This window comes from Falco cherrug, chromosome 16 (genome assembly GCF_023634085.1).
Source record: "Falco cherrug isolate bFalChe1 chromosome 16, bFalChe1.pri, whole genome shotgun sequence".
Classification (NCBI taxonomy): domain Eukaryota; kingdom Metazoa; phylum Chordata; class Aves; order Falconiformes; family Falconidae; genus Falco; species Falco cherrug.
Window position 1 is genome coordinate 2,133,660 of NC_073712.1, and position 60,948 is coordinate 2,194,607.

A 60,948-nucleotide genomic window follows, 5' to 3' on the forward strand; every position below is an offset into this window, starting at 1 on the left:
CACATCCTGCTCCTCTGCATGGAGCACAGTGGGCAGGAGACCAGAGGGCAGCACCAGCCATCAGGAGCTGGATTTTGGCCCTTTTTCCAGGAAACTGAGATACTGAGATGCAGCGTATCCTCTCCCTCTGAAGCCACACAACACCAAGGTACTCATGCTCAGGGAAGTACCCCAGAAAACCCTGCAACACTTTCCCCCTGCCTCTCATGGACCTCCCCATGCCACTGGCTTGGCTCTGCCAGCCACATGTGTAGCTGTGCTGGCTGGGACCAAGGACACCCAGGACAGAGCCCTTGGGAACCACACCTGACCCCCTTCAGCTTTTCCTTATTCAGAAAGCCCTGATGGAGAATGAAAGGGTATCCTGGCCATGAGGACTCATCCAGGGTGGAGGGAGGGCAGGAGGGAAACAGAGATGTGGTGCAGGGAAGTGCCATGGCCCAGGCTCACAGGGGCAGAAAAATCTTCACTGCTGAGACCTCCTGACCCCTACATGCATCTGATGGTGCATGAATGGACCCCGGTAGATGCCCACCCAGCCAGAATGGCTCCTGTTCCTCCTCTGCTGAAGCGCCAGCAGCCTGAGACATGACAACAGGGAAGACAGAGCATGGGAGGTCACAGCCCAGTGAAGACCCAGAGCACAAAAGACAAGGTGCTGATGAAAAGTGTGGCATGAGCTGGTGGAGACAGACTGGACACGAGGGAGACTGGTAGTGGATGGAGCAGGAACACACCGCTTGACTCAGGGCACTTTTCAGCTCTCAGTACCGCTCCTTGCAACAACCTTCTCCCCACGCCTTGTTGCACCAACCCACATGGCTGCTGCCTGCCGGGGAATGGCACGTGCACCTTCACCTGCCCTGTGGTGGGAGCACACGGGCAGAATGCACACCCACATGTGCAGAGTGAACATCCCTGTCTGCTCATCAGTGTCCACCCATGCAGGCAAAGGGCATGCAAATACCTTGCTGGCCCCTGCAGAGCAGCGAAATCCCAGAGGTGCAAACACACACACACTTCTGTGCTCACTACTTCTGGCCAACTCTGTGCTCCAGCTTGGAAAATGATGCTGCTGCCCTGCTCCTCCTGAGGGACACAGGCTGGGGTCCACAGAGGGGTGCAGCAGTGAGCAAAAAGCCAGGACCTGCTCTGGTCAGCTATGGAAGGCATGGAGCCCTGCACCGCTGTTCAGTCATGCTCGCCCTGTCTTGCACCACCAGCTCTGCACCAGATGCATCAGGCTGGCTTGGGGGTACAGAGCATGGGGGAGATGCTGGGTCCTACAAAAGGGACTGCTGGGGCTGTGGAGGACCTTTGAGGTTTAGGGCAGACCCCCACACAGGGACGGTTTGTTGGCAGGGCAGGACCAGAACTCCAGGGCAGCCATCTCCATCACGATCTGCCACAGGCAAAGGGGAACCCGGCAGTCCTTGAAAGGCAAAACCCAGAAGGGGATGGGGGAAGCAGCACTGAAGGAAACGGCTCCGGGGTGGGTCCCATAGGGCCACAGCTGTGCCCCTCACCATGCTACCTCCCTCCCCTGGTGGGGCAGGAGGGGTCAGGGCCCAGAACAGGAACATCCCTTGTCCTCAGCACTCCCCTCTGCTCTGACCTTGATGGCAGCGGGGTGTCAGTGCCCATATCCCTCATGGGTGGCCTTCACCCTTATGGTCTTACAGCCTATATGGAGAGCAGGACTGCTGCAGAAAGAATAGCATCCCTGCTGCTGGATCCCTCCCCTGCCTCGCTGCAGAAGCCCTAGCCTTCTCCTCTCCCCAGAGGCATCCCACTGGAGAGCGGGGTGGGTGGGTGAGGCGTTTGTGTTTTGGGAGGTGATGATGATGCCCACAGCGGTGCTAGGATGACAAAGGATAGGTGATGGAGGGGTGGATGCGGAGGGAAGAGTCCCAGCTGTCACGTCAGCCATTCACCCTGGCCCAGCCTGAGGTGCACAGACATGTGCCAGGCATGGGATCCCATGTGTCCCCTGTCTGCAGACACCCGTGCATTAGGGTCATAAGTTGGGATGTAGGGCCCGGAGAGGTCTGTGGCTGAGCCTTAGGGTCTTGAAGGAACTGTATGGCTGTGGTTTTATTTTCAGCAAGCCCAGCAGCACACGGGGACCCTATGGAGCTGGTACTTCAGGGAGGAATATCTGGATTTATCCCTGACTAGTACTTGCTGGTAGTTCACTTGCATTTTACAGTTCCACTTCCATGGGGTCATCTTGCACCCCGAGTACCCTCTGGCCATACCCTCATAGACAGTTCCCCTTGGGCAAAGAGCAGCTCCCAGCTTCAGACTGGGACTTGTTCTTCCTACTAAAGCCCAGTAAGTCCTTACGCCCATTTCTTCCCTCCAGCCCCGCAAAGCATGAGCCTCCCCTCCCCGCCGCCCTGCCCTGATCCACACGCCCCAGCACCTCTCCTCACCCTCTCCAAACAGTAGTGTAGCCCCAAAGTCACCTGAACCCAGGCAGGCACCAAACCAGCACCCAAAATGCAGATGCTGCCCCTCAGTCTTGCTCCCCCAGGATTGCCTACCGCACCATGGCCTCGTCTTGCTGGGCCTCCGTCACCTTTGAGTCCAGGTCTCAGAAAGGGCTGGTCTTGCTCCTGCTAACAGGATGGGGAGCTCAGGATGTCCTGCAGGGTTTTGGAAATTAGCCCATCTCCTTTGCTGCCTAAACATCGCTCATGGGCTTGAAGGTGAAGCAGCTGCCTCGGGATTCAGCAGACTGTTAAAACCAGCTGATCAGCTCCCAGCAGGCTGAGGACTGTGCGATTAGCCCGAGCATCCCGCAGAGCCGGCTGCGGGGGGCGCGAGCAGCCCAGTTACGGCACAGGATCGGGGGGCTCCGCGCCACGCGCTTGCTGGCCTGGGGACAGCCAGCACCTGGGAGCTGGGTGTAGCACCTCTGCAGATTGCCTGTGCCGGGGAACTGTGTCTTGCTACTCCAGCTTCCTCCGCATAAGCGCATTCCCAAGGACAGCCCCAGCACTCTGCCGTCGTGTGCAAACGTCTGCTCCGCACAGCCTGTGCCTGTGGGGTTGCTCAGCGCTGCGCGTCAGCCCGGACCCCTCGGGCATCCCACCGGGATGGAGCTGATCCTGGGGAGGGGGAGCCTGAGGGAGTGGCCTTGTGACCTTCCTCCTCCTTGCCAGTGACAGTCTGCGCAGAGTTTGCTCCTGCCACTGCCTGGCTCTGTCTGGGAGCGATTAAGCAATTGCCGTTTCAATTTTTCAAGGCATCGGCTGCTGATCTTGCCAGCCCCTGCCCTCCTGCCCTCTCCTCAAGGACAACCAAAAGAACGATTTACCACCTGGATTTCTTTCTTAACTGTTGGGTGCTTTTTTTTTTCTTTGAATGACTGCTGAGCAGAAACATTTTTTGTTTCTGGAATTAGATATTCTCCCACATCTGCTGCAAACAAGCTGAGCTTTCCTCCAACTTTCCAAAGAGAAAGGCAGAGGCAAAACAAGGGAACCACCAGTCCCATCTGTGTGGAGCTAACAGTGACAGGGAGTTGATGCTGCTGTGGACTGCAGAAGGATGTGCTGGCACAGGAACAGCTCCCGCTGGAAAACGTGTTCTTCTAACCTGAAGGTGCTTTCTGTCAGCATGGTTTATTCCTCTCCTCATGTGGGAGCAAACTCTACCCATTGCTCTTAGCTTCATGCATGGAGGATTGATCCTAAGTCAAGTGGTGAGGGTAGAGGGCATCTAAGCCAGCACATGTGGCCAGATCTCCAAGATACTGAGACTTCAACTCTCCATCCAACAAATGCCAGAGGAGAAGCCACAGAGCCACAGCAAGTGCCATGGAGCTACTTGGTCCACCAGGACACACTACTGCACCATGAGGGGACACAGCCCCATCCTCAACTGCAGCATCTTGCTCATCCATGTGTCAGCTGGGCTTGCCCTGCACTTCCCCAGCTGCCTCCAAGAACTGTGCTTTCAGAAAGGCTGCCTGGAAAACTTTGCATGCCTCAGTTTCCCCTGGGGAGCTAGCTGTCTGCCTTGCATGGGAAGCCTGGTGGGGTGGCAGCAAACAGTGGCTTGCCCTAGGCCAAGAGACACACACGTGACTTCTCAGGAGGCTCCAGAGCAGTGCCTGCTTGCAAAACACTGCGAGGTGTGTTGGCAGGAAAAAGGCTCCCAGGAACAAGAAGCCCCGCAGCCACCCTTCATCTCCAGAGCATACAGGACAAAGCAGCTCCCTATGAAAAAGGCACATAAAGGCCTGAAAATCCCTAAAGACTCTTCATGCCGTTCATGTCCTGGGTCCTTTGGCATGCTGCACCCCGTGGCAGCAGGGACCTTGGCACCCAGCAGCATGGGTTGAGCCTCGCTGCCTGCCCCAGCAAAGTGCAGCTGTGTTTGCTTTGCACAGTCCTGCTGCCTCCAGTCCCAGGCTGTTTTCTTGTGGGGCACCGAGCGTGAGCATGGTGACCTCTCGCCGTGTGCAGGGGCTGTTATCAATAACAGGAAATTAACTTGTCAGGAGGGGGGTGTGGGGGTGTGGGGGGAGAGACCCAGAAAGAAAGGAAGCGGTTAGAAAGTAGTCACTTCCATTTTTGCTGTGAGAAAGCCTGCGCCCACACACCACTGGGCTCGGGGGAAGCAGCACTGGCTTTCTGCAGGCTTATCTGGTCTGAGATCAGCAGTGAGTTTTTCTCAAAGAGCGTACAGATCCTCTCCTAGCCTCTGATAACAGCTAGAAAGAAGATAGTAAACCAGGGATGGTTAAAAATAGCCCACTTTCAGCCAACGTCCGGTGCAGAAATAGGTGCAAGTCAAACAGATGCCGAGTTTGTCACTCCACAGGGTCTAAGTTTCTTAACCTCACTAAAAACAGCCCAAGCATGTGATGCTGGCTGCACCGTCTGGCCCCAGCACAGGATGGACCTGTGGATGCAGCTAACTGGGAGCAAAGGGCCTTGCTGCTGCATGGAGCACGCCAGGGAGGATGTGCCAGCAGCTTCTGTGTGGAGTCCTAGAGGTGGGGATCAGCTGGAGCTGCCTGAAAGACCAGTGGTGTGGGGTGAAGCTGACCCAAGCACCCAGCTTCTCCAGTTCCCACCTGCTGGCGTGTTGGCTGCTGCTGCTGGACAGAAGGCACCTTTTCTCTATGCAGATACTTGCATAACTCGCCCTGGTGGCTTCTTCCTGTTTTCTTGGGCAAACTGTAGAGCTGAGGCCTGTCAGATCTTTCACTGAGAGCCTTGTTTTCCAGAGCTTTCCATGCTGTTTTCCTGCATTCTGTTAAAGTGTCTTTTTAAGGCAGGAGAGCCTACAGAAAAGCCTTGCTACCCCCTGCAAATGCAAATCCACTGCCGTTATCCCTATGATACAGCACCCTGCAAGACCCCCCTTGAGCACAAGAGAATCAGCCTCCTTGCCCTGAATCCCACCAAAACAATCCTGTCTTAGCACAGCAGGGCATGCCCTACAGACAGGACATGCACCCAGGCAGCCGGGACCATGTGAGGTACATGGCATGAGCGAGGAGACAAATTCTCTGAATTCAAGTCCTCAGTCCTGTAGTTTGGCATTAGGCTGCCAGCACCCACGCCCGGGCTGATGGTGCAGTAAACTGCTTCGATCTGCTCCCAAAAGGAGGTTCCTGAGTTGTGGTGCATCTTGCAAGAGCCAGAGCCCCATGACGGCCGCAGAGGTCCCATCTCTCCAGCCAGAGACTCGCCACAGATGCGCAGAGGCAGCCAGAGGGCAGCAATGCAGAGACGACGGGGCTGCGCACAGTGCGGCTCCTCCAGCAGCCACCCACCCACCGAGGCAGGGCCGTGGAAGGCTGGAACACCAGGGAGGCTCTATAAACAAGCGGCGTCCAGCCTGTTTTGACCTAGGTAAGACTACGAATTCAGCCCAGAGGGGAAGAGAATAGCGCTGTCTCCTGCTGCAGGTCTCTGCTAAAGACTGCAGCTGATCCTAAAGCCAATTTTCTGTGTCTTCTTTCTCTGCCAGATGTCAAGCAGCAGGAACTTGCCTCCGCAGTAAGGGTCTGCTGTGGGACCAGGCTCTGCGTGGACAAGTCCTCTGCCCCAGTGGCACTAGAAGAGCTGCTAAGAAAACAGGAAACTGCTTGACCAGGAAAAAGCAATGAAACATTCGCTTATTCTGCAATGTTTGTTGTTTTAGGCTCTCCCAGCCAAGTGGCTCAAGCCAAACTGCAGCCTGGCTGATCCCTCTGAGCCCTGGGGCAGTCCCTCCCAGACCCTGCAGCCAGCCCAGCCCAGCTGCACCACTCGTGGGACAAGCAAGACAGCGTGGCTTCACAGCCCAGGTGCCAAACTCACTGCTAATGACAGCTCAGGGAGCGATGAGGAGACTCAGAAAAGCTTGATGTGTCCCCGTTACCAGCCTGCTGCCTGCTCACCCTCCCTCCCCTCCAGCAGCAGAGCACCTCTGCTTCCCGGTGCACAGATGGTAAACTGAGGCAGGGTGGGTGTGTCCCAGCTCAGAGGTGAAAATAGCTTCTGCCAGCGCTTTAGGTAGGGACCAGCTCTCCAAGCCTGGCATCTGGGAAGATCTGCAAGCCCCACAAACCCCCCATGCCCCCAAACCCTCAAACCAGCATATTCAACTCCATGGACACACAGAGACCCCTGGCCAGGCAAGGCTGAGCCCCATGTCACTCTGTGAGACCCAACGAATGGTCCCACTGTCGCAAGTCAAGCAGCAGAGGATGTGGCTGAAGGTAGACACACTTCACAGGGATCTGGAGAATTGTCAGCAGGCAGTCGTGGAGGGGGCTGATCCTGCATCCCTCTGTGACCACCTCACCTCTGCTCCAGAACTGCAGCACCTGCCTGGTGAGGCCAAGCTTGTGCCAGCAAAGCCTTTAGCAACTGCCAGCTGTGAGACTCGCACCCATGGCCAAGACATGTCCCAGGAAGCAGCTTCCACTGCGATGGGTGGATGCCACCTATGGCAGCACCCCAGGGAGCAGCCAGGCTGCAGCTGTGCCAGCCCTGAACATGTGTCAGCCTGGGGAGGGTGGTCTCGAGGGGGGCCTTCAGCTGAGCTGAGGGAAGTAGAACCAGGGTGGGAGTCCCCCAGTTGCTCCCATGAAGAAGCAGAGCTGCCTTTTTTGGGATGGCTGGACACAGAAACTAGCAGGTACTGCTGACAGCCAAAGAGACAGGCTCGTGTTGGTTTTGGCTCTGGGTGCTATGGGAGATGCCAGCGAGTAGCTGAGAAGCTGCAGAAGCAGGTGCTGGCAAGGCTGCAGCCATGCTGTTGGGAGGGGAGCACCCCTGGGTGCTACGTCACAGCACCCTGGGACCACCCTGGTGCAAGGAGAGCCACAGGCAGAAGTTGATCCCTCTGCTAAAGCACCAGCTCTTCCCTTGCACAGCCCCATCCTACACCCACCCCCATACCCTGGGACCCTCCCGGGCATCACAGCTACGGGGCCGTGTGTGAAGAGCTGAGGCTGCCACAGCCTGCCAGGGTGCAGTGCTTGCAGGGCAAGCTGGTCGGCAGCTTGGTACTGCCGTGATGTCACCATCACTGCAGGCAGTGGTCTGCTCGCAGGGTACATGGGAGAGGGAAAGCAGCCAGGCAGCAAGATGGGACAATGCCCTGCCTTCACCCTGAGCTGCCAGGTAGGCCGCCCGCCCAGGGGCATGGAGGGTGGGCACATCTTGTGTTTACTCCTCAGAAAAAGAGACCTTCCTCCTGAAAACAAAACCTTTTGTGTGCAAATGCAGCCGTCTGGCAGGTTTGGGTTTATACAGAAAACTTTGAACCCCAGGGATGGGGCTGGTTTCATTTTGAGGTGAGTTTTCCTGTTTGTGGCGTTGTTTGGAAACTGAGCTGCCTCCAGATTTGGAGGCTGTGTTTTTCATGTAGCTGCTGAGCATGACAGCAGTGTCCAGGGCTTCCTACTCTCCCTGCTGTGCAGGCAGGCTCGTTTGGACTGAGCCAGCATCACCTTCCCTTCTCCCTTTTCTCTGCAGAGCTTTGCCCAGCCAAGGGGGTGGGACAGGGAGCTGTTGGCAGGGTTGGGTGCACGTGCTGGGAAGGCTGAACCCCCTCTGAGTGGCCACTGAGACATGTGTGACCCCTGTGGGACTGGAAAGAGTCAGATGCAGAAGACCCCCTGCCATGCACCACAGAGCAGATACAGGAACCCGCTGCTCCCGCGTGGGGCTAAGCTAGGCTAGTCCGGCCAGCCTCTTGCAAGGGGACCAGAAACATAAGCTCCAGGCCTTGTTTGCACCTGGGACTGCAGGAAACAGGAGCCCTTGCACTCACTGCCTTGGCTTTTGCACCTCCTCCTGCCACTGTGGGAGAAGGGATGCCTTGGGACCTGCTCCCATGGTCGCAGTTTTCCTCTGGCAAGGCTCTTCTCCTTGCTCTCAGGGACCAGCTGGCCACTCACACACCAGGATTATGACAAGTGCCATCCTGAAGCAGCTCTTTGAATGCTCTGCACCTCCTGAGCCAACTCACTAGCTCCTCTCCATGACCCCCTCGACAAGGGACTGAGAGAGACCAGGCTGTTCGCACTCTGGGATGGTGGCTTGTCTGATGGCCCCAGCAAAGCCTTTAGCAATCACAGCCCACAGACGCCTGCAGGGCTGGAGTGTGGGTCTGGATGTTTGTGTAGGCTCCAGCACAGCCCTGGGGCTCTCCCTGTCTCTCTTTGCAACAGCAGCATGAAGGGATGCTCGCCATCTCCAGGGGTCCTGTCACAGGGTGCCCCGCAGTGCGTGGTGCAAACCCAGGTGAGGTGCAGGGAGGTGTGAGCCGTGCCCAGCCTGTGGCACGGCACGCATCTTCCACCCTCCCTTGTGCGCAGACCTGTGCCAGCACAGAGTCGCAGGAGACTGTCCAGCTGATCCCTCCTCCCTGGCATCCTGCAGCTGAGATGCTGGGCAAGCCCAGGCGGGCCTTCCCGCAGGACCAGCCCAGACTTGAGCATCAGGGCTGTGCACAAGAGGGAGTAAACGGCAAGCGAGAGTGCGCCAAGTTGACACCGCACGCACCAGGCTCGTGGGGACAGGCTGCGGACCATGCCGGGGATGCCCACCAGGAGAGGTACCAGTCCCACTCCTTGCTCCCCTCTCTCTTCCCAGCTGTGCGGTCAGGAAGCAGCCAGGATGCATGCAGTGGGGGGAAAGGAGCACAAACCCTCCTGTGCTCTGGCACAGCGTGGGCAAACCCCATCCCATGGCCCCGGGGCGGGCAGCAGGGAATGGGCAGCCTCTGTGCATGGCTGTGCCAGAAGCAGAGCCTGGCATTACGCGGCTGTGCCTGCGCAGGGGGGATCTTGTGCCTGGGGTCCCCAGCATAGTGAAGTGCAGTTGGGCACTGGGAGCTGCTTCGTGGCTACTTCTTGGCTCCGTGAGGGGCACCTTTGCTGTCAGCCTGTGCTGGCACAGCACCCCAGGGTGGCAGGCTGGTGGCGGTGGGGTGGCTGGTTTTGGGGCCATCCAGGTGCTGCCCTAGCGCTACTTGCAGTAGGTGTGGGGCAGGCACTCTCCCGGCTGCTGTCAGCCCTCCCCACCTGGTGCCTCTCACCCCGGCCAGGGGAAGGGGACTCCCGAGCCTGCTCAGTGCCAGGGGCGGCACCCCCACCCGGGGGAGGGCAGAGCAGGTCCGCCCGGCTCTACAGGCTTTGGGTGTGCTCTGAGTCACCCGCAGTGCTGCTCTTCCCAGGTCTGCAGGCGCCTGGTTCGCACCCGCAGGCACCCTGGGCTCTGCTGCCAGGTCTCCAGCAGCAAGCAGGGGAGAGGGGGGAGCGCTGAGCGTCACCCGCGCACGGGAGTCACTCCTGCAGCTTCTGGCTGTCCCACAGTGTGGCCGCGTATGCCTTGGGCACAGCTTTGCCCTGCAGAAAGGGCAGCGTCCCCCACTGCCTGCCTGCCCTCTCCTCTGCAAAATGGGAAGAGCTCCAAGGTTTGAAAGCCTGGGGCAGGAGGCAGGCAGGGGTGCTGGCAGGGCTCCATGTGGAAATGATTAAACACTTGCAAGGGGTTGAAGGAAGAGCATCCCAGTGCTCTAGGGTTTTGGGTTGGAGAACGGTGGCGTGTGAACCTTGCAAAGAGAGAGGTCCCAGCAGCACCCGCATCCTCTGCAGGTTCTGTCCCAGGAACAGCCTGTTCCCCTTGTTCCTCCCTCGCAGCCCCAGGCAGCACTCAGCACCTCAGAAGTGGCAGAAGGGAGAACTTGTGGCCTGGGGCAGTTCACAGCACTGGTGGGCACAAGGAGAGACAGGGATTGGAGGGATGTGGCTGCTGGGCCGAGGCAGGACAGGAGACCCAGAACTGCTCCCAGCCCAATCCCAGTGGCCCCAGTGTCCCACATCATGGGGCTCCAGGGCAACATGTTGTGGCAGAGTGCCAGGCTGGATGCTAGGGGTCCTGCCCAGGGACGGATGGCAGAGCTTCCACGCGGACAGCAGTGCTGCCCATCCAGACATGGGTACAGGCACCTCCATGCAGTGACAGCGTTGTTCACGGCCTAGTGCCAGGCCATGGCTGTGCCCCCTCTGGGTGGCAGGCTGAGTCCCTCGGGGGACCTGTCGCCTGGCAGCGATGTGCAGGAACCCTGCTGGGCACTGCCTGTGCCCAGCGTTGGGAGCATTGCCCTCCCGCTGGCTGTCACCACGCACAGACTCTCTGAGACTGGGCATGCTCAGGTACCGCAGGCACGCACTCTGCTGCCCACCCTGCTCATCCTGCCCCTAGGCAGTGCTTCCCAGGGAGGTGCCATACTTCCCCAGGTGTGGAGGACCACCCTCAGGTCTGGGTGATAAGCCAGGGACAAGCCCTGTTGCCACTATCTCTGTGGCCAGGGCACCTGGAGCAAAGGCCAATGCATGGAGTACGAAGGCAAACGGGGGGTGGGCTCTGCTCTGGTCTGAGGTGGGCACTGCCCGGGAGGACTGCCTGGAGCCTTTGCCAGACAGGATGTTTCTCACTGCATTGTGACGGCTGTCCCTCGGCATAAGCAAGACCTGACACCAGTTATGGACATGCTGTCAGAGGTCCCCTTTCCTCTCTCTGCTCCAGACTGCACGATCCCACTGGGGTCCAGGGCAAGAACAATCTCCCAGCCTAAGGCTCTCCCCCTTGCAGGACCTGGTGGCTTGGCTGCACAGACCCCATAGTCCCACCCCAGCGCTGGCCAGCATAGCTTTTGAGCACTCGTGGTCGGCGAGGCGTTCCCCATCCCCCTGCTTCTTGCGGTAGCCTTTGCTACTTCACAGAAAATGTGATGACTTGGCAGCCCCTGAGTTTCCAGGCCTGGTTCCAGCTGCTGGGTGGAGAAACCTTCTGCAGTTGTTTTTGGGTCTGGCACAGCTGAAGGCTTCACTGTCAGGGGGATGTGAGGGGAGATCTGGCATCTCCAGCTGAAGACAGGCTCTCTCTCTGTCCTTACCCGTGGTGGCATGGTGTCACTGGGGTGGCCATGGGGAGAGTGGTGCCGGCACGTAATGAGCAGCTGCTTCTGTCCAGTTTGGAGGCTGCTGAGCCCTGCGGCACCAGGGACAGGGCCTGGGTTTGGCTCCCACCAGTGTTCTGGGCTGTTTCCACCACAGACACAGCCCAAACTCGCTGAGCTCAGGGAGCACAACCACCAGGTCCCCAGGTTTAAATCAGTGGGACTGGTATAGATGCATGCCCATGGCCAGTGGGGTGCCAGCTCTGCATGCCCTGTGATGGGCCACCAGCAGCATGTGGAGGCTAGGAGAGCTGCTGGGACACAGCTCTGGGTCTGTGCCCAGAGGTTAGTCCCATCCTGATGGGCAGCATGGCATCCTCCCCAGGCATCCTCCCAGCCCATCCTCATGCTGGGCAGGGGGTCACCACTGCTCCTGGATGGGGAGGTGTGGCGCAGTGGTACAGTGGGGCAGCAGGCTCCGGCGGGACGGAGACACTATCCTCCAGGAGTCCCTGCTCGATTCCCCAGCCCAGAGATCAGGGAAGGAAGGCAGACCCTTCGGTCCTTGGGCAAGCCAATGCCCGGAGAAGCTCCCTGGTGGTGGAGTTGTACTCCCATGCGGGACTGTGGCAGCAGAATTTGTTTTCCAACAAGCTCCTGAGATACCACATTTACCGACCTCCCTTGCAACTCCATCCCACTGGGCCCAAGTGCCTGGACATGGAGACGACCAGCTTTGCCGTAAGGCTGGTGGCAGGCAGGTGTAGCAAGTACACAAGGGGTCATCTTGCTCCCCAGCTGGGCAGGGCAGACAGTCCCAGCTGGAGTCTCCCAGGACTCCAGTGAGTGGGTTTGTCCTCTTGCTGGCCTGGAGCTACTCTTTGGTGTGCTTTGAAGCTAGAGGAGCCCCACCTTGACTCTGTAGCTTGGGAAAATCTGTCTGCGCCACTGCAGGGGACACTGCCTCCTGTCACATGCCTTAGACATTGGGGGATGCCAAATCTCTTGCCAGGGATTTCCTTGATAATCAAGGGTCCCTCCAGCACCATCACCCTGGAACACAATCCTCAGTCCACCAAGGCCCTCCATCCTAACCTCCAACGTCTGCTTCATCGGCCAGGGGCTCCTCCAATTCAGTTCTGCCATCACCTGCCACACTGTGGGGGCACCACAGGGTCCCCTCCGCTCCCAGCCTCCCCTGCCTCTGCCTCAGCCATCCTAGCCCTCCAGGCTGCTCACAGCAGCAAACTGCCCCATAGTCCCCGGCCAACATGGGGTCACCTCCCACACCGCTGTGGCAGGGCGCATGGCCTGACAGCCTGCACCCCACCATGGACCTGCGTGGGACATCCACTGAAAGCCTCTTTACAGACGTGTCTGGGGAAAAGACAGCTATAATCTCCCAGTTCCCAGCCTGGGCCCCTGGGTAAACCTGGCAAGTCCTCGCTGCAGCAGGGAGCTCCAGCCTCCTCCCAGCTGGCTGCAGCCGCCCAGGTCTGGAAAGGGGCCTTTTAGTCCCCAGCCCACTGGAGACAGCAGCAGCCAGGCCCAAACCTCCTCCTGCCTCGGCTCATGGAGGGGGACTCCCTCCCTCCCTCTAAGTGGCTGGAAAGCGTCACCTCCAGTACCTGCGAGCACCCGCCTTTCACTCGGCTCCTGTGGGAGATGGGCAGCCCCTGGCCATGCTGACATCCAGCAGCAGGGATGGGTGTCCCCAGCTGTCTGTGGCACTGGTTGATGGGTCATTCCTGCCACCACAGGTGCTGGTGGACCTCAGTCCCCAGTGCTTATCAGGGGATCCCTAAGAGCCAGAGTTTTTACCCTGGGCCTCCATCACTTGAGCAGATGTACAGCTTGCATTTTTGGCATTCAGCCCTCCCCAGAGCTGCCAGTATTAAGGATTAAAAAAGCTTGCCTGCACTGGAGCCAAGCATTGCCTTTTGCTCCCACCCTGATCCCTGTGACCAGCGTGCAGGGGGAGGGCATGTCTGGGGACAGAGTGACTTGAAGGGCCTCTGGTTCTTGAGCTGTGCCTCGCTGCTGGGGGGACTTCCAAGTCCTTAACAGAGGAGGCGAAGGTGACAAACGAGCCCTCACTGCCGGGCTGAGCAGCACGGCCAGCACAACTTCATACCCCGCCCGCTGCAGGCAGGGGCCGGACCGCCGGAGACTTGTCACCGTTCTTCGCCCCTAGCGGCAAGCCCCGCCCACGGGGACCGCCCCGCCCCGCCCGGGAGCGGCATGGCCCCGCCCCTAGCGATTAGCCCCGCCCACGGGGACCGCCGGGAGCGGGTGGCCCTGCAGGCACGGACCAGGAGTCCTGGCAGCAGCCCCGCTTGGCCTCTTTAATTAACTGTCCTCCGTGCAAAGGGAAGGGAACTCACGTCCTCTGTCTCCTTTCCCAGCTGGGCCCATCAGCCTGGGGGCTGTCAGGAGGTTTGGGGGATGGACCTGGGGTGGCAGATGGGTCCTGGACTGGGGGGCCTTGTGTCCTCCTCTCAGTTACGTGCTGGGGCTTTCCCACGTCTTTTCCCAGGCACTGGGGGCTGATCTGTGTGTCATTGATCCCACCTGACAAACCTTTGAGTTTTTTGGGGAGGGAATCTGCTGTCCTGGGGCCAGCTGAGGAATGTGCCCCACCCTGACAGCCTGGTGGCTCACAGCAATGAGCAGAGCTTGAATAGCTCCTGTTGGTGGCTGTGCTGGCTACTGGGACAGACTTCCATGGCCACACAGGCTGCACTGGCTTCTGGGATAAATGTATCACTGAACCTCTTCCAGCCCTGTCCCAGATCTCCAACACTGATGTGAAGCCAATGGCATCTCTGCTCTGAATCAGAGCTGGCATCCCGCCACGCATTGCACAGACACAGCACAGCACCACACAACACACAGCCCTGCACACAGCTCGGGGGGCACAGCGTGCTCCCCATGGCAGCAGCAGGAAGTACAACTCCTACAACCTACGAGCAGACTGGGCGCAGCTCAGACCCAGCCAGCCCTTTGAATGGGCAAAGCGTGGTCCAGGCATCTTTGTGCCAGTGGGATGCAGCGCGCAGGAACCTCTCACAATACGTGCACACACACCCCAAACTCCAGTCTGCCTGCCCCTGTGCCATGGGCATCACGCAGAGCGACATCTCCCTCCTCACCCCGCCTGACCAAACCTCCCATTCCTCATCAGCATCTTGTGCAGAAATTCATGTGTACGGAGAGCTAAACGGTGCATGAACGTGCTGGGTACAAAGGCAGCTGCAAGGTGCACAGCACCCCGGACCCGCACTCGTGCCAGTGCTCCCTCCAGCATCCGAGCCCAGCGGCCGGCGCCTGCGGTCTGCCCTTCCTCCCCGGCTGGGGGCTGCTTTGGGCACTCCCAGCCCAGAGCCGCCATCCGTCCTTCCCTGTCTCCTCCCCTCTCCGCACCAACTCCCACAACTGCCGAACTCCTCCGGATGGCCAGCCCGAGCTCCAGCCCTTCGGAGAGCCGGCCCCAGCGAGCGCCCCCCCTCCGCGCCCCCGGGCGCGCCGCCCGCCCAGGCCCGCAGCAGGACAGCAGCGGAGCCACCGCAGAGCGACACGGACCCGCGGGAACAATAGCACATGCACGCAGCGAGCGGCCAGGCCGGCGGGGCTGCTCCCAGCCCGGGGACTGCCGGCGGCGCTGATGTGCAGCGCCGTCCCCGCTGATGTCAGCCTGTCACCTGCCTCGGGAAGCATGCGGGGATGCAGCGCCTCGCTGCCAGGGGAGAGGGGACAGGCTGGGGACAGCCACTGCTGAGAAGCTACCCCCACCCCCAACTCGTCATCTCTCTAATCTGCAGCCACCTCGTTCCCCATGAGACCACCGCCGCTGCTGCTGCTTGTGCTGTGGGTGCCGCGGCTCCTGGGAACGCTGGCCGAGGTAAGCCCGTGTCGCCTCAGCTCCCCGACTGTCCCTGCAGGCGCTGGGCCCCGAGCTCGCTGGTGGCTCTGCACAGTCCTGCCCCGCTGAGGAATGACGGCATGTTTCTGGGCTGGCGCTCCAGCCCTGCAGCTGCACCAAATTAGCGGCGTTTGCAATTAGAGCTGGCTCTCCCTCCCCCCCGAGCCGTGCCCTCTTCGGCCCGGCGCCGTGCCCCTCGCCCCAGGCACTGCCCGGCCGCTCTTCCCGGGGGTCCGCAGCTCCCCTGCCCGGCCCTCCCCCCCCGCCCCCCCCCCCCCCCCCCCCCAGCACACGCTTCCAGCAGCACGGCAGTCGGTGGGGGAGCCAGAAGTGAGTCAGCCGGCAAAGCCAAGGGGAAAATAACTGCAGAAAGATGATTGCTGCTCTGAGGCTTGTTGCGGGACAGAGTGGGCAGAGGTATTTCCTTTAATGTGGAGGGAGCTAGCCTCAGCCTAAGGCAGCGCACACCCTGCTTGCGAGCAGGCTGTGGGGAGACGGGCGCCCCATGAGCGTGGCTCCGCACCTGCTGTGGTGTGGAGGGTGCTGGGTGCTCTGCAGCTTTCAGGCCAAGCCCTTGCTTTGCAGCTCGTGGGGGACGGCAGCTGGACTGAGGTCTGGGATCCCTGCATCCTACCCCCCCATGACCACGGGAAGGGCAGGTGCCTGTAGATGGAATGAGATTGCCAGGGCCTATCCAGAGCTCCCTTCCTCCCCAGATCTTTCCCTTGTGCCCTGGCTGTTTTGATGGGATGTCTTTCCCCGTGGGCATGACCCCATGTTGGTCTGCAGTCCCAGGACACGTGCAGAACGCCAAGGCAGCCCACAAGCTATGTCTGCTGAGTCTGTCTCCCTGCCTTAGCTAGGGGAAGGTGATGTGAGCAGTGAGTACCTGGACTGCCTTGGGAAAAGGGGTCACAGTGCCCAGAGGATCGCAGCTCTCAGATGTCATGGCAGGATGGGACCTGTGCCTGGCTAGCCTGAACCCTGGCCTGGCACAGGGCACCTCTCCCAGGCGTTGGTCTGGGCTCCAACCACCTCACCTTGCCCCTCTCTCACTTGACACCTTCTACCCCCCAGGGCGAGGGATGCAACCAGACAGCACGGGCAGGGCCCGAGGGACAGGGTGCACTCAGTGGTAGAGGTAAGTCAACGCAAAGAGGTTCCCAGGCTGCAGAGCACGGTCTTGGTGCCTAGGAGTGGTGAGATGAGCAAATGTGCTGGGCCAGAACTTGGGAGTAACTTTGTAAATGTTCTGCTTTAGACTTAGTGCAGGCTGCAGATAATGGCCAAGGAAGGGGAGGGAGTCAGCCCCATCCTCCGCCAGCAACCATCCTAATGGGGGGCAGCATGAGAGACAGACAAGTCTCCAAGCTCTCTCCTTCCTGCAGAGCATCAAGTGGGCTCAGCTGCAGCACAGCCATAGGTGCCCTGCACAGAGCCCCTGTGGCTGGCTGGTCAGGATTGTGCTCCATGGGGCAGCCCCCTGGCTGTGCTGAGCTGTCTGGGGCAACACCTCTGTGCTCACCCTGCAGCCAGCAAGGGCTGCTGTGTGCTTGGAGCCAGCGCGGGGCCCACACAGCGTGGGCCCAGGCAGGGCATGGGGTGTACCTGGATGTCGCTGTCTGCGATGTGGTTAGCAAATCTTATCCATGGGGACCTGAGCAGTGTTGTGATCATGGGCCTCAGGGCTGGAGGATGCCTCTGGTCCCACTTAGATATTAGTGCGTTTGTACTGCTGGGTGAAGATGATTGCTGAGTGACAGATGGAGGCAGGCGATGCAATCTGTTGGAAACCTGAGAGAAGCAGACAAGCATGAGAGGAGAACTCATACCTTCATGAGATAAGAAAGAGCCTGCAGTGAAAAACCATCCCTGTTTGAACTTCACGCAGGGCACAATCCTGCTGGCTGTCCTCAGGAGGACATTAGCCATGCCCTGTACTCCGCAAGCTGCTGCAGCTGGGTCTCTGCATCTTGGGACGGCAAAGGGAGCCCAAGGCAGCTCGTCCAGGTGTAGGCACCTGATCCGTGGACACCCAGCTACATTCAGATAACCGTTCCTGAGCAGTCTGTTCATAAATCTGCACTTGAACTGCTCAGGGATGGCACTGAGAAGGCCTTTCCCAGGAGGACTACATGCTCTCCTTTTGTGTCCATCTAACTTCTCCAATTCCCTTTGCTCTCATCTGCTGAGTGAAGCTCTCAGCGTGGCAGCAGGCTCCAAACAACAGCACTGCATGAAACAACTTGCATGTAAAAAACCCCCCCCAAACTATCCAGCTTTGTGGGAAGGCCACACACAACGCCTGAGCAGTCCCAAAGGTGCCCATTCCCCAGGGCTCACCTCACACTGCTCCTCTTTTGCTGTGTAAAGGCAGCCCCCTGGGCAGACCTCTGGGGCAATAGCCGTGCTTGTTTAAAACTTTCTTGCCGTGCTAGATCACATGTAAGCCTGTTGCACATCATAAATTTTAAGTGCTAATTATTACATAAATGTCTTATTAGCACTAGAGTTGTTCTGGTGTTTTCCAAATGCTGAAAGCAATAGAGAGCTCATGGTTCACGGGATGGGGAGTGCGTGGCCATCCGCTGGTGGAGGCATGGGGAGGCAGAGATGGAGCCTGCAAGGGTCATGTTGCCAGCTTGGTCCCAACAGACAGGCTCTGTCTGGCTCCTGTTTGTGTAGGTGGTTCCTGAGCAACTCCAAGGGCAGAGATTCAATAGCAGTTTTGGCCGCTGACCCACCAATTAGGCCAAGCCTTGTAGGCCACTTCCTTGTCCCCAGACAGTCCATCTGGATGGCAGAGCACCAGCCCTGTAGCCACAGCGTGCTGAACTTGCACGGTCAAGGCAGAGACGCACCACAGCAGGGGGCTGTGCAAATCTGGCCCCACATTTCCTCCACGTATGCAGTGCCCTGTTCTTCCCATGTCATCTCTGTGCTGGGCAGGACAGTGGCAACTCGGTGCCTGGATCCCTCCAAAGCAGCCTTTACCCTCTCCTCTGTCAGAGACCACACAGAGACTATTGCAGGGAGTGTAACAGCCCCACTGCCATATCCATCCTGCTTCCTCACTGGCCATTGTCTTTCTTCTGCAAGGTGGACCCAGAGCCCTTCAACATTTTTGGGGGGCTCAAACCAGCCAAGGTGGTAAGTGATGCATTATACCCAGCCAAGGCAACTTTTCTGCCATGAACCAGAGCTGTCTGGACAAAGCATGTGGTTGCCTGAAGCCTTCTAGTCTTTCTCCAATGGAACAGATGCTCCATGCTTAGGAGCATCTCTTTCATGACCACATGCCTTTGACTCCAGTCCATGAGGGTTTCTGAACCTTCTTGTGTTTTCCAAAGGTTATTCAGAGCCCTTGGGGTTGCGCCTGGCTGAAGGGGGGCAGTGTCCATGGTGGTGGCCTGTGCCAGGGTGGGTGGGCTGGGGAGCCTGGCCCTGCAGGCTGGACACTGGCAGCACCACAGCTCCCTGCTGAAGGTTTTGGCGTTGCCTCTGCAGGAACTCTCCTGAACCTCAGCGTGAGTGACCACAGCCGGTCAGGCTCCCTCCTTCTGTCCTGGGATGAGCCAGAGGGGGGTGCCGAGGGATATTTGCTCGCCCTCTCCTCCCTGGGATCAGGCACGCTGCTGCAGAATGGATCGGCTGGACCCAACATCACCAGCTTCTGGTTCCACGGGCTGACCCCTGGCATGTGCTACAAGATTGAGGTGACAGCCATGTTTGCCTGCATGGAGACCACCAGCCAGACAGTCACAGCACAGACAAGTAAGGGGTTCCCCAGTAACTGCAGAGTCAAAGGGTCTCAGTCTTCCTACCAGTGATTGTTACACTGCTTTGGATAGTGTGAAGTACAGGTCTGTGTGGACTCCCATGCATTCATGGGGAGGTCAGGTTTTTCTTTGCTTCCATGAGGATTAGGGTCCTCCCCTCATCCCCCAAGCCCCAAGGATCTTTCTCTCATCCATGTGGAGGGATCTTGCATGGGCAGTGTTCACACTATATGTTCTGGAATAATATAGCTAATGATGGACCATCCTATGATATGGACTGCAGAGAGCTGAGGGGTGGAAAATGTTATGCCTGGAGGTGCAGAAAGAGCTACAAAGAAGTAGTATCTGCTTCATGATTTTGGCACATCTCTGCCAATCACTGGCTCACCCACCGAGCCTTGCTCTGTGCCCTCCCTAGCTGATGCCAAGGATTGGGGGAAGGGGGCAGGGCTGGTGAGTCCACAGCTCAGGTGAGGATGGAAGCCTTTACCTGCATCGCCACAGAAGATCCTTGAGTAAATCAGTGCATGTGAAGGTGGAAAACCTAGAAAAGGAGAGTAGAGTTGGAGGGAGGGGGTTGACCAGCAAAAGAAATGGTGTCAGGCAGCAGTGGTGGCTGCAGGGAGCAGGGGCTGGTGCTCACAGGAAGGCAGGAGCAGAGGACCTGGCAGCAAGTGAACTCACAGGTAAGTGCTGATGGCTTTGCCTTTCTCAGCACACACCTGGTGTGCTGTCCCTGATCAAGCCTTCCTGCCCAGTTCAGAGTGACTGTGCAGAGGTTCCAAAGGGGTTGGTGCAGCCCACACAACCCATGGGAGATTGGTGACTTGTTAGGGAGGTGATGGGGCCATGCTTGGGGGACTGAGTCCTGTGGAGCTGGCTGGCAGGACCTGACCAGGTGAAGGCACTGTCCCACCAGCCCTTGAGCAGCCTAGCAGGTCAGGCATCGCCAGACAACTAGCCAACGCTGTCTGTGCCATGTCCAATGCAGGTCCTTCACCTGTCCACAACCTGAGCCTGAGCAGCAGCGGGAGCTCCGAGGTGCTTCGTGCCTCCTGGGCACATGCCCGCGGGCAGCGAGATGGCTACCACCTTGCCCTCTACCACAGCGACTCCCAGGCGCTTGTGAGAAATGTGTCCATCCTGCCAAACACTTCCATGTTCCTGTTTGACGGGTTGCTGGCTGGCAGCGAGTATGCCTTGAAGGTCAGCACGCTGGCTGGATCCAGCCAGGCGAGCACCAGTATCCACCAGTGGACAGGTAGGGAGCGATGGGTGTGCCTGCCCAGGAGGGAAGGGGTGGGAGAATGGGTTTGGCAGGAGGCATGCAGCACCCTTGCGCTGGGCTGGCAGAGAAGGGGAGGTCTCCTTCAGGGCTGTGGTGGAGAGTTTGTGTTGATGGGGAGCAGCTGGGAGTTTTTCACGACCCTGCTGTAAGCCCAGTGTGCCGGGCTGGGGGCAAAACCTTGCGCCTCGGTCCTGCCCTGAGGGATCAGCAGCTTGGGTTTGTGTCCTCTGTGTCCCTGTGGAAGAAGGGCAATCCGGGGATCCTGACAAAAGATCTTGGGTGGTGGGAGCTGCATTACCAAGCTGCCAGCCCCTCTGCCCTGCAGCCTGAAAGAGCGTGACAGTATGGAGGGGCCTTAAGAGCCCCTCAGCCTGCCTGGGAAGGGATGTGGAAGATACATCCCTTGGCAAGGGAGCAGCTGTGGCCATAGGAGACCCTGGGGAGAGAGAAGGGTCCAGGGAGCCCCAACCCTGGTGCTGAACCTTGCTGCCTCCTGCTTCTCCCCTCAGCTCCCTCCATCCCCACCCAGCTGAGGCTCAGCCCGGGCTCCAGCACCAGCCTCGTCGCCTCCTGGGCAGGTGCTGCGGGAGCCGCCTGGCTGCACCTTGTGCTCCGCAACCTCCTCACCCAGACGGTGACCACAACCCTGTCAGCCAGGAGGGGCCTCACCAGCTACACCTTCCAGCATCTCCACCCCGGCACCCCGTACTGGCTGGGGCTGAGTGTCACGGCTGGGTCCTACACTGTGGTGGGGCCCAATGCCACCGCTTGGACATGTGAGTATGATGGCCAGGGGTGGGGGAGGACCTCGGTGACTTGGTTTTCTCCCTGCCTCTGGTCCAGCCTCTGAATCCAGAGGCCTCCTGCCAGACCCCTGGGTCCAGAGTGCAATTCTGGTGCTTGGACCTGGCCAAAAGCTGCTCCAGGACCCAGCTCTGGGGCACTGAGATAGCAGGGCCAGTGAGTCACCATGGCAGGTGAATTCCCAGTGCCAGCCTGCTTCTCCTTCAGATGCACTGGGATCAGCCTCTCCCTGAGGAGGAGGCAGGAGGGGCAGCAGATCCCACTAGTGTTCGGTGCAGCTGGAGCCAGGCTGTCATGTGCCTCAGGGCTGTCCAAGGGCAGCAGAGAAAACAGGGGGCAAGGCAATAGTGGTTCAGCTGGTTTGAACTGGAAGTTTCTGGAGGGAAATGGGTGTTTGGTCCTCTTTGATTGTTATCAAGAGTATATTTTGGTAGCACCTGATAACCTCATCCTGGTGGATGTCCCTAATGTGCCAGGTGCTGTGCAAACACAGCCAAGGAAGCCAGCCTCTGGCAGGTGAAGAAACTGAGGGTAGTCCTCCCAGACCCCAGCTAGCTGCACCATTCAACCCAGCGTCCTCCACCTCCTGGCTCAAGCTGACAAGAGCCGTGAGAGACTGTGACTTCCACCACTGCAGCCCTGGTTTGCTGCTGACACCATGCCACAGCACTGCAAACAGGCCTGTCCCTGGACTTGCTCTCCCAGATGTTACCAGGAAAACCAGAGGGGAAATGGAGAGGCCAAGCCTGGCCTCCTGGAGAGAGCAAGGCTCATGCCGAACGCCAGGAAAGTGTTGGCCCTCTGTAGTGAGGAGCAACAAATTGTGGAGGTGCCAAGCTGCAAACTCTGAGCTGTTGTGGCCAGTGACTCATCCTGGCATATGCTGGAAGGTCAGGCGTGTGCTGGAAGGACCTGGGTGCCACCAGATGACAAGTCTCCAGCTCTCTTCTGCTCTACCTGCCAGTCTGGGAAGCTGGAGCCTGCTCACTGCTGACTGCAGCTGGGATTTTGGAAGACATCCACAGCCCCAGTTCATTTGTTTCTGCTATGAAGTGAATGACTTGATCCCTGCTGTTGCTGGCTGCAGCTCTGACCTACCCAACTGAGCAAAAGTCCCCAGTGCCAGATGTATGAGCCAGGGGCGTCCATCCAGGAGTCTGGTCCAGGCCACGTCCTGGGAATATCAGCAAGTTCGTGACAGGACACGAATGGAGAGGAGGGGGACTTTTAGGAATTTCCGAGCTGGGCTGCCAGCTTTGTCTGAGTTTTGCTAGACCAGGAATGGTTGTGCTAGGGAGTAGAGACAGCATGCTCCAAAAGGACGTCTTAAAGCTGGATGTAACCCTGCAGATAAGCAAGGAACAAGGGTCAGGGGTGTATGAGGTCCAGAGCACCTCATAATCCTGATGCACACAATCCCATTCCCTTCCCTTCCAGACCCCCTGAGCCCTGGCAATGTGACCCTAAGCAGTGCAGAGGAGCAGAGCTCCTTGCAGGCTCACTGGAGCACCCCAGCAGGAGGGAGGGACTTCTACCTGGTGACGCTGCAGGAGGGAGAGGATGGTGCTCCAACGAGGAACATCTCTGTCAGCGGCGACAATGGTCATGTCACCTTCCACGGGCTGAGCCCCGGAAAGCAATACTCTGTCCAGGTGATGGCGGTGGCTGGGCCTTACCGGGCATCAGCCCGCAGCACAACAGCCTGGACACGTAAGCAGAAAGCCCCAGCATGTCCTTTGGAGGCCGTTTCTGCTGCCTGATGGAGGCGCTGATGCCTGGAGGGAGGCTGGTGGGATGGGGAGGGGGATTGCGGCAGGGGCAGAGATGGGGCTGTGCAGCACAGTGGTACCAGGTCTCAAGAGTAAGCTGTGGGTCAGAGCGGCAAAATCTGCTGCCTCGTAGTTCCCTGTGATGAAGGACTTGGAGGTCCTTGATGGACTTGTGCCAGGTAGTGTCAGGCACAAACCAAAACTAGATCCTACGCAGTAACCTTTGGGCTCAGAGTTCGGCAGGCTTCGAGCCAGCTGCCCCTCCCTGTGCTCACAGCAGCTGGTTTGGTGAGTAGTGAAGTGCCACTGGTGCCCCCCGAGCAGCATCTTCCTGTGCCCGGGCCCTCCTGGGTGACTCGTGGAGCCATGGTTGGTGCTGCTGCCCTGGGAAGGAAGGACTGGAGCCTTAAGCAGCACGGGGGGGCACTCCTTCAGCCCCTGGTGCCTAGAGCAATAAAAGGCTCTCGGTGCTGGCTGCCCCTGTTCGGCGGGGGGAATGCTGCAGAGTGTCCAGAGAGCAATCTGGCTGCCTGATGCACTGCCACATGCAGTGATGTGCAGTATCCCGTCCTTGTCCCTTGCAGAGCCACTAGCACCATCTGGTGTGAGTCTGTCCAGCCAGGGGAGCTCCTCCAGCCTACTGGCCAGCTGGGAGGAGGCAACGGGAGAGGGCTACATGCTGGCACTCAGCCCGGTGGAGCACACCATGAGGAACAGCTCGCTGCTCAAAGGTGTCATGAACTTCACCTACGAGGGCCTCCGCCCTGGGACCCTCTACGCCTTTGAGGTCAGCACCGTGGCTGGCCCCTACACATCCTCACCCCGGCGCATCACCAACTGGACATGTGAGTGCCACAGCCCTCACTGCAGCCAGCTCTGGGGTTCCCACTGGATTTTGCCCTTCCCTGCAATGTCGTTTCTCAAGCCATGTGATAGCATGGGTCTTCTGCAGCTTCATGCAATAAAAGGGCAAAAGGCTCAGGAGGAAAGCAGAAGTGCTGCTGCACGTGTCTGACCCAGGTCTGTATCCCAGTCACCCAGCACAAGTGTCAGCAGAGCCCAGTGGCATCCTCCTCCTCCTCCCTCGGGCTGGCCTGCTGTGGCACTGACTGGGCTGCACCCACCCTAAACAGCCTCTCCACAGCCCTGGTCCAGACCATCCCACCCACCACCTCCTGCAGCACCAGAGCAGCCCTCTCACCATGTCAGCCTGAATTCTTGTGCTGGCCCAGTCCCTGCCAAACTGGTGTGTGGGTGTCAGCAGGGGGGATGCTGGCCAGCTCAGACCCCACGGGCGGCCAGATGGGGGTCTTCCCAGAGAAGGGACTTGAGCCCCAGCACATTTGGGGTTGTACTTCTGCCAGGTGACTCCAGTCCGGGTGCAGCTGTGACTCTAGACTTTTCCTGTCCTAGATCCTTTGCCTCCAGAGCAGCTGACCCTCAGCAACCAGGGCCGCAGCACCTCTCTGCAAGCCTCCTGGAAAGCAGCTCCTTCTGGCAGCACCGGCTACACAGGCACCCTCTGGGAAACCAGGTCCCGTGAGTGGGTCAGGAACTTGACCGTGGTGAACAACTGGACGAATGTTACCTTTGAGGGCCTGGTCCCTGGGCGTCAGTATACACTGGAGATGGCTGCTATGGCTGGACCTTACAGATCCCCTGTGCGATCAGCCACAGACTGGACATGTGAGTGTGATACCTCCACCTCAATCCTACTGCAAATGGCAACCATGGCCTGCCAATGAGAGCAGAAAGCTCATGGCATGGAATAAAGGCAAAGTGTGGACCACGTATGGAGAGGCAGGGGAACCAGGGCCAGGGATGCATAGACAGACAAGGAGTGGAAGGACAGCCAGAGCCACATTCAGCCAGGTTGGAAGTAAAGGGGTCTTCTGTGCAGGAGAAACCCAACAATGAACAGAAAATGCTTCCAAGTGTCACCCAGTGGGAAAGGTGGGGAACCGCTTCCGTGTTTGTTGCGGAGCAGAAGCTCAGGCTGTTCTGGGGTTCGGTATGCCGGGGCTGGTGTCTGACCTGAGCCCACCAGGGGCAGGCGGCAGAGGTGCCCAGGATGAGCGTGTTCAAGCCCACGCTCCGCACCATGGCAGCAGCACCACAACTGCTTCTCACTGCCTGGATGTCTCTTCTCTCTCAGACCCCCTGGCTCCGGCCGGCGTGACCCTGACCAACACCCGACGCCCACTGGGACTCTCTGCCTTCTGGGACAAGGGTGCTGGCGATGTGGACCAGTTCCACCTCCAGCTCTACAGCAAGAGCCATCCAGTGCAGAGGAACATCTCAGTGGGGCCAAACACCAACAACTTCACATTCCTGGGGCTGTCCCCTGGCATTCAGTACTTCCTGAAGGTGACCGTCCTTGCTGGCCCGTACAGATCCTCGTCACACTTTGCCACTGAGTGGACATGTGAGTGAGAAGTGTCCTCAGCCTTCTGCAAGACTGGCAGTGGCAGGGACGTGTCTGAGCGGAGGGAGGGCTCCGGTGAGACCTGCATGCTCCCTGCCCCTGGGAATCGGAGCACGTGTCATGGGTTAGGTGCTGTGTGCTGGCTTCTGGGCCCCAAAAGACCCTTTTCCTCAGCTCAGGCTTTCCCCAGTCAAGCTGAACCTTTTGCCTAAACCACTCATGATCTCAAGGCCAGCCTGGGCCTGGTGGGAGAGGGATGTGAGAGAGGAAGCACAAAGACCCCTATGAGCTTGCTGCTCCCTGGCCATGGAGCATAGCAGCCCACTGGGGAGCTGAGTGCTCTCTTCTCAGTAAAGCACCTGGGGACATGCGCGGGCAGCTTCCCCCAGGACAACAGTGGAGCTGGCAGCCTGCTGCCACTGCTTCTCCTTTAGGTCTGTGCAGAGGCCAGGCTGCGTCCTGGCTTCCCCACATGCTTTCCTCCACCATCTCATGGATCTCCATGCTGTTTCCCCCTAGATCCACTGTCTCTGGCTAACGTGAGTGTACAGCCTGGCCAGAGACCCCAGGACCTACATGTCAGCTGGGTGGAGTCAGGCGGTGGCAGAGAGCACTTGGTACAGCTCTCGGTGGCTGAGTCCCTGTCCATCATCAGGAATGTGTCTGTCCCCCGTGGAGTCACCCAGCTTGACCTGGAGGGGCTAGTGCCAGGCTCCCGGTACCGCATGGAGATCATTACTCAGGCTGGGCCTCATCGCACCTCCTCTCAGACTGCCATCGCCTACACTGGTAGGAACGCAGCTCCTCTGCACCCATACCCATCTCTGGTACCCAGCCTGGCTCTTGACCTGGAGAGGGGCTCAGGACCAAGAGAGGGGTCCCAGGGCTGCTCTTGCAGCAGAGCTCTGTGGCCATGTCCCTGCAACCCCACTGGTGCCTGTCTCCTGCTCAAGATGCTGGCTCTCTCGTTGGGACCCTCACTCATCCTGAGCCCAGCAGCTGAGTGGTGCATGCTGTGAGCCTGCCCCAGCGCTTTGGGGCAAGGCAGTCTCAAGCTGTGGTGGTGATGTACCTTTTCCACCTGGGACACAGGGAGCAGCTTTTATCTGGGAGCAATCCACTGCTTCCAGCAGTCTTTAGACAGCATGTTAAATACTCACAGTCCTGCAGCTCCGAGCTTCATTCTCAAACTAGAGTCAGCCCTGAGCACCCCAGATTTGTCTCCTGTAATGCTGTTTTTCTCCCGCAGTCCCACTACCTCCTCTTTCCCTGTTGGCAAGCCCTGTCAGCACTGCCTGGGCTCTGGCTGTGCACTGGGAGACCCCTCCAGGGCAGAGAGATGGGTACCTGCTCAGCATGCATGAGGAGGGCTCTTCTGCACCAGCAAGGAAGCTGGAAGCAGGGAAGGACAGCACCAATGTCACCCTGGCACAGCTGGAACCGGGAACTTGCTACCTTATTGGTATCTGGGCAGTAGCTGGACCCTACCGTTCCCTCCCCAGGAGCGTCACTGGCTGCACAGGTGAGCATCCATACCATCCATGGGTGATTTGGGTCGGAGCACTGCAAGGGGCTCCAGAAGAGGATGGAGATCTCCTCAGGGAGAGGAGAGGAGGGCGCCCTGGCCTGGTTCCCAGTGATGCTGGCCTGCAGCCATCTCCTGCCTCTTGCAGCCACCTTGTACCATATGGGCACAGAGCCCTTGCTGACCAGTTGCTGCTGGCTGCCTGGGGAATGCAAATGTCCTCCCTGGAAACAGTTGCGTGTTCAGAACTGGATATTTTTATCTCTGATTCACATGTCTTTCTTTCCTCACAGTTCCTGCTGCACCAACAAACCTGAGCCTTACCAACCCAGGCAGCTCCTCAGAGCTTTACATGTGCTGGAACAAGCCCCCTGGCAGGAGGGACCACTACCGCGTTGTTCTGTATAGCCTCAGCACTCAGAGCAAGAATCGAGTCCAGACCTTGAGTCCAGATGCCCAAAACGTCACCTGGATGCACTTGGAGGCAGGCAGCAGGTTTGCTGTGCAGGTGACTGCTGTGAAAGGCTCGCTTGAAGCTTCCTCCACCAACGTCACCCAATGGACATGTGAGTCTGATGGGCTGGGTTTGACACAGCACTCCACTGTGCCCCAGAGCCTCCATCTGAGCCTTGCAGAGCATCCACCACCACCTTCCCCATCCCAAACCATCTGTGCCCCTAGCTTCCGCACAGTTGTCCCACCTTTCTGCTCATTGTCCTCACTCCTTCCGCAACTAATCCTCACCACCCACCTCAAAGGCTCTGGGTATCTCCCCTGCCATGTGCAGCTGTAAACCCTGGGGCTACTGCATGCAGAGCCACGTGCACTGTCTGCCCATTTTTCCCCATGCTTTTCTCTGGGAGGATCTCTGGTGGCCACCCTGCCCACCACCCAGTGGGAGCTGGGGGCTGGGGTCCAGCACTGCCAGAGCATGAGGAACCACTGGGCAAAGCATAGCTCATAGCTCTGAGCAGCAAGCAGTGGCACGTAGGACTGACTGTCTCCCAGTTGCTTTCCAGACCCCTTGGCCCCTGACAACCTCACCCTGGGCAGCCCCTCTGCCTCCATGCTGCAGGTCTCCTGGGAAGCAATGGGGCGAAGAGCAGAAGGCTACGTGGTGGATGTCTATGACACTGCCTCCAGCGCTCCTGTTGGGCACACGGTGCTGAGTGGGGATGCCAGGAGTCACATCTTCAGGAACCTGAGCCCTGGCAGCCACTACAGCGTGGCAGTGAAGGCCACAGCTGGACCCTTCCATGCCAGCACCCCCAACCTCACCCACTGCACACGTGAGTACGATGCTGTACTTGCAAGCCGGCTGACCTCCACCAGATTGCCCCCTTCCCAGTTCAAATCAGAGGCCGTACTGGTGCAGCCATACCCTGCCTTGCCTTCCTCTCCCATCCATGCAAGCACCCAGTGCTCATGCCCTGCTAGATGCAGCGTGGGGAATCTGTACATGATCCTGTGGCCTGGCCACATGCATCCACATGCATCCACAGGCTTGGGCAGGGCCAAGGAGAAGGCAGCTGCCGGTGAGTCAAGGGCAAAGCCAGCCTTTGGGATCTTGCAGGGCTGACCCACCTCCCGCAGCACAGGCCTGGCAGACTTAGAGCATCTCCTTTCTCTCAGTCCAAATGTGGCTCCTGGCAGTGACCTGTGTTTTGTCCCCAGGCCCGCTGCCCCCGGCTGCTGTGCACTGGCTGAGCACGGGGCACCCTGACAGGCTGAGCGCATCCTGGGGGGCTGCGGCTGGGGGGCGAGATGGCTACACACTGACCCTGTACCACGCACGACTGGGCACTGTGGCAGCTACAGCCTCACTGGGGAGTGACACCCACAACTTCACCTTCACGGACCTGACCCCAGGATATGAGTACTCCCTGGAAGCCAGTGCCACGGCTGGACCATACCAGGCAGCAGCACCCAACATCAGTGGCTGGACACGTGAGTGCCTGGAGGAGTGTCCCCTGCAGAGGGGTGGGAGATGTCGCACCCCTGGGCAGTCCTGAGCAAGGCTGGGAGGTTTACAGGGGACCTATTATCTTTGGAGATGTGCACGCACATGCGCAGACTATTACCCTCATGGGCATGTGGATGTTCAACTGTAGACTTACTTGTACAAGTCCAGGCTGATGACATGTAGGGTTGCCCAGCTGTGCCCAGGCGGGGACATCCCTCTGCCTGTGCTGCCCCATCTCCCTTCGTACAGGAGCACTCGTGCTCTCACTGAGTCTCCTCCAGCAGGTGGAAACCACGTTACCGTAACGGTTTGTGAAATGAATCAGTGTAGTACAAGAGGCTAATCCCAGTCCTCCCAGGAGAACAGGCTGCCTTATCGGTTCCTGATGGAGATTGACTAGTCCATCCATGGAGATGGGAGATGGACTAGTCCAGCACTTCTCCCCACCCAGAAAGACTTCAGGCCAGAGTATAGATGCTGTGCCAGCCCTGCCCAGGCAGCTGCGCACCAGCGGGGTGCTGGAGGATGCATGTGCAAGCAGCGGTAGCAAAGGTGCTCCAGTGGGGCTGCGGAGATGAGGGTGACCTGTGTGAAGGAGGGTAGGCAAGTAAGGGGCCACAAAGGGTGAGCAGCATTAAAGGTGGGGTGAGATGGGGGTGGAAATGAGAAAATGAGTGTGCTAGGGGGGATCTGGGAGTTCCAGCCCTCAGGGAGCATCTGTCCTGCTGGACAGTGCCCATCAAGTGTCTCTTTCCTTCTGCATGGTCTCCAATCCCTAATATCAGGTCTGATGACTCCCCAGGCCCGCTGCCCCCAGCCACCGTGCGCTTGCTGAGCACGGGACACTCCGACAGGCTGAGCGCATCCTGGGGAGCTGCAGCTGGGGGCCGAGACGGCTACACACTGACCCTGTACCACGCACGACTGGGCACCGTGGCAGCTACAGCCTCACTGGGGAGTGACACCCACAACTTCACCTTCATGGGACTCGCCCCAGGAAGCAAGTATATGCTGGAGGTGGTGTCCATGGCTGGGTCCTACAAGACACCTGTGGCGAATGTCAGCAACTGGACGTGTGAGTACCCTGTTTTGAGTGTGGTGTGTGCCTTGCTGGGCAGTTATGAAAGCTCATGGCAAAGGATGCAGCCCTGCTGCCCATCATGGCAAACCTCAAGCCCTGCCTGAACCCAAGGGCACATCAGTGGCATGGCACTGAGCAGGGCTCTGCCCACCCCCACCATCGGTTCCACCAGCCTGCATTAGGCCAGCTGAAGCTCCAGGGGCTGTGCTTCAGAGGAGAGGCACGGAGGAGGGAGCAGCAGACGGAGCATTCACCTTGTCTCCCCTCTGGCTGGCTGGGTGCTCCCTCCTCACCCATCTCAGGGTGTCTCGCTCCAGCTGGGACGGGGCTGTGTCTGCTCAGAGCTGCCCAGCGTGAAGCTTGCATTAGCTGCTTTTAGCTGCCTCCAGGCTGGTGGATGCAGCCATTCAATTGAGATGAAGTGCCCTGTCCTATACGGTGCCTCCTTTCTGATGGCGCTGCCAAGATACCCAGGCAGTGTCCTCAGACCCTTCACCGACATGTCTCCCATCCTGTCTCTCCAGACCCGCTGGCACCCCGTAATGTGTACATGACAAACCAGGGGTATCCCAACAGGCTGAGTGCATCCTGGCAAGCTGAACCCCAAGGACAAGACAGTTACAGGCTTCTTCTGTATCACTCGGGATCAGGTATTGTGGCAGCCAATGTATCTGTTGGGAAAGGCACCAGCAAGTTCACCTTTTCTGGCCTGGCTCCAGGACACAAATACCTGCTGGAAGTGGCAGCTGTGGCAGGGCCTTACACAGCCGCTGCAGGAAACATCAGCGACTGGACAAGTGAGTGGCAAGAGCTGGAGGTCCTTGCACCATGCATGAAGCTCAGCCTTCCCCAGCTGGGTGGGCTCGGCACCGGTGGTGGGAGGGGGCAGGGACACAGCTAGGGCTGCTGCCTGGAAGCTGTAGGTACCACTCTAGCAATGGGATTGTGGGCTATGCAAGCCCCCAGCGGAGGGGAGAGCAGGGCAATGCTGCTGCCCATAGGACAGTCTGGCAGCCATGGCTGCTGTTTCAGGAGGCAGACCGTCAGCTCGTGGCCCCACTGGTCACACAAGCTAGTTCCTCCAGACATGAGTGACTAAACAAGAGCAAGGGATCTCATAGCAGTAGTGCTGCTCTGATAGGACACCCACAGCCTGGGAGATCACAAGGCCTTACAGCCAGGGGGAGGACACCCCACCATCCCTGCTGCTTTTCTCCCAGGCACTCAGAAAATTCCTGGCATGGGGGATAAGGGGAGACTGGGATATATTTTTTTTAAGGAATGTGGAAATTGCAGATAAGCACAATAAGCCTTTTCATGTGCTTGTCCCCACAGTCCCTGCACTTTGCTTGGGGAATCTAGAGATCTCTGCTCCCACACTCAGCCAGCCCCTGGCAGGGTGCTGGGAGTCATGTGCAGAGCCCTTCAGGCAGGTCTCTAATGCAGCTTGCTAATTAGCAGGGGGAAGAACCCATCTCCTCATGCTCTTCACCCTGCATGTTCTCCAGCTGTCATTTAAAGGTCATTTCTGTTAGTGGGACCCAGCAGCTGCATAAATGTTACCACTGAACATATGAAGTTTCCTTGCATATTACCCATCTTCTATTTGTATCTCTAGGATGGAAGAGAGTACATGCATGCCAGTAACTCTCCCCGGTGTGGTTTTCATTGTAGCCCCCTCAGTTCCCAAAAATCTCTCTGCGGTGGCTGAAGGGAACAACACGATGCTCGTCTCCTGGGGCAGCATCTCTGGACAGCAGGACGACTGCCAGCTGTGGCTGCGGGATCCCAGGAACAGCACGCTGCCCTGGCGACATGCCCTCGGCAGAGGGCAAGTCCAGCACCTCCTGCAGGGGCTGATCCCAGGGAGGAACTACTCTGTCTCCTTGAGCTGTGTGGCTGGGCCCTACTGGAGCAGCACCAAACCCTTGGCAGTGCCGATGGGTGGGTATACACTGCCGTGGGGATGGGGGAGTGCAGGCTGGAAGGGAGAGAAATGCCTGGGTGGCCTCAAGACTGGCTCAGCCCTTGGGTGTCAACAGAAACATGGGAAGTCTTCATGGTAGGAGAGAAGGAAAGCCAGCAAGGTGACCCTCTGGTAGCCATCAGCTCCCTAAGCTAGCTCCATCACAGAGATTTCCCATCACCTTGTGGCCTGGCTACCTGTGAAGCAAAGTGGACTCTGCAAAGATCTCCAGTGGTCTGCCTCTCCTGTAAGACATCCGCTCAGGTCCTTATCCATTCACTTTGTCCTGTGGCCCTTGGCACAGAAGGCTTCCAGGTCACAGGTGTCTAGCTCAGCTCCTCTCTCATTGACCTAGGGGGACACAGTAGAGGACCATACTGGCTCTGAGCCGATGCATGGGCTGAGGGTGGGATTTCTCTGATCCAGTAAGTTCAGAACCTGCTGTATCTCCTTCGCAGAGCCAAACCCAGTGCAGGATGTGCAATGCCTACCAGAGTCAAGGAGCCTTTACTTAAACTGGACCAGCTCTCCTGGAGATGTGGAGGTTTATGAGGTGGTGACAGAGAGACTCTCTGATGATGGTCCTCCCACCTCCAAGTATGTCATGAGCATCCCTAAAAGCGAGGCCAGTCTGGAGGGGCTGTGGCCAAACTCCTCCTACCGAATTGTTGTGAGCACAGTGGGCACGAACACAATGAGAAGCCAGGCTGTGACTCTGCTCTGCAACACAACAGTGGAGGGTGAGGCCCTTTCTTTCCTACAGTCTTGCCACAGACCCCAGGAGAAGACACCCAGTGTTGCTAATAAGTCATGGGGACTCCTTCAGGTGCCTGTGAGCCCCATGTGGTCCTGCACTGAACTGTAGTGTGTCAGGGCTCTGGCCAGTGACACTGGGACCAGTCACAGGTTGAGCAATGTGTGGTGGGTCTGTGGGAGCAGGGACACACTAACATGTTGGCTGTGCTTGCTGGTTCCTCTTCTAGCCCTGCCTCCACCCCTGCGAGCAGATATCTTCCAGGTGGAGGGCAGCTCCACAGTTGTCATTCCATCTGACCTGTTCAGCGAGGAGAATGGCCAGATTGAGTATTACGGTGTCGTTGCTACCACTAATGATTCACGTAAGTGCCCTGCGCGTCCCAATCTGCAGTAGCTCCCTGGAGGGCAGCAGGTCCCCTGGACATCACTTTGGGACTACCACTGTCACCTTGTACATTCCCCTTCAGTGCTGAGGCCCACCCAGGACATCATGTCCAGCACATGGTATGACCACTATTATGGGACAGAGGACTCCTACCTGGCTGTGCTAATCCCCAATCCCTTCCATCTGAGCCCCAGGAGCTCCCCAGAAACCTGGCGAGTGCCAGTGGGAACAGAGGAGTGCGGCCAGTCCAGGGCAACATGCAACGGGAAGCTGAAAGCCAACGAACAGTACAGGTGAGAGACATCAGCATCCCTCTTGAGGGGAAGGGGCTAGAAGAGAAAAGGGACTGCACATGTCCCTGCAAGGTTCCACCAGCTCCCTGGATGTCACCTCACCCTTGTACTTCTTGGACTGCCAGCAGTGGACCCCCAGGGTTGCTCCACCAAGCAGCATTTGAAGGATGCAAGGGCTGATGTACCAGGTAATATTAGATGGTGTAAGAGGCCAAGGAGAGGGAGAGCAGAAGTGAAGGTGAGGCTGATAAGGGCTGTTTGTGTTGCCATTGGAGCTGGGCCATATTGTGATCACAATATTCATGAATTCGGAGTCTTATTTAACAATAAGTAGAATCCAGGAGCATGGATACATGTTCCATGGATGTATACAGCCATATTTTGTTATAGGGCACCTTTGTAATAGTTTGGGATATCTTTATAACAGGTTTTCTATTACAAAGAATCGTATCTTTAGTCAGACCTCTGTTAATTTAGCAGCTTACGATTTCATCAAGCAGGGACTGTATCCCTAGGCATTTCTCTGAAAAAGGGATGCCCCAGAATCTGGAAGGTTGTCCCATTTCAATTTAAAGAAACTTACAGCAAGGATGGCTGATTAGTGGTAGAAGTTGCTGAGAGAGTTGGGAAAAAGAGAAGGAAAGACCATGAGAGAGCTTCACTTTCCCCTATGAGTAAAGCGGGTATTAGATCTGCCCTTAAGTTTTGTGATGAGTGGGATCAAGGTCCCTGGTGTTGGGTTTGGGCCTGCTGGCTCTCATTCCTTTCTTCTTTTCTGCTTTGTTCTCTCTCTTTCTTTTTGCTACATGCAGACTCTGCACTTAAGTGAAGAACTTACATCGATTCTAACAGAGTTGTTTTAAATTTACACATGTTGCCAAACAGGGGCTCTTAACTCAAGCTACGTTTGGGGCAGCACTGGCAGAGAACAGAGGCTGGTGTGCACACTGGGCTGCATCAGGGGAAGGGGAAATACCTGCTTCTCCTGGGAAAAAAACCGGAGTTTCCAGGGAGCCATTCCTTTGGAACCCCCACCTGAGAGTAGGATCACCAAGAACAAACAGCCGTCTGGGCTCTCCCTAGGGACTGCACTGTCACGCCTGGCAGGAGTACTGCACGGCAGTGCCCCCTGTGCCCCCACAGGTGTCCTGAGCCCCGGGCTGGCACCGGAGGGTCTCCAATTGATTCAGGAGGTTTGAGACTGATTGCCCATCAAGCCCATCTGCTCCTCATTGCTAAGGGCACCTGCCTGCCCTGGGCACAGCAGGGCAAGCCTCGCTGCTTGGCCCTGGCAGCCTCACTTGGCCTCTGCTCCTGCCGGAGCAGCTGGAGCAGGACAGCCCGGCCTGTGGGACATCGCTTTGGCTCGGGCAGGTCTGTCAGCAAAACCACACCGGGATACCCCTCCACCCCCCAAATACTGTCCAGGCAGTGTCTCTCCCCTCCCTGCTTCCCAGCTGCCTTTTTCACTCCAACACCGACCTCCCGAAGGGCAGCAGCTGGTTCAGAGCCACCAGTCAGTCCTTAGTCCACCTGCTGTGATTCAAATAACAGGAACTTAACTGGGGACTAGAAGATCCTTTTGCAGGTTTTCACAGCTTGCTTTCCTTTTGGCTGCCCTAAGCTACGTGCATCCTCAGTATGCTGTGCTGCTTTCCCAGTTAATCATCAGTAGTGTAGATACTGCTGACAGCCTGTCTCCTCTGAACAGCCCTTGTTTCCTGTCTTTCAGTGAGTTATTTATCCACCAGCCCTTATTTCTCGTGCCGTGGCACTTGCAGGCTCAGTTTCCAGAGAGGCCTTTGCTCTGGCAGCTGGGTCCAGGGCACTGCTAGAGGGGCCTTACACCAGGCTGTGCAAACTTCTGGCTGCTAAAATCCAAAGCGACGTTTGAAAGCCATAGCTTGCATTTGGGGCACCAGAAGACCAACCCTTCCAAGTTACCTGCACAGAAGGAAGCCAGCTCCGCAGGGAGCTGCAGGGTTTGGCGTGTGCACTGCCAGGAGGAGGATGTAGGGCAGAGCTCCGCAGGGATGAGGATGTGCCAGTCACTTCAGTGTGCGTAAGGAGGGGTCTGGATTGGGGCTCAGCCCACCCAGGTGAGGTGCCCTTGTTTCAAGCAGTTACGCAGGCTCAGGTCTTTTAAGTCTTCCCAATTAATGGGTTGACATGAACTAAGACAGTGACTCAACCCAGCTTGGTTTTCCCTACTTATTGTTGTGTTTCCTTATTTGCATTCTATAAGAAAGCAGAAACTTTTGTCTGCAAATATTTGCAGGCTTGTGTCTGCAAATAAACCTTTAGAGGCCTGTTTCCCATCTGTGCTTTCTGAACATTTTCTTATGTTCTCCCAAGTGCAAAAGACTTGTCGAAGAGGCAGAAAATGGAGGAAAGACCATTGCCACACATCCCCTAAATCCCCACCAGAAAACCAGCTTCTTCCAATACAGCATTTCAAAACAGAGGCAGCTGTCCTGTTCCCTTGGGTCTTCCTGCTGCTGGCTGCATGAGTGCTGTGCTCAGTGCAGATTGCCCCTGATGGCAGGACTCTGCTTTGCCCTAGGTTCAGCATTGCTGCCTTCACCAAATATGACCCAGTAGCCCCTGCAGTGACGTTCACCATGTTCTCAGGTAAGATGGAGAATGCCACCTCCCCTACCTGGCTGTGTCAGTTGGAGGTCATTAACAACAACCTGACAGTGACAAGCCAGAGGGAGATCATAGGCTGTTACAAATATAAATAAATAAACACAGGCATTTACTGACTCTTAATTTTGTCCATTCTGCCTCATTTTTATCCCAGCTGCTGGATCTGGTGCAGATGCAACTCCACTGTCAATGCCAATAATCGCTGGAATCATCACGGGATTTCTCTTGACACTTGTCACTATTTTTGCTTTGGTCTACTGGAAACAGCTTAGAGCAAAGAGGTGAGGATGGGCCATCTCTTACATGTTGGGTGCAGGCTGAGAAACCCAGCCTTCAGTGCCAGGTCAGGAGCAGTGAGAGGGTATAAAAAGACATTTAGGCAAACTAGGACAGCCACTAGTGGAGTTGTGTTTGGCAAGCACAGGGGCGAAGGGCAGGGGCGAGAGAGGGGAGAGGCGAGCTGCCCACATGAAATTGATTCACAGAACCCTACCCGTGCACAAGGCAGTGCGCCTGATGTGAGCTGTCTGCTCCCAAGTGCACCGTGAGCCAGCAGGACACAATACACTCACGGCATCTGTCCCCACACTGCAGGGCAGGGTAACATCTCCCATGCTTTGATTCTAGAACCACTAAGAGCAGCCTGCCTCAGGAAATGGTGACCTACAGCTTGAGGTGAGTGCTGGAGTCTTCCCGCGCTGTGTGTCCCCATTGCAGGTCTGAGAGTCCTTCACCTACTTCCTTTCTCGTGCTTCGACTCTGGAAAAGCCCAGCTCTGTCTCTTCTCCTTCAGTTATTTTTTTAATCTTAGGCTTTCCCATGTTCAGTATTTATTGCCCAGCCCCATTCCAAGCCAATGCATTGTCCATAGCTCCTCTGCAAGGCTTCTGCAGTAGCATTTCATCATCATCTTGAAGTCCCTCCCAATATTTAAACAGTGCTTTGCTGGACTCACGTCCCTGGGCAGTGGCGTGGGCTATAAACCACCCCTGCGTGTGTGCACCTGGCCATTGTGTGTCTCAAGGCTGAGCCATCTCCCGGGCCACCTGGCTGGCCTGCCAGACTTCCCAGTGCTAAGGCAGGTTTTTCTCTGGACTTCTTTTCACGTAGAAACGTGCATCGGCCAATTCCCATACAGAACTTCAAGCAGTACTATGAGATGAAGACAGCAAGTGCTAACTACGCTTTTTTCCAGGAGTTTGAGGTGAGATTGAGACTACTGCTAGCGATAAGAATTTCCTCTCTAGGTAGCTCATGCTGTTGGGTGGCCTGTATGGATTCCTTATCTCCAGGGACAGTAATCCACCCCTCTAGCAATCCAACTGCCATACTAGGCAGTCTTGGAGGCCAAAGATTGGATGAACCAAGTGATCAGGCAATTCCTTCACTCAAAACCTGTTTTGTTCAAGTTCTGGTAGAGACACGTGTTGTCTGTGGCGTGAGGTGAACTAGCACTGTCCATAGCTGCTGGTGGAGAAAGCTAAGGGCCCCAGGCCTAGACTGGAGGTGAAGATGCTGAGTGGTGGTGTGATGAAATCCACCTTCACAGTGTTAGGAAAGAGCCAAAAGGAGGGTCAGGGAGCACCCTCAAAGCTATAGGGGCCAGGCTGCGAAACGCACCTCAGGCTCCCTGCACTGACTCCTGCTGCCAGCACCTGCAGGCTCCGAACTGTCCTGCTGCCAGCCCCTGCGAGGGTCCCGTCAGCAATTTCAGACCCTCCCCAGATCACCCTTCTCTGGCCTGAGTGGGGACAGGGGCAGAAGCAGTACAAGGTATTTCTGGTTTTGCATACAAGATGATTCTGTTTTCTCAGTAGAGTTCTGGTTTCAGAGAAGTTTTTTTTCCTCAGTTCTTCTTGGGTTTGTGTTCTTTTAAATACAAACTGTGCTGTTGGAAAAGGCACTGGGAAAAGCCACCTATGGCTCAGAGCTCAGAGGCCGTGCTGAGGGAGGAACAGAGCGTTCCCTGTGCTGGGGGACTGACCCTCTTTAACCACAGACATTGCTGTTGGCCATGAGCAGGGAGCTGGGTTGGCCAGGAGCTCTCCAGAGAGACGTTTGTGCTCATCTTCTCCCCTGTCCTACAGGAGCTGAAGGAAGTTGGGAAGGAGCAGCCAAAGGTGGAGGCTGAGCTACCAGCAAACGTCTCCAAGAACAGATATCCCCACGTGCTGCCCTGTAAGTGCTGTCTCCCCATGCCTCCCCCCAGCATCTGTGGTGGGAGTTCGTACTGCGGTGCGCAGGGGTGGACTCACCTTGCATCGCTGCAGTGTTCACAGAGCCTGGCTCCTCTCCTGGGAGAAGAAGGAGTCTTTAAATGGCCCTCAGTTTCCCCTTTTCTGCTGGAGACCTTAAGGTCGAGCCAGAGCTGAGCCACCATCCTCCTCAGCTCCTCCAGGAGGCTGCTGGGCAGGTGCTGGGTGAGCCCAGCTCAGGGGTGGGTCCCAGCTGGAGACCATGGGTGTCCCGTGGCTTCTCTGATGAGCCTCATGACACCAGCTCTGCTTTCTTACCCCCTGCCAACCCAGCTGGCAGGCAACGCTCACCTCTGCAGGGAGAAGGTGCAGACCCCCACTGCTGGCTGCGTACACCAAGCTGCTGGGGCTTCTCCCAGTGTGTTACCCAGGTGAAGAGGAGATGGCCACATCCCGGTGAAGGGCTGCTTTAGGGGCTCATGTGTGTATGGTCTCTTTCAGATGATCACTCTCGGGTCAAGCTGAGCCAGCTGCGGGAGGAGCCCCACTCAGACTACATCAATGCAAACTTCATGCCTGTGAGTGTCCACTTGCCTTCCCCGCAGAGACATGGACACAGGGCACCACCAGAGGAACTCTGCCTGCGTTCAGGTTGTGAGGGTTGGTGGGCAAGAGCTGCCACTGAAGCCACTGCTGGCACAGATTGGCAAGGAGTTGGGGGTCAGGCGGAGATGCATAGTTGCCCTTTAGCAGGGATTGATAGAGATCGTCCGATGGCAAGTGCTGTGAGTGCAGAGGTGTGAGTGTGGGGAGACTGGCAAGGCTTTCTGGTTTCTTCTTGAGGACTGTCCTCTTCCCATCATCTCCCAGCTTACTTCCCTGTCTGTCTGCTTGCTCTTTCTCCTTCTGGTCTGTGCAGCAGCATTTGAACAACCCTGGAGCTGTGCCCACATCCCAAATCCAGGAGATATTTCCGAGGTAACAGGCAGGGCACACAGCATGCATGCGTGGGTGCGTGGATCCGTGGGGCATGTGTGTGTCAGAGGGTCAAAGGCAAAGGAGCAGCCTGAGACCTTGCATGCTCACCCTACCTGCAATGACTGGGGAGCACAGGAAAGACCCAGTTCTGTCTTTCCCTGGTTAGGCTGAATGAGGAACTGCTTGGAGGGGAATGATGGGGTTCACATCTTTATTCCAAATATGTAGAAAGCATGTGCCGGGCAGCACATGCTTCCTGTGAAATCAGCTGCTTCTCACATCAGCTGCCTGGGAAATGTAGCTGCATGGGCTAAGGGCAACAGGCATTTCTCCTTGTGCCGCAAAAGTGGGCCAGGCACTGACTGTCCCAGGGCAGAATCCACCTGCCTCAGCAACTTGTCAGCTCCTTCTGTCTGCCTCTTACTCAGGGCTATACATCCCAGCAGGAGTTCATTGCCACCCAGGGCCCCCTGAAGAAAACGATAGAGGACTTTTGGAGGCTGGTGTGGGAGCAAAACATCTGCAACATCATCATGCTGACAGTGTGCATGGAGAATGGGCGGGTAGGTCGGCATCGCTGGGCTTCCATGTGCCAGCCCCAGCCAAGCTCTGACCTGGTTGTGTGAGCTGAGCCCAGGGCTGGGTTTGTGCCCTCTGTCCACCCCCCTCTCAGGTGTGGCTCCTGGGTGAGCACGGGCCACACAGCTTCCTCAGCAGGCAGTCTGGGGGGGACAGAGGCTGATGTGTGCATCTTGGTGTTAGCTTGGGGTAAGAAGAGGCAGAAGTGGAGCTTAGTTGGAACCATGCCCATCACCCTCAGATGTTTCTGCAGCATCTGAAATTACCACTTGCCTCTGATAAGACACTTCACATAGACTGTTCCTTCAGTCTCCGGGGATGATGAGACCCACACAGGTCCTTTTCTCTGGGGGAGGCTGAGATCTAAATGAAAGAATGTCAGGAAGAGCTGTGCGAAGCTTCCAGAGGGAAGGGGAAGCACCCCTGCTGGCTCCCCCAAGACCTGCCCTGGCTCCCTGCACAGCTGCTGTTCTCCAGATGCTCCCAGAGAGCTGGGAGGTCACCCAGTGGGACCTGGGCCCTCGCTGGCCTCACTGAGACCCTGCCCTGCCTGTGCTTTAGGTCCTCTGTGATCATTACTGGCCATCCGAATCGGCCCCAGTCTCCTATGGGCAGGTCCAGGTCCACCTGCTGATGCAGAGCAGCTCTGAGGAGTGGACCATACGCGAGTTCAAACTGTGGCATGTGAGTAAGGACCCCAGAGGATTCAGGAACCCATCAAGAGCTGGGGGTTTGCATGGGATGCAGTGGCATTTCTCCTCGGTGGTGGTGGCATAATTTCCTTTCCCTGCCATTACTGGGGTTTGAAGAAGTTCCCTGAGGAGCAGTCTGTCACTTCAGACTTGGTAACACAGAAGTGTCCAACATGTAGCCTGCAGCTTCAAGGGCATGTTGCACAGCAGTCAAAGGCAGGTCTGCTCCCTGCCATCTCCATGTGCCTCACCATGCCGGAGGGCTGTGGAGGAGGACAGAGGAGCAGGAGACACCAGGCAGTGCAGCAGACCTGGTGCTGGCTGTTGCCTGCAGCTGAGCCAGGTGTCCCCATGTCCCGGAGTGTTCCCAGGGCTGCAGAGTGCAAGCATGCCCCTGCCCTGTTGGGCTGCACACTGATCACCAACACCCCCACCGGCAGGAGGGTCTCCGGGCAGAGCGGCATGTGTCCCACCTGCACTACACGGCGTGGCCCGACCACGGGATCCCAGAGTCCACGACTTCGATCATGACCTTCAGAGAACTGGTCCGGGAGCACATCCAGAGCACCAAGGACGCGGGGCCAACCCTCGTGCACTGCAGGCAAGTCTCTGCTCCAGAGGACGGCAGGAGGGGACAAGGGGAGTGGGCACGGGGGACAAAGGTCCTACTCATGCACAGACTGGGAGGGAAGGCAGTGCCTGGAAGACACAGCTGGTCTGTAGAGAGTCTCCTGCTTGAGTGCTGGGCGTTACAGGTCTGCTTGCAGCCTGCCCTCCAGTCTCAGGGGATGGGGCAGCTGGAGATGGTCAGCAGAAATCCAGGGCAGCCTGAATGGCTTCTCAGCCCCATGCTGTGCTGGGACCAGTGCCCCAGGGTGTGTGGGCTGGCGCCCCAGTGTGCAGCATCTAGGAGCCATGTCTAGCAGCAGGAGGGGAGCCCATAGGCTGTGAGGTCAGGCAAAGTGTAACCATTGCCATCTATGTTCTCAGCGCTGGCGTGGGCCGCACCGGCACCTTCATTGCCCTGGACCGGCTGCTGCAGCAGATGAAGCAGGAGAAGGTGGTGGACATCTTTGGTGTTGTTTACACCTTGCGGATGAACCGTTACCTGATGATTCAGACACTGGTAAGACCTCTGCTCCCTGTTCCCCCTGGTCCCTTGCTCAATGGCATAAAAGCCAGCAGGGCTGGCAGGCAGATGAGCTGGCTGGCTGGCCGTAGCGCCCCCAGGCTGGTCCCCAGCCTGACACTGTGTCATGGTGCTGCTTAAAGCAGCAGTTCAGCTGCAGTGGGAGTTGCTTGGCTGTGGGGGTCCCCAGCAGCTTCATGCCCTGCTAGACCCACAGCAGCAACATACGGAGTCTCAGAACCCTCCCAGGAGGCTCAGAAACACCTCAGAGCACCTAGGAACAGGATCAGGCCCTTTGCAGGCAACTTTTAACCCACACCACATCATTGGCCTGTGATGCTCTACAAGCCCATCTAATATTTCTAATACTCGGGACTGGGACACGGTGTCAGTACTACCCTTCAGGACAGAAGGGCAGACCCAGTGGAGGGATCTGTGGGCTCTGAGATGGAAGTAACCAAGGCCCTTTGGGCATGAATGTAGGGTTGTTAGGGCATGAACGTAGACACCCTCTGCCCGCTGGGCAGTGCTGTACCCGCCGTTTTGTGCTGTCTGCGTGGTGCAATGCTCTATATCGCTGTCTGCCTTTGCCTTCCAGTCCCAGTATATTTTCCTGCACAGCTGTATCCTGGACAAGATCTTGGAGGAGCCGCTCGTGGGTTTATCAGGGACAGAGAGGTAAAGGGCTGCTGTGTTTTGCCTGCCACTCTATCCACCCTTCAGGTGGCAAACTGGGCTCCTGACCCCGGCTTGAGCCTTGGCTCCAGGCCAGAAGGATGGAGAAGCCCAGCCAGCCGTCCCAGCCAGTGTTTCGAGGGGGGCCAGCCCAGGGCTGGTTGTTCCCTGCAGCATGAGGAGCCCAGCCCATAACTAGGTGTGAGCCACTGGGCACACTGGGAAGGCCTGTGGAACTACACCTTCCTTTCCTCTGGCTATGCCAATGCCAGGTCCAAGGAGCTGCAGAGCTGTCCTGGGGAAGGTACTTCAGTCAGCCCCTGGCTTCCCAACCAACAGGGAAGCCCTAGAGATAGGTTGGCACTGGAGGGGCTCATGGCATTTGGGTGGCCGTGGGATGACAATCCTAATGGAGGCCAAGAGAAGGGAGCAAGGTCAGGCTAGGCATGGCTTGCCAGCCTACCCTCATTGTCACTGAGGCTGCATCTGGAGGTCACATATCTATATTTATGGTCAAATTTTCTCCTCCCTCATGCAGAACAGGATGCCCTTGTCCTTGCTGCATCCTGGGAATGGGCCCTGGGCTGTGCCACACCTGAGACCTGCCTTTGTCTAGGGGAGAGCAGGTTTGGCACAGGCCAGAGTTGGGCTGGGGACCTGCGAGAGCCCCGGCATTTGAGGGGTGAAGGTCTGCTCACAGCCCTGTCCACTTACTGCAGACACAGCCTGCATACTGCTGAGTTTGCTTGACCTCGCCCTCACTCCCAGTTTCTCTCCCCAGGTCCTGCCGTATCCCGCTGAAAAGCTTTGCTCAGCACTATGCCCAGAAGGCAGCCAAGTCCCATGTGGGCTTCCTGAGGGAGTACGAGGTGAGAGCTGTCCTGGGCAGGGTGCAGGGAGTGGTGCAATGGCCGTAGGCTCTGGGGGGACCTGGGGAGCGATTGCATCTCATCAGGCTGGGGGACACCCAATAAGTGCCTCCTGAGTAGGTCCCATGCCTCAGTTTCCACGTGCCTGGCTGTCCTAGCAGTGTCCCCCCTCCATGGCATTGCGTCCCCAGGCACACAGCTCCCTGACACACCCTGCAATGATTAGGGTCTGTCCGTGACTCACTCCTTCCCAGACCCCATGCAGGGCAGGGACCTGCCTGAACACTCTTCTACAGAGAGATGCAGCCATCTCCTGACAGCACAGAATAGACCTGGCAGCGCACCACCAGAGGTGGTCACATAGCACCCCTGCTACGGCTTCTGCACGTGCAGCCGTAACCTCCCCTCTGCTGAAGCCAGGTGTCCTCAGGGGTCCCCAGTTCCTCCTATTCCTCCTGACCTTTCCCTGCTACCTTCTTCTTCCACTCTCACTCTGGCAGACCCTCCTAGAGGTAGTCAAGGAAGAAGCCAGCTCTGCAACACCATCTTCAGGCAACCAGCAGGCACGGCCCTCTTCCAGCATCCTCCCATGTAAGTGCTGTGACACCTTGCATCCTCTTCCTTCCTGTACCTGTGTGGAGCCAGGCTGAACCAGGGCTCGTGCTCCACTGAGTCCACCACAAGGCTGCCAAGGTGTTTCAGGGGTGGAGCACAGGGATGTATGGGACTGAGACAGGTGGGTTTGTTCAGTGTGGAAGAGAGAAGGCAAGGGGGAGATCTTACTGCTGTCTTCAAGTACCTGCTGGGAGGGCACAGGGAAAATGTCAGGTGTTCTCAGAGGTGCACCATGGAAGGACAAGAGGCAATGGGGATGATTTGGAAGGGTTAATCAACTCATTATGAGGAAAAATGAATTCCAATAAAGGTGGCCAAACACTGGAGCAGGGGCCAAGAGCATCTGCGGGCTCTCCATCCTTGGAGGTATGCAATCTCCATTGTCTGAGACACTGAGCGACCTGCACTACATGTATCTGCTTTGAGTGGGAGGTTGGGATAGAGACCTGTCTTTTGGGGACCAACGTCCATGAGCTGGAGAAGAGCACTGCAGAGGGGAGCACCTTTGCAGAGAAATAGTGAATGGGAGGTTGAATTTGTGTGGCTGTGCAGAGTCTGGCAGTCAGTCTGCAGGAGCTGTGTGAGCACAAGGCTGCCCTGGATGCCTCCACCTCCCATCTATTTTGCAGATGATCGCTCCAGAGTGAAGTTTTCCCTGCTGGAACACGGCCCTTTCTCAGGTCTCCTGCAGGTGTGGCGTGTCCCGGTGAGTCACCCCCAGCAGCAATGCCCACCCCTGTGCCTGGGTCCCACAGGCAGCAGGTGATGATCCCCCTTCCTCACAGTGCCCCTGCTCCCTGCTGCCTGGTTCCTGCACTGCTCCACTGGTCGCTGCTGCTGTGATCCTCTGTGGGCAAGAGGGGGCTGAGGATGTGTCTTCCCACACCTGCCCAGTTTGGGCTGTCCTCACTTCTGGTGCTTTCTCTTCTCTCATTGCCTCCTGACCTGCTGAGCTTCCCTTCTTTTCCTGGCCTCTCCCGCAGATGCCTGGGCTGGCAGGGTGCCTATGCCACCCCCTCCCACAGGAGAGTGATGTTCTCATTCCTCACCCAGGGCTGCAGCTCCAGCAGGGAATATCTGGCTGTCCAGGGGCCTGACAAGTTGACCATGGAGGACTTCTGGACCCTGGTGTGGGAACAGGACATTCACACCATCCTAACACTTCTCCCACGGCAGGAGAAGGTGGAGGTGAGGCTCCATGCCTGCCTGTGCCATGGCAGAGCAGGGATCTCTTTAATGGAGTTGGAAGCTAGCCTAGCTCCAAAACTTGAACTCTTTTCACTGCCTCCTGAAGCCTGGGCGCAGATCCAGCTTAGCTGAAGCTAAAGCTAAACCTTTGCTGTGTCAAAGTGGTCCCACAGCTTGTCACAGGAGACAGGTTCTGTCTGCCCACCACCCAGTCCATGGCCCTGGACTCAGCTGGTACTCTTCAAGCTGCATCTCCATGGCACCCAAGGGCAGCAGCTCCTGCCTCTGACCAGCCGAGGTGGGGAGCCGAGCAGCTCTGTGTTAACAGGGAAGCCGCCTGCGATCTGCTGTTGCTTCCAAAACTTCCCCAGTGTTTAGCTAGGGAATGAACACCCAATGAGGGTGCTCTCGGTCCAAACCCATCGCAGACCCCTAAGATGGTGGCTGATTTGAAAGATGGCAACCGTCAACATGAAGTCAAACTTGCTGTTGGACACAGGTCCCAAGCGAGGAGTGCTGGCCGCTGGAAGGAGACTCTCTCTGCACAAAGATGCTGACCATCCAGTGTGGCACAGAGAAGCTTGTCTCTGGATGGAGGTGTATCCAGCTCAAAATGAAACACGTACGTGTTGGTGGGGCTGGCCTGGCTCCCACTGCCTGGGATGTTCTTCACTGCTAGCAAACAGGTCTGTAGGGGCAAGGGCTGAAAGGTCCATGGAGACTTGTCTTGAGCTGCAAGAGCAGAGTGCCAGCAGTCCACAAATGCAGGAGAGAATCTAGACTTCAGCATGCAGAACATCTGCTGGGTGGACACAGGAGAAACAGGTCTTTCTGACCTTCTTTGAGAAGGCCTGCATAGTTCTGTCTCCCTCTCAAGGGGCAGGTCAGGTGCCATGGGGAAGGAGAGCAGGTTGCCAGAGGCACTGTACCCACTGCACAGGTGGTGGGCAATGGCCTGCCTGAGACTGCCTGGAAAGCTTTCCAGTAGCTAGCAGTTAGCTCAGGAAAGCATCTGACAGCCTAAGCATTAGAGAGCTGGGACCTCTCTGCATCCAAACTCACCCATCCCTCCCAACAGCCATGTCAAGTCTTTGTGTTTCACCAGGAGAAGAAAGCAAAGGAGAGGCAGGTACAACAGTTCCTATACACGCTCTGGAGTCCCAAGAAGCAGCCAGATGTCCAGAGCCTGGTGGAGCTCCTCACTGCTGTCAGACAGTGCATGAGCCCCCGGAAGAGAGCCGGTCCTCTCCTGCTGCACTGCAGGTACATCACATTGCTGCTCCCTCCATGGGCAGCCTCCCAGAGCCGGTGCCGCCGGGCTGCACAGCACCCTGGCTCAGCCACCAGCAAGGCTGCGCCCTCCACCACGGGCCCTGAGGTTCTGGGGTCTGTTGAGAGTGGGCTGAGGTGCCCAGGCCGTCCCTGGGCTGACTGCTAGGCTCATGGGGGCAGCCCTGACGTCCTCGTCCGCTTGCAGCCAGGGAGAGCTCACAGTCCCACAGGAGCCAGCACAGCCAGCACACAGGCAGAGCTGGCTCGGGCGAGGGATGCACAGCTTGATGGGGCAGCACAGGCTGGATCTCTGGGCTCCTTCAGTGGGCACTTACCTTGGGGTCCCATCCCCTGGTCAGCACAGGTCCTCCCTGCCACCTAGACCAGTGCTCACAGTCCTCTGTCCCCACCATACTGTTGCTGCGTGTTTTCTCATGGGGATTCTGACTTCTTGGGCTGGTGCCCGCTTCCATAGAGGTTCAGGCCAGCCTGGCCTGGCATCAGTGTCCTTCCCTTGTCCCTTGCAGTGGTGGCATGAGCCAAATGGGGACGCTGATCTCCCTGGATTGCCTGTTGCACCAGATGAAAGCGGAGAGAACCGTGGATGTCTATGGCGTGACCCTCCAGCTGACAAGAAGCTGCTGTCTCATGACCCCGACTCTGGTAGGTGGGAGGGAGGACGGGTGGTGGGCCAGGCAGAAGGGAATGTTCACACTTGAGCTGCCTGGAGCTGGCAGCGTGCTGCCCGTGCCTGTCCAGCCTATGCAGGGATATATTCCATGCTTCCTCCCCACCCTGTGGCTCTGCCAGCCACCAAGGGCTAAGGGCACTGTCTTTTCTCAGGGAAGAGCTTTCCATTTGCTCAGCTCTGGAGTTAAAATAAGTTAAATTGCATGTGAGCTCACCATAAATGCAAGGTACTCTTCCCATTCTGCCCTGGAAAGCATGAAGCACTGGTTTCATCCCACATGACAAACCTGCCTGCTCACCCTTGGTCTCTGGACATGGCTGTTAGCCTGGGTACCCAGAATCTGCTGCGTTTCCCCTCATCGGGTGCCTTTCCCTGCCTCATTCCCCACCCCCAGAGCCTGCTCCCAGCCCCTGCCTGCTGCCAGAGTGGGGCCTGCTTGCGAGGGGCTCAGTGGGACACCCTGCCACATTTGCAGCTCCCCTGCAGCCGTGTGGGCTGTGGCACTGTCTGATGGTGCCGCAGCCATGCCTTGCTGTGCCATGCCAGTCCAGCCCAGCCCAGCCCTACAGGCCTCCGGCGTGCCTCTCCTGATGGGTGCTGGTGGCAGGTGCCCTCTGGACAGCGCTTTCATTTGCTGCGACGGCTGAATGAGCTGATGCAGCATCCCTGGAAACCCTCCCCACAGGGGACAGCAGAATTGGGACAGATCTCTCTGGGGCTTCCTAGCTTCAGTCGCCTGCAAGCAGCTAATTGCATTCTTAATTAATGTGAACCATGTGCATGGTGGGAGCTGGAGGAGGTCAAAGCATCCGCTGCCCCTGCTTCAGAGCTCCTTTGTATTTCAGCAGCAGCCTTGCTGAGCAGTGACACAATGCGCCCATAAAGGCACAGCAAGCGCTGATCAAAAGCCACTGCCCCACTCGGGGGGGGGGGGGGGGGGGGGGGGGGGGGGGGGGGGGCTGCGGGCAGCAGAGGCAGATGCCTTCCCACCTTGCTGCGAGCAGTGGTCGCTCTGATTCCGGCACAGCCAGTGAGGGACCGGCAGAGCTGCCTTCCAGCCTGCTACCATGTGGCTGCCAGCCTCCTCCATCGCCAGGCAGGGCCTGCCAGGACCCCTTTATCTCTCGCAGGGGCATGCTGCTGTCATGCTGGGGGCATCAGATGATTTTTGGGGGAGTTTAGTAGCCAAACAAGGGGGAAGATGAACCTTTGAGGGATTGTCCACGACTAACCACCAGATATTTAAGCACCCCCAGCGCCAGTGCGGCACGTGTCTCTGGGGATGTGCTCTTGCATTTGGCCAGGCATTGAGTGTGCCTGGTCTGAAGTCAATGCTCAGCTCTCACTCCAGATTTCACAATCAGGCCAGGCTCATTGAAAACATGCTCTGGTGACCTGGAACCACAGCCATTGTGTGATCTGTGGCTTTCTCAGCCCTTCAGTGGGGCTAAACCCACCGCCAGCAGGGGAGGAGGCTCCTCGTGACTTGCAGCTTAGCCAACACATTAGCAAGTTGTTCAGAGGCCCCTCTGTTGAGTCCCTAATCCCCCCTTCCTGGATACCATGTGATTTCGACCTACATGGTTTGCAGGCTGGTCCTGCTCTCCAGCTTTGTGCATTGAGTACAACCTCATTTACCTTTTCCACATCTCGCCTTTCCCGGGGCCCTGCCACGGGTGGTGGTCAGTCCTGGCTGTTTTGTAGCCTAGCAGCATTTTGGAGTGGCCTGGCATTTGAGCAGAACCTCCTATCAAACCCACAGTCAACTTGAGATCTCTGGACCCACATTAGGTACTGATGGATCATTTTGGTGATCTTAAAAACAGAGAAATGGTGCAACTGGACTAAAACCATCCAGATCTTCTTGTCTACCTCTGAGAACTTGCAGAGATCTACCCTGATCCACTGTCAGTACTTGACTGGTGTACACTAAGACTACCACCAAGGGAAACTTGCTCCAGAGGTCTTCACTCCTGGCTTCAGGTCACTGCCAGACCCTGGGCTCCCGCAGGCAGAGCTCTCCCTGCTCGCTGCCCTGCAGCATCACTGGAGTTGCTCTTCAGTCTTGTTTTGGATGTAAACACCATGGCATGTCCAAAAGCCACTGTGGCCCTTTGAGGAAGTCAGATGGCATTGTTCCTCCCCATCTCAGATGGGGATGTTCCTCTCATCCTCATCACGGGGGTGATGGAGCAGGAGGAAAGAAACATAGTGTAACTACAGCTCTGGGCCTGATTCTTCCTTTCTGGACAACTCTGGTGACACAGGGCAAACATGGATCACTTGGGACAGCAAATCCTACTCTGCCATCAAACAGTTAGTTAATTAGGACCTTTTAAGGCAAATTGCAGGGTTAGTCCTGCAACCAGGAGGTCTCTGTCAGAAACCTGACTCCCGACCTCCTTCCTCTCTTGCAGGACCAGTACATGTTCCTGTACACCTGCATCCGGGACATCATTGCTCAGAAGCTGCCCTAACACAGCCCGGCCCTTGCTGGTGCTGTCCTGCCCTCCTCCTCTGCAGGGTCCTGTCTGGAGCCAGGAGCTCGCTGAGAGCACTGTGGGGGTCCTGGCACAGAGTGAGCCCTGCAGCAATGGGGGAGCCTGTGCCAGCACTGTCACCAGCACACCCCGTGTGGTGTTAGCAGCCTCATGGGGTCTCCTGAACAGATGGGCAGCATTGTCCTGCTATGCACTGCTGCAGCCCCTCGGTGCAGACATGGTGAGGGGCTGGGCAGGATGTTCCCCTGCTTTGGCCACCTCCTGGGATTCCTGGTGCCTGGAAGGTTTGTTGACGCTACTGGGGTGCATAGTGCCAGCTGTGGGAGCTCTACGCTGCCCTTGCCCCTCAGCACGGAAGGGGCAGCCCTGGGCTCACTCCTGGACAGCCCTGGCACCTACAGGCTGCTGAGGTCTGACATGAGCACTGAGCACCATGGGCTCCATGCACCCGTCGGCACTGGGCATGTTGGGGTCTCAGACACCACTGTGGGCACAGCATGGTGGGAGCTGGCTTGTCTTGGCTGGTGGATCAGTCTTAGGTACAAACAATAAACAGCCCTAGAAAAGAGTGCGCTTGTAAGGGTGGGTTGGCTTTTGTGGGGTCTCAGTGATGCAGAGTTTTTTCCCTGCTGCAGCACAGTAGCCATTCCCAAAAGGGCAGCTGTGTCCCTAGCCACGGCCAGCAGATGAAGTGCCCTTGGGCACTCCAGATACTGCAGCCTGTGACACACAGCATCTTCTGTTCAATTTCATCTGCTCCTGTTACTGAGGCAACACTTCTGCAGTGATTCATCAACCCACCTGCAGCTTTACAAGGAAGAGACATTTTTTGATCAAGCTTGGGCTTGAAGTTGTGAACCCTACTGACTCCTAAGAGCCAAGGATCAGGGCAAAGCCACCTGATGCAGCTTACATGCTGTCAAGCAGCTGGCAGCACTGTGCCTTACTGCAGAGCACTGGCTTCTGCTCTGGGAATTGTGTCGTCCATGCAGCCACATGTAAAGACGCCACTGCTCTGCAAGCAGGGTTGGCCATGCACAAGCTGAAATTGCAAGTAGCAACTTGGTTTATTGAGCTCCAAGTGCAGGTCAGAAGGAAGAGTTAAAAAATAGCGAATGATTTCACAAGGATATTCCTGGGGTAGAAAAAAACTGTATCTGGGAACCCATTTACCCTCTTTCACCCCTTCAGGCAGCATGGCGTTATGGTACAGTCCCAAAGCAGCACCTCTGTCCCAATCTGGACCCAAGCGCCTACCCACAACTGCAGGAGCTGCCTTGGAGTGGGGTGGGGGACACAGCAGCTATGATGAGACCTTAGCACAGCTCACCCACAAAGCACAGGAAGGTGTCTGCACAGGAATGAGCTGCTGATGTAAGAAAAGGACCAGTGTTCATTCCCTCAACAGGGGAGAGATGAACCAGATGTGGCTCCAGCTCCAGCATCTCCCTGCTGGTGCTGTTGGACACAGCCTATGGCTCTCATTCTGCATGGCCCAGAACCCCCAGGTGCTGTGCGCGGTCACATCTTAAAGGTGTGTGTAGGTGTGAGCTTTAGCCTGGTACCCCACAGGCTCTTGTTCAAGCTGCGCAGTCTCCACTGAGCACCAGCAAGCATTTGTACCTGTGTGTCCCAGCATGGTTTATGATGTGTAAAACACCTAATGCTCTTGTTCTCAGAGGATTTCAAGAACATCTGTGGAGTGCCCTGACTTGCAAAGTGGGGCAAATCACAGTGACAGTGAAGATGTGAAGGAGGATTCATTGCTATGAAGTAGCAGGAGCCTTGTGAGGGGCGCAGAAGCAGGCTTACTAGGGATTTTGCTCTCTAGAGCCTGGCAGCCAGTGTGCGGGGCTTGTACTGCTGGACCCCTACCCTGGGTGCGTGGTCGTTGCCCCTTTGGCTGTGCATCACCCCACGCTAGGCTGGGCTTCTGCAGAGAAAAGCCCTCCAACACTCTGCCAAACACAGCTACCAGGATCTCCCAACAGCCTGGCCAGTACTGTGTCCTCAGAAAGGGGCAGCTGCCAAGGATAAGGAGGGGCAGGAACTCCTCATCCTCTTTTCTGTTTTTCTGCAATCAGAGCTACGCTGTGGCTTTCAGAGTCCTTATGCCTGGGGCTTTGCTCAAAGCCATATTCCCCGTGGGGAGGGTCTGGGTCTGGCCTTACAGCTTGTGGCAGAGGTGAGGGGCCTCAGAATGGGACAGCATTCCCAGGGACTGCTTGTGGGCTCTTGCCTTTTGTGGAGAAGAGCAAGGCAACATCCACATGAGACAACCTGGCCACCACCCAGTTCACCTTAAGCTGATGGCAGTGGCCAAGCAAGATGGGGGAGTGAATTCTGCTGGCACCTGTCCCATACCACCTCTCATCCCAACAGGGCTCAGTTCAGCACGTCACTGTCCATCAGCCCTGTCTGATGGGCTGCTGCACCAGGATCTTTTTACAGTCCCTTGGGAAAGTGCTCATGGGTCTCCTGTGTGTCCATGCACAGAGATGGCAGTCCCAGCATGGAGCACAGCTACACACAGCCAAGCAGGTCTGATGCACGGACACGGAGCTTGTGGCAGAGTTGTGAGGGGTGCTAGCTCTGAGTCGTGAGGAAGCAAGTGAAAGCCACGTTGTGGGAGGCACGTTGTTGTCTGCAGAGCTTCCTGAAGCCCAGAAGCAAGTGATCCCACAGCCCTCACGTGTGACTCGCACAGCACAACAGTGTTTCCAGCAGAGCCAGCAGTGAAGGTGAACCTGCAGGCATCTGCAGCTAAAGCACAGCTGCTCCGGCAAGTATGAAGGGACCGTCCCATGAACGGGACAGGCACAGGACAGGGATATGTCATGCAAATGTGCCAACAGGTTTTATGCAGTGAGTTCAGTATGGCTGCGACTGTGGCACAGCCCGCTGCTCCACGTTTCACGTCCTGTCTAACAGGAGGCCGACTTGGTGATGATGATGAATTTACGACCTCCCACCCACTGCTGCAGTGGAGTCTGGAGCCACAGATGCTTACAGAGGGTGTCGTGGGAGCTGTGGTTTAGATGAATAATTTTCCAACCCTGCAGCTCAGAGCCACAAAACCCAGAAGGGAGAGAGAGACAACAAAACAGTAAAACAAAACAAGCCTCCAGCTCAGGCCGCCCAGCAAGTTCTGGACTGTGCTGTGTTGTTCTTCATTTTTAGCCTGCTGAAGTCTGGCAGTATCCAGCTACCACCCTCCTTCAGCAGCCCCCATGCAGAGGTCAAGACCCTGGAGATGAGGAGGACCATGTCCATTTGGACCCCTCCTTCCCACCCCCTTCCCATGGCTGTCAGAGCAGGGGCAGACTGGCTTAGCATTGTGAAGTGACAGGAGAACAGGGGTACCCAATGCTCGGATCTCCTGGGGACCCACAGCCATGGGACCATGCTTGTGACGGCTGGGGCCACTACTTCTCCATTCACTGGTGCTGCACCTCTGCCCGAGGGTCTCCCCTGCTCCTGCTCCCTCCAGGACACAGAGTCCAGCAGCTGCCACATCTTCACACAACACAGTAACAGGGTATTGCTCCCACCACAGGGAGCCCATGACACCCTGGCACATCCCAAGCTGGACACCTTCATGATATTAAGTGCCTGGCATCAGGCTGTGGCTGTACCAGCTGTAGCCATGGTGTGGGGATGCCCACTGCTCACTGTCTCTTCCACCTGAGCTTTACCAGCACCAAGATTGCAGCCTATTCCTCCCCCGGATCTCCAGTATCTTCTCTCATCAGCTACTGCTGTCAGACACCTCCTGGAGAGCAGAAGCACTGGGGCCAGACAGATTCAGGGTAGGTCTGAACTGGAAGGGGAGTTCCTCCTGGGAAGCCAACTAGGACTAGAGCCAAGCTTCCCTCTTCAACACCCTGCTCTTGCATGTGCTAGGCTTGCCACGGCTTTGGCTTCCTTACCCAGCTGATGTAGGCACTCCAAAAAGGAAGGTCTTCAAGAATGTTGAACACTGAACCAGGGCTCTGCTCCACCTTACAGGTCTTTTGCCTAGCTCTGCACCTCTGTCCCTCCTCTCTGCAGGGCATGGAGCCACCAGGCTGCCTCATGACTTTTTGCAAGCAGCACCTCTCAGAGCAAGGAGTTAAAGTGTATCTGAGGCTTGTGTCATTCTGTGCCCTAGGCATCATTCTCTGTGTGACTTCATTGGCACTAGCCCTTCCTGCTATCAGGGAGCACAGATACCTCCAGTCCCCGTCCTTCCCCTGCCCCGGTCAGGCAGCTGGAGCAGCTTGCTGGGCACTGGGGCTTTCTGCTTTTTTGGAAGTGTTTGCATTTACATTTTGGAAAGTCTCTGGGAGTCCTTGCTGGGCCCAGATTCACCTGCAGCCTGACTGTGGTATTTCAGCCTTTGGATGGCCCTGATGGGAGCAGGAGCACCAGGAACATTCTTCTGGCCTTTGCCCCTGTGCCTGACCTCAAACAGCTCCCTGGCGTATGCCGCAGGCTTACAGATGCATCTGAAGCACCAGACTCTTGGCTCCTGCTGCATTCAGCCCATCCCTGCTGGTGTGAGCCGCATCCTGCTCTCCCCAGAACCTGGAGGACCAGCTTCAGGAGGAGCCAGGGATGATGAGAAAGTCTGGAGGACTTATGCTGGAGAGACATCAGATCCCAAGAATGTGTCCCACCCACAGAGGTGCCATAGACGAGATGGATGACTGCATGCCCTGGCACACACGAGCCAGTCCTGGTGATGCCTGTTTTTCTCTGGTATCCCTGTGCTTTGTGAGACTGCCTGGGGTTCTGTGCATCTCCTCCTTTCCCTGCAAGCCCTTCTGGAGGAACTGCTTCTCTGTTGTCCCTCTCCAGTGTGCAGCACAGTGGGGTCTCAGTTCCTGCCACGACCTTGGCAGTGAAAAACAGCCAGCATCCTCCTTGTCTGCAGTAGGGACAGGACTGGTTGACCTTGGAGATCAATAGCCTAACTGGGATCTACTGGGGTGATCCTGAACTCTCTAAAATCTGGAAGGGAATAAAAGAGGGCACAAACAGCTGCCCCTTGGGAGCAGGGCAGAAGACACAACACACGTGGGTTTGTTCCAGGGCCCCCAGGTCTGGCGCATGCTGAGGGCAGAAACAAACAGCCTCCAGCCCTTTGGCTCAGCTAGCACAATGAGTCTTCCAGCTTGGGAAGGTCCGTGGCTGTATGTCCAGGGCATTGGCAGCACCTTGGGAGCAGTGACAGCACAGCACTGCCCACCACCTCCCTCCACCCTCAGGAAGAGCATTGCTGAGTGACAGCAAGTTGTCCTGCTTGGGCCCACAGAGTCATTTTGGCTTGGGCGCCGGGGGGGACACACAGCGCCTGTTGTGTGGGTTTAGCTGCAGCCCTGCCCCAGCTATACCTCTGCAACAACCCCACTGGCCTTTAAACTGCAGCAGCTCTGAAAAGCCTTGCCAGCTGCAGTCCACAACCCAAAGCTTGTTTGGCATTTCATTTCTGGTCCGCAGAGAGGATCTGGCCAGCGCTGGTACCCGGAGTCCCAGGTCTCTGGAGGCCCAAGGCTGAGATCTGGAGCCAGACCACCTCAAGTATGTTGTGCTGGCGCGAGTAACGCAGCCCTTTTCCACCACCCCAACGAGCAGAGGCAATAACTGTGCTTGCAGTACCTCCCATGAGCTGGACCTTGTTCCCCACTTTGGCTGTATTCTAAATTTTTCCAAGGTTTTTTTTTTTTTTCCTGCTTTTAAGCAAGCTGTAGGAAGACCTGTTAGCCATGCAGTGTGAAGGCAGCAGGAGAAATACCACCTGGGATGTCACCTGCCACTCGGAGGTGCCACATGCTAAGGTGTCACGCTCGGCCACAGCCCCCCCCCCCCCGGTGTTTGATCCCAGAGTCCCAGCTCCATCCTATAAGAGCAGGTCTCTGGGAAGGGGGGTGCAGATGCATGTGCCAGGCACAGTGAGCAGGTAGCGCAGCTCAGCCTGCTCTGGAGCAGCGCTCTGCTCATCCCCCCAGCCGCAGCCTGCCGCTAGAGGACAACACGCAAACACTTGTGAGCCTTGCAGAAAAACATCCACTTGCGTTAATAGGAACGAGCTGCATTTGGAGCTCCCGGTGCCTTTAATAAGGGCACAGTGCAGCCCACGCTACTCGCAGTAAAATGCGGTTTCAGTGATAGGTGGCTGAAAAGTGACACTTCCACCCTAGGGGGACTTATTCAGAAATTCCAGGTTTACCATGGAAAGGTCAAAGCTCTCTGGTCTAAATGACTTCATGTCCAGATTCTTGGTTTTGCCAGGAGCCGAGCGACATGCTGGAATAAGTGAACACTTTGAATATTAACGTCCATTATCAGGTCTCAAAGAAATGAGACATGGAAATGAAACACCACAGCCGAGCCGGAATGAAAAGCAAATAGAGAAAAGTCAAAGCAAAGTGAGACAGACAGAGCAAAGCCCTCCAACTTCAGGCTGTGTTGCTCCAAAAACAATGTGAAAAATGTCACTGCAGTCAATGCCTTCCTGAGGAAATGGCTCTGTTTCAGCAGAATGGCAGTTTTCAATAGGAATCTCTTCAGTGTGATTTTTATTAAGAGCTCTATTAATAGTGTGCTCAGCCAGAGCCCTGGATCCCCAAGGAGAATTCACTGAGTGAGAAATTGTCAGGAGCTCACGATGCGGTTGGTGTCTGGCTGCTTGGGCTGGAGAGAGAGGGATGGGGAAATTGTAGATAAAAGCCGCTGTTGCAGCCAGGAGCAGAGTGATAGGCCTGACACTTTCTCCAGACTGACACCAAATTCCTGGCTGCTGTCAGAGCAAATCCAGCTATTTCGGGCGATGCTGAAGTCCCACGTCAGAGCTGGAAGGGAAACTTGTCGAGGAACCCTCTCTCTGAGAAGGGCTTCCTGTCTGCCCACCAAGCAGTGATTCGGAGCTGTCAAAACACATTGCAAATGTTTAATTAATGACATGTCCAGAATTGCTCATGATGGAGGGGACTTAATTCCAATTAAATCAGTTCCTGCTCCTAGACCAAAATTCTCGCTCCTCTGTACTTGGTGTTAAAGTTTCCACTGACTTTAGCAGTGATAGGGTTTCAGTCCTGAAACGGCAGGATCTCAATGGACTTTGCAAATGGAATAGGTTCAGACCCTGCCTCACCCAGGCCAGGAGTCCTCAGCCAGAGTCTGTGCATCAACCCTGAACCCTGAGCAGTGTTTTTTCTGGAGGAGATACCTGCCAGCCCCAAGTAAGCTGGAACTTTTTAAGTGTCCCACTTCACAGGCTCACCTTCCTGACCCCAGATAACTCTCCTGCCTCTTTTATCCCAAGATAAAGGGGATTACAATTAGCAAACTCTTTTGCCAGAAGAAAAAGCACATTCAGAGGAAGCGGGGCTGTGAAAACCATCTCCCAGTCTGTGCTTCAGCCATACGGCATATTACCATGGCATGGCCACAGCCAGAGGGGTGACTATATGGGTGCACTTTGCAGCCATGCAGACCTGGGCCCTTCTTTCTCTGCCCCATTCACTTCTTCCAGCCATGGCTAGAGGGGAGGCATGGGGCTCTGATGGGAGTTCAGATCTGCCCAAAGCCCAGTGGCCAGCTGTCTTTCTTCAGCATGAGACAACCCTGTTCAGCTGCCATCCCCATTGCAGACAAGGTGCATGGCCCTGTAGAGAGAGGCACAGCACAGTTTAAGCTGTGGGGCCAGACTCAGCCCCTACCAGTGAACCCACTGCCACAGGAGGACAGCAATCACCCCAGTCAGGGGCACCACGGTGACCCTGAAAAACCAGTGGCTGCAATCAGGAGGGGGAACAGAGATGCCACACAGAGCTGGCCTTTGCAGCCTTCATCCCAAGGGCAGATCCAGAGCCCTTTTCTAAGCAAGTGCTTCTGCTGCCCCAGAACTGTGTAGCTCCTTGACACCCAAGTAGCAAGAAATCCTGTTCTGATGAACATCTCCTATGTTTTGGTACACCCTGAGGCCTTGGGCTGGGCTGGCATGGGCAGTACCCCATTGCTAAGCCAGACCTGCTCCCTTTGGTGTAATGGAGCTCTAGATGATGTGGCTCCGAGCCCCCACAGTGAACTGTTCCTCTATTTTGACCTCTGACCACTTTACCCAAGGTTAGGAAGAGCTCTGGGAGCAAATCAGCCACCTGCTCCTGGCATCGACGCTGTCGCATGCACCTGACCTTGTTCTGGGCAAAACTATAGCAAGTGGCACACCTGCGAGAGCACCATGTCCCACTGTCCTGGAGAACTCTCTGGAGTGGTCCCCCACCAAGCTCAGCACTATGGCACTGCTCTTCCATCCCTCTGCATCTCCCCCCCAGCCCCTGACCCACGGACAGGGATAGCAAGGGGGCTGTGCGTGAGCAAGGGCTGGACCACAGGACAGCCAGACCTGCAGCCTGGGCAGGGCTGCTCCCAGCAAGCAGCTTGTTGTGAGCTCCTCACTCCCTTCTCCCCAGCTGCACCCTGACTTTCCAGTTGCAGCTGGGTTTCGCAGCCAGCACAGACACACAGAGTCCTTTATCTGGGGTTATATTTCAGCGTCCCAAAGTCTGGAGCCCTGGAAGGGCTGGTTGGGTACTCCTGCCTCCCTATTTATACTCCTCTGCCCTGCCAGAGCCAGCTTTGCCTTCCCCTGCTCTGCTATCTCACAAAAACATTGTTACAAAACAAGCACAGGTCCCGGAGCTATGAACAGGTCTTTATTTGTTGAGGTTTCTTTTTTTCCTTTTTTCTTTTTTTTTTTTTTTTCTTTCTTCCCTTTGAATGAAATTCCTGCCAGCTCTAAGAGGGAGAGAGAGAGAGGGAAAGAGTAGAAAGTTTAACTCCTCCCATTGGAGTGTCTCACGCCCCTGCCCAGCCCTTGAAACCCAATAACCAGGATCATTCAACAATGCCTCCCCTTCCCTGGCTGCATCCCTGCCACACTCCGACCTGCAGGAGGTACCCTGCCCTCCGCGCGCCGGGCGGGAGCGCTCCCCTCCATCCAGCCCGGCCCCGGCCTCGGAGCGGGACGGCGACACCTCGCGCCGTCCCCGCAGCTGCAGCCAAGGCAGGGATGGACAAACTCTTCTTCTGGGGCCTTCTGGTGGCCTCCTGTGCCCGCTTCCAGGCGGTGCCTGCGGAACAAGGTGCGGCGCCCTCGTGCCCACCGCACTGCCACTGCGAGGAGGATGGCATCATGCTCTCGGTGGATTGCTCCGAGCTGGGGCTTTCGGAGGTCCCTGCCAACCTGAGCCCTCTAACAGCTTACCTGTAAGTACAGCCCTTGCTGTTTCTTTTGCAACACTCTCTCCGGACCCCTTTGTCAGCTGCAGCTTTCCTCCGGCTTGGAAGTTTGTGCCGCATTTTCCTGAAATTAAATTTCCCCTGGAAATTAGAAGTAAAACAAAACAACAACAAAAAAGGCAGCTATTACTCCAGGACCTGCCAAGCTAAGCCAGCTCCCCCTCCTCCCTTCGCCCCTCTGCAAATGCTGTTTATATTGCGATGTTATGCATGCTTTGCTTCTTGATTACAGTGGATCAGAGGGGCTGATTTGCTGGGTGGATTCTGATTGTCTGAGAACATAATGGAGTATTTATACAGAGCAATTAGTACAAACTGCTCTGGGATCCTTCTGTCAAACATTTTAATAGCTGTGATAACTCATGGCTTTTGGGGGTTTGAGTTGAGCTGGCCACTAGCAGTGTCCAAGTTGTGTCTTTAAAATGAATATGAAAGTCTTATAAGAGGTATGGGGGCTATAGTACGTTGCTGGCTTTGGTGGTTTTTTTTTTTTATTTGAAAATTCTCAATTATCTGAATCTTTCCCATGCTTTCTGATATTAATACCCCAAAGGGTTAAACTGCAACTGGGACTTGTGGGTTTGTTTCTAACCCCAGAGAGACAGTCTCAGTGGTGCCATCTGACTAGTGATGACTGAGGATGTCCCCAGGATGAGTAAGGGACTCTGTGGAAGAATCTCAGGGGGGTTTGACCAGGAGAGGAAACACAGGCAGACAAGCTGGCTCTGGCATGCACTGGGGAAGATGCTTCGTCTGTTTATTAGCAGAAAGTGCTGCAGCCACCAACCACAGCTGTGTGGCAGATAGGTGGGTGAGGACCTTGGCTTTCCCAGCTAGGGATGCAGCTACCGTGCTGCCAAGGGAAGCCGTGTGTACCACAATTGTTGAGGGCAGCTGGTAGCCCCCAGGCAGTGCTGGGGACATTAATTTTGTGCCTGTTGTGCTGAGAGGGGACTTGTGTCCAGGGGTGGCATACAGACCATGTTGCTGGTTTTCTGGTGTTCCTGGATTGTCCCGGGATGCAGTTACTAAATTGCTAAAGCTAAGCACCCTAACACAGTCAGAAGGGCTTTGCAAAGCCAGGTTGAAGCTGCTACAGCTGGATAAGAGCTGCTCTCCGCGTCCCGCTTTCCTGAGGAGTGCACTGCTTTGTCTTGTGCCAACAGTTGGATGGCCAGCACTGTATTGGGTCAGCCGGGAAAGAAATGTGACAGGAAAGGATGATTTTCACTGGAGAGCAAAAAGACGAGAGAAATGTGTAATGCAAGCTGTATTTCCCTAGGAGAGGGACCCAGGGAGCACTTGTCACATGAGGTGTGTCCTGTATAGAGCTATCCCCCTCCCTTGCACACACCCTGGGGCTAAGTCTGGGGCCAGCTGCCTGTGAGGGAAAAGTCACTACAGCCCTGGAGCAGGTGGGCTGTAAGCGTGGGAGGGTGCAGGGCTCTGCAGCAACTGAGGCCACTGCGAGGACCAGCGGCAGCCCCTCCAGGCACGCCCTCCACCTCCCCCGGCACCGCACGACGGGGCGCCCGCGGCTCGGCTCTGCAGGTAAGGGGCTGCGCATCATCCCCCCAGAGCCGCCCCTCGAGCCGGGAGCCGCAGAGAGCCCCAGAGCCAAGGGACACCTGGGTGCCGGTGGTCCGGAGCGGGGCACGGACCCCCCGGCAGGGTCCCCCCCGGGCGGGCGCTTGGCGATGCTCTTGGCGCGGCGCGGCAGGTGAGCCTGCGGCTGCTGCTGGCGGAAGCCTGGAGCTCGCCGGGGGTCGGGGCAGCCCCGCAGCCCCCGGGCCCACCCGCGGTGCGGCAGCGGCCGCTCGGCCTCGCACGGGGGCGCCGGTGACAGCCGCTGGCTGGGGACGCGCCGGCCGTGCCGCCCCCGCCCCCCGCAGGGCCCCCCCGGCGGGTGCGGGGGTGGGGAGGGGCTGGCAGGGCCGGAGCTCCCGCCTGCCCGTGGGGCTGGACCTGCTGGGGGAAAACCGGCGCATCTGCCGCCCGCCTGTTAGACACCGCCGGTGGCTTAGCCAGTGGGATGTAACAGGGGTAGGGAGGCGGGACGAACTGGGAATTATGTAGGGAGGCGGGATGAACTGGGAATTATTGCCGGAGTTTCCCCCTCGTTTCTGCCACTACCTTCAGCCGGTCATGTAGGGTTGGTTCCTCGGCTGTAAGGTGTGGAGTCAGGGCTGGTTGTTCAAAGCAAATCAGCAAAAGTTTTGTAGAAAGTATGGATATTCCAGATCTAAGCTCTTC

General features: G+C 57.0%; 1 protein-coding gene across 4 annotated transcripts; it reads left to right on the top strand.

The window, feature by feature from the left end:
- The first annotated feature begins 8,973 nt into the window (after positions 1–8,973).
- LOC102047716 (receptor-type tyrosine-protein phosphatase V-like) lies at positions 8,974–49,979 on the top strand. 4 transcript variants are annotated; one of them, XM_014286653.3, is made up of 40 exons: positions 8,974–9,072; positions 15,243–15,322; positions 16,421–16,484; positions 18,851–19,117; positions 20,114–20,383; positions 20,920–21,186; positions 22,652–22,924; positions 23,568–23,828; positions 24,397–24,669; positions 25,139–25,408; positions 25,928–26,197; positions 26,658–26,930; positions 27,227–27,499; positions 27,953–28,222; positions 28,608–28,880; positions 29,699–29,971; positions 30,502–30,774; positions 31,652–31,921; positions 32,402–32,683; positions 32,927–33,061; positions 33,167–33,377; positions 35,941–36,008; positions 36,181–36,307; positions 36,654–36,701; positions 37,137–37,230; positions 38,114–38,204; positions 38,723–38,799; positions 39,628–39,762; positions 40,340–40,462; positions 40,911–41,071; positions 41,461–41,596; positions 42,198–42,277; positions 43,056–43,143; positions 43,644–43,734; positions 44,388–44,464; positions 44,812–44,946; positions 45,446–45,568; positions 46,052–46,209; positions 46,746–46,881; positions 49,327–49,979. In XM_014286653.3, exons 1-40 carry the CDS (start codon positions 9,048–9,050, stop codon positions 49,384–49,386), a joined length of 6,861 nt encoding a protein of 2,286 aa, XP_014142128.2. In that variant the 5' UTR covers positions 8,974–9,047; the 3' UTR covers positions 49,387–49,979. The 4 variants fall into 4 exon arrangements, with proteins under 4 accessions (XP_014142128.2, XP_027672564.1, XP_027672566.1 ...); XM_027816763.2 differs by lacking the exons at positions 8,974–9,072; positions 16,421–16,484 and having other exon boundaries at positions 14,860–15,322; XM_027816765.2 differs by lacking the exons at positions 8,974–9,072; positions 16,421–16,484 and having other exon boundaries at positions 14,860–15,322; positions 30,628–30,774.
- The last annotated feature ends 10,969 nt before the right edge of the window (positions 49,980–60,948 follow it).

Bases quoted from the DNA above. Each gene is read 5' to 3' on its own strand.
- LOC102047716 (XM_027816763.2), top strand. From the start codon at position 15,145: ATGCAGCGCCTCGCTGCCAGGGGAGAGGGGACAGGCTGGGGACAGCCA. The intron at 19,118-20,113 runs GTAAGGGGTTCC...TGTCCAATGCAG, and splicing joins GACAGTCACAGCACAGACAA to GTCCTTCACCTGTCCACAAC. The intron at 20,384-20,919 runs GTAGGGAGCGAT...TTCTCCCCTCAG, and splicing joins CAGTATCCACCAGTGGACAG to CTCCCTCCATCCCCACCCAG.